This window comes from Sinohyriopsis cumingii, chromosome 7, assembly GCF_028554795.1.
Source record: "Sinohyriopsis cumingii isolate HCF-2022 chromosome 7, ASM2855479v2, whole genome shotgun sequence".
Lineage (NCBI taxonomy): Eukaryota > Metazoa > Mollusca > Bivalvia > Unionida > Unionidae > Sinohyriopsis > Sinohyriopsis cumingii.
In genome coordinates, this window is record NC_142967.1 from 93,289,869 (window position 1) to 93,361,957 (window position 72,089).

The window sequence follows — 72,089 nt, forward strand, 5'->3', positions numbered from 1 at the left end:
ATAATGTGACTGGGTGGGACATTATGCTACATGTCTGCGGCATAATGCCCCAGTGCTAGACATCACTTTAAAACTGTCACATTGCAGACATCGTATTGATATGACTGATTTTTTTTTAAAACTACGTTAAAAATCCTGATCACGCACACAAAGCAAGCCAAAGATGTTTGGTCAAAGGAAGTAAGCAACAAACTTAAAGCATTGTTTCATTTTTCAGTGATTGGAACATATTTATTTTACTGTGAAAGTTTCCTGTTTGCAACAAAAAAGATCATGCTTAAGATCGCTACCAATGGAGGCGGAAAACCCAAATTACATTTACAATATTTTGAAACAAAAGATAACTGGCTGTCAAGTTAAATGAAGATGGGACATATCACAAGAACAGTTGTTCAACCTTTTAATTTGTTCATGTTTTCATTTCCCTAAGAATAGCCTCATCCTCTTGGTAGCTTCAGCAGGATGGTAGTTGTATCTGGCTGTCCAAATTCTAGGCCAGTTTAAGTACGTATAGCATATAAACAACTATTCAGCCACATGCTCCTAGGCTAATTTGAATATCAGTCAGAGTGAAATGTTTCATGAAACCAGTTTGTGGACAATGGGACATAGATCAAATGAGGACTACCATTTTGTTATATAACAGGATTTGACTGATGAATTTTCTAACCTTTGATCTAATACTCAAATTAATGGATTTTTCAATACACATGTATAGTATTTAAGACATTGTGGAGTGTACTACACAAATGTAAGTTGTCAATATAAAAGTGTATTTCAGACTAGTTGTCTTCATTTAATCAAAATTTCCATTGTTTTGTTTTTTCTCTGTGTAAATCCTAGTCACTGACGACGGGTCACCTTTTAAAAATTTCACGTACACGCAAAATTTGAATTTATTTTCAGCCCCCCACCCTTATCTAAACATTTGCTGATGTTGACAATATTGTCTTGGTCCCAAGGATGTCGAGGTAAACAGACTGTATTATGAAAATGGTGACATTTTTTGAAAATTGGTGTCATAATAATGATGTTGGCAATAACTTTTTTAAAGCCAGCATCAACCCTGCTCTTGCCATACGGAAAACCCTGCTTGGGCCACCATTGCTTTTTGAGAATGAATCGAATAAGTTCAGAGGCAGATAGCACAGGAACTGCCCCTCCACCTCGCCACTCCTCCTACACAAGTATTTGGACCCTCTCGGCCCCAACCAGTCTGATGGGATGCTCAGTGGCCCCAAGACAGTATTTCCCGAGTCAGATATATACCAATACTAGTCCCAATCCAATACCATGAGCCCACAGCCTAATCAACATAGGAGGAAATTGTACAGAGGTAGGAAGAAACAGACTTTCTCCACCTTCAAGCCTCCAAACCATAAATATTGACATACACTCCCTACCCCACCCCACCCCACCCTGCAGCCATCCTACCTGTGGGTGGCACTCTTGCGTTTTTAGGCTCACTGGATCTCGCTCTTCCCTCAAACTGGGTGGGTGATCCAGATCATTTCTGGGGGGCTAAATATATGACCTTGATTTATTATATAGCTTTGTGATCTCTACAAATGAAAGCACAGCAGGAAGAAAAGGGGATGGGGTGTCTTCTTTATCATTATAATAAATCAAGGTCATATTTGTAATTTGGTAATAAAATATTAGCTTTACAGGTGTTTTGTTTTGTTTTAACCCTTTAGACAAATAATTATAAAGCTTTTTATATTGTTTCAATGCACATGTATCTATATATTAGGTAAATGTAATTTCCACTCACTGCCAAAAATCTGTAAGTAAGTAAGGATAGAGAGAAATTAGAAAAAGCATATAGTATTTAAATATTACATTACTTGAAAATGAAAGAATATATGATACTATTATGTGAAAATCTGATGTAATACTGATTCAAATTGATTCTTCATTCAAGTGAAACTGTTGTTGAAATCTTTAAAATTTTTATTCATTTGTGATGTATATTTAGTTTGCATTGTTTGTTGGTTAGTTTTTTATTTTTATTTCATTATATGCTGTGGGTGATGAAACATTGTATCTAGTGGATGACCTTGTCCAAAATCAGTGACAGTTTTGGTTAACAAATTTTTCCCACAGAGTGAGGATCGTTATCTTAAGCTGAGTCAAGGACAATGTATCTTTTTTATAGCTAGACTATGTGACAATTGTCATGTTTTATTGTGATTTTGGTGAGAAAGTTCTAATTATAACTAAAATCATTCTAGAACGATAATTTTGTCATCCAAGATCTTTCTAGAACAATTAACTTTTGATCCTTACCCAGGGTTTTGTTTCGCGTCCTAGTTTTTCATGTAAATGTAAGTCTGTTATTTGTGCTTTAACATCTGAACAGAATTAAGTTGTTGCTGTGTACAGTACTGATTTTCAATTATTCAAACTATTTCTTCTCTGAAAATACAAAAGAGCTCTGATCACATTATTGGAAATATAGATTTGAATTTACAGTGAAATTTCATATAAGGATTTAATTCTTGGATAAATTATTGAGATCCAGCAAAAGAATATTGACACATCAACTCCTTACGATTCACCACACTGTTGGGTTTAATTCAGCTTTTCACTCGAGTTTATTCAGAACTTTTATTATTGGGACTTGTGTCTGTAATTCTGGGATTATTTAGGGATTTGATTCACAATTTGTTAAGTTCTTTTTTCCCACTTTTTTGTTACTTATTTCAAGAGCACAGATTTGTAACACATTTAAATTAAAAAGTTGTTTGATATTTGAATTAATATCCAATAAATTGCTAACATTTTTCTGCTCAAGACAGATAAGAATTTTGTTTTGAAAAACAATACTTAATATACATATATTATGAGAAATTAATTAAAGTGCAAAGTTCATAAGCTAATAAAATCAAGGTTTTATTTTTACAAGATAATATCTCACACATAACTTGTAAGAAAAAGATGTTTAAAGATTGTAATTTTGCTCCGAGTTTAGAGACTTCTTAAATGCTTAGACAAAGAATATTGTTACTATGGTTGCTATCACACTCTATACTATTTTTCTTTTTTCTATGTGAAACAACTTTAATACTTCATGGAGTATAAATGATCAATGAATACTCTAGATTTCACCTGGGTAAAACAGAATTTCGCTAAAGCTAACAATGGCTTTGTGTAACATATGGTTACCTTTTTGTTTATTTTTTCATAGTACTCTCCTGTACTAGTAGCTAGTATGATTTAGAAGGGAGTATATACATGTACAGTCCATCTTTATCTTTATGAATGCTTACATCCACTTACAACAATGTTATTAATTTCAACTGGCTACTCAACTTGGAGTGAAAAAACTCCTGGTGATTATTATCAACAGATCCAAACGTTTGAAGATGAATCACACCATGATGATGGTTTCCATTTTTATCTTCAAGAAGGCTTCTACCAAACAAACAAAAACAGATATTGTCCCTTCATACAAGTATTGGTACAGTAAAGGAAGCCTCTAAACCTGGTATGAATATACCCAACAGTTCTTCTAAAGGTAAAGTGTTCATATAGAAGTATGACTCGTGTTGGACAGGCTCATTGAATGCTGCAGGTTTAAGACTTAGGCTTTGTCTCCTGGTCACTAACATTTCGTATAAATATGTTATCTTCAGGGACATATTTCATTTCTTCATTTTCAAACATGTAGGAAGACGCAATGGCCAACACTGATCCATCATGGCTGAAGGCAAGCGATGCTATACTAGTAGGGTATCTATAAAGAGAAAGACACTATCACTGTCTATAGTCTAAACTTTATTCTGCTACCATGGTAACATCACTACAATTTACCTTAATTGGATACTTGCTAATAAATAAAATTAACTTTATTCTGCTACCATGGTCTAACATCACTACAATTTACCTTAATGGGATACTTGCTAATAAATAAAATTAACTTTATTCCGCTACCATGTTCTAACATCACTACAATTTACCTTAATGGGATACTTGCTAATAAATAAAATTAACTTTGTAAAAACATTTTGTCATGCTGAAGAATAACACCTGCATATTATTCACTGAAATGCTCCAAAATTATGTGAAAATCAAATAGTTATTAAAACTTCTTTTTAAAGAAGGCAGTGGAATCAAAAACTACTTAAAATTCTTTAATAACAAAATACATTAAAATAAATAAGGTTTCTTTTGTAGCTATTTCTCGTCTGCAAAATTTAACTGGAAAATTTAATTATATTTTTGTTATAGAAACCTGACTTTCCTTGGTAATATACTTTTAGGTATATCATTGTCAAAGAAAAGCAACGAGTGGTAGTACAATATAGACTAATCAACATTTTAAACATTACATTAAAATATAGCAAAGAAATAGTGAAGTCTTCTTCTGCAATAAATGAAGTTTCCAGAATACAGATTCTCCTAATTTTTTTATTCAAATTCAAATGTAATTAAACAGTAAGCTGAAGCATACCAAACATGTTAACTGGAAAAATTATGGGAATATCGAGGCCTGTATACAATGTGGATGACATACCTGTGAAACTGGCATAGCCTCTTTTTATTAAAGCCATCCCAGATGTTGACAAACCCATCAGAACCACCAGAGGCAAATGTGTTGTGTAATGGATGAAAAGCAATGGAGTTGACTGGATAGATCATTTCCACCCCATTTTCTTTGATGCGGTGACATTTGAAGGCATACTTTTTCTTTTGTGATTCTGGACTTGGATCCAAATATTCCACTGCAACACGACCTATATAAGAATGAGAATTTGTTACTTTCTACATTATTTGTCATTTTATACATGTTAAAAAGAAATACTGCATAACACATATCAGTTTATTTTAATTTTAGTATTGAAACAAAGGTGAAATACCTCACACGCTGTGATTTAAAAAACCTGAAATCTCGATGAAATTTCTTGTTCCTATTTTTGGTATTGAGTCACAAAAGTCTTTTAGTTCAGTAAATACACAACATTTTAGCAGCCATATTAAACCGTTTCTTGGCATCACTCAACAGATCTGAAAACCCTTGATACCAGGACGCTCTATCAAATGTTACTGTAACTTTATTCAAAAGCTTTCAGAAGCAGAAAGTTTTAGAACCGACCTATCACCACTAGTCAATTAGTAGCCAATCAACAGGCTTAAATTAAATACACCACCAGGCATTGTTTATGTCTGCCATTTTCCTCCAACAAGCTGATTGTTGTGATAATGAACTGGAAATAGTAGTATTTAACATTTTTGCAGTCATCAATTTTTCAACTGATAAAAATGGTGACAATGGGGGCTTTTGTAATTCTAACAGTCAATATTCAGATCATCTAAATGGAGATGTTAGAATTATTATCTTCCTGAAACCAAGACAAAACTTGGATAAACAGCTGTGGTCATCCACCCCTAACTTTCAGGCTTTGTGTAAGTGTGTGTGTGTGTGTATGTGATTTGGATTTTTAATGTAGCTTTAAAAAAAAATCAGTCATATCGCTACTATGTCTGCAGTGTGGCTGTTTATAGTGATATCTAGCACTGGGGCATCATGTTGCAGGCTGGTAGCGTGATGTCCCACCCAGTCACATTATCCTGACACCAGGTTGACCAATCCTAACACTAACCTCGTAATACTGAGCGCTAAGTGAGGAAGCTGTTAGCTTTGTGTGAACTTTTTCTTCAATTGGAAGCATGGAATCCCATATTGCATTATTTTAAAGTTTGAAAATTTGCACTTTAATGTTGGTTCGTCCCCAAAATAATGCTTCATCATCTCAATCTTTCAAACATTCATTGAGCTGAATGAGGTGGGGGATGAAATTATTACCTAATAAAGAAATTAAAAAACCAATAGTTTCAGATATTTATCTTCCAATATACTAAACATGTATATATGTTTAAACCAACATATATACCTAATCAAAATTTCATCTCACAGAGTGAACTTTAAAACTATTATATACAATACTAAACTGTATCTATTTACAACTTTGTTATTTTTAATCCATTTACTTAAAAGTCAACATAAACAGAAGTCAATGAAAAAAATGAATAAAATTTAAGAGTATGAAATACACTAACATTTTTTGGAGTGAATTTCCTTTTACATAATCAACATAATCATGTTCTCAAGTCAAGTAGGTTCTTACTATATGAACTTGAAATACAAATAGAAATATCATCTATGGAGCATAATTAATGCAACCTAGTAATTTAACATTTTAAGAATATTAAAAATCATTTTTAAAAAAATATTTCACTGAAACTAAGAAAATTTCATTGCCAAATACCGAATGTTTGTCGGAGGTAAACAGGTTATCATATCACATGATTCAGTAGGCAGAGTAATCTATTATCTTACATATGATCAATTCAAAACATGCTGTATCTGACAAAAAGAGAAGTACCCCATAACCCAAAAGTCTGTTAAATAGGTCAAATTCACAAAAGCATTTGTTCTGAAGTTGGTCTTGTTTCAGTGCCATTTTGAAAAATTTGCTGTCACTGTTTAACTCATCTGATAAGGCTAAGAGGTTTTGTAGAATTAGTTTAACCTGACAAATGTACAAAAATCTTGAAAACGGCAATGACTGAAGCTGCCATAAAATGTACTTGACCTTCAATGGAACTCAGGACATAGCCCAGTTTGTTTGGAAAACATCTGATACATCTTGTCTGATATTTCAGACTGGACTCCCGTCTTTGTTGTACATATCCCATGTTCCTTAGGTCCCAGACTAGAATTCGTCTGCCAGCTGTGCCAACAACCAGTCTATCCCCACACACTGACAGTGTGTACACCTGAAAAGTGACAGTTACAACTATTGTTCAAATTTTCATATTTGTCAAAAGGTTTTATAACACAGGCATGTAAAGGAACCTATCTCCGTTTAAATACCTTGCTGAGGAATTGAGTCAAGAAGATTCTGGTGGTGGTTCTGGTGGTGGAGAGGGAAGGGTGACTTTAAAAAAAACAATAAAGAAGTAGCAGATGAAGATTTATCTAATATTTGTAATAAATATCAACTTTTGAACACATGAAGGAAACATTCATTTATCTAATAACATATAGTTATATAATACACCATACTGTTGATTTGTTTAAAACATTCTAATGCTGCATAAATAGTTTTCATTTGAAGTAGCTTTAACCATAATATACCTGACTAAAATCTACGATTCATACAAGTTCAAATAACATGTAACTCAAAATGGCCAGTTTGTATGCAGTTTAGGGATTCATTTGCCAATATAATGGAATGATAAATGAAAGCTTTGTTCAGAAAATCAGAAGACAATCAAAATAAATTTTTTACTTTTACGGAACCTGGATGGATTTGGTTTTGAAAGCAAAAGCCATTTTTCTCAGCCCTCCCACTTGTGACTGTTATTTGACAAAAGCAAATGATAAACCCTGCTCAGGTGAATGAAATGAATTCTGTTACAAGTCTGATTAGTTAGTATGGTCAAAGGGCAACAATTTCTGCCTCAATGGGGAAGTCATCTGAAAATGCTTCTAGTATCATTGGACCAAACCTGACCTGATTTTGGTACTGGTGACATAAAAAAATTCAAGATGATATTTTGTGCAAAGAGGCTATTCCCTTGTGTATACAAGATATCCTGGAACCATTTGTGATTACCAATGATATCATCACCTGATGCTGACAGTACTGTCAAGGGAAGTGATGCTACCAAGAGTAAAACAAAAAAGGGACAATTTAAATGTCTTATAGACAGGTGTAGTTTATATCAAGGATTAAAAAGACAGAATCAATTTTTGCCAGGATAAAGGTAAGTTATGAAATAATTCTAAGCACAAAATTAATGTAAATCAAAAGTGATCTTGTGTCCATGCAAATTAGGCAACAGTGACTAGAACCAAATAAATTCTTTGGATCCTCTAGTGTTTGTCCAGCTTTATAAAAAAAGTGAGTACTTAAGACCCCGGCTCAAACTTTGTGGACCCAAGTCACTTTAAGAGACCCTGGCCATTATTTCATCATCCATCATGAACTTTACATCACTAATTACGAATATTTACACGAAATTCCTTGAAATAACATAGGGCTTACATGTACATCCAGTCATGCATGTTTTCTATAAATTCCTGTGTAGATATACAACAATTAAATTGTGTTTCATTTTGATCATGTGGGATCACCAGCAGTATTAGTCCAGTTACATGTTTACAAGCTGATTCACTAAACAGTTTCGCTCAGTGAACTTGAAAATTAGGTCACAGTCACCAAAACTTAACAAAGTCTTGCAATCTTCTCCAGGCATCTAAATATCCTATTATAACTGATTGGTTTAATAGTTGTTTTTTTATATAGATATAATGCTTACAAGGTCAGTGTACATTTAGCCCCCGCCCCAGCCAAGATAATGTCAAGTCAGAAAAAGGTATATATCCCATGAAACTCCCATAAACATGGTCTAGTTTGGCCAACCTATATTGGGTATAACTTGATTATAAGTTGCTGCTTTCAAGTAACACACAAAACATTGCCCTGCAACACTGAAAATAAAGCCATGATCATAAGAAACCAACCAGGTCTTAAACCCCATTGAAGCAAATAACCAGTTTCTCATAGTTTGCCTCAACAACTGGTCTTTAGATGTAGCATGTATCTTACCTGCAAAGTAAGAGCGAATGATGGATACACCAAGAGCAACAAAAAAATTTTGTTTCCATGGAAGGGTCAATAAGACCACTGTACTACATATGCAACTGGAAATTGTTATATTTAAGATAAGTATCGCTAATTCCTCATGAGTGTAGTAAAGCTGACATCTACAATAAAAAATTTCTGCCAACGAATGACGGACAACAAATTTACAGTATATCTCTGTGAATCAAAGTTTCTATCATGGAGAAATATTTTCATTTATTCAGTTCTGAAATTTTACAGAATTAGTTGCTTTTGATTTTTTTGTATTTCTTTAAAATACCTTATCCGGCTGGGAGAAAGAACCTGCACTGCATGGGGTCCTTGGGTCCCATAGTTTGACGGTGGAATCCCAGCTGCCAGTAACAACCACATTTACCTCAGGACAAAATTCTACACACCGTATTGGCGCTTCATGTGTTCCAACATTTGTACCTAAAATAAAAAACACACCAAAATGCAAGCAAAAACCAATACTGTTGACTGCTTCTACTATGTACCAGTATCCAAACAGCATGGGCTGTCAAGACTATATTTCTGCTTGATGTGGAACTTTATTCATATTGCTATGATATCTGCAGTGTGGTAATTTATAGTGATGTCTAAAACTGGGGCATCAAGTTGCAGACATAGCATCATGTCCCACCCAGTCACATTATCCTGACACTAGGACGACCAGTACTATCGCTAACCTCTGTATGCTGAGTGCCCAGCAAGGCAGCTGCTAGTATCATTTTTATAAGTCTTTGGTATGATTCAGCATCACTTAGACCTGCAACCTCCCGCACCAGAGGCAGATGCTCTAACCACTTAGGCCATCAAATTGGTCCAAAAAAAGCTATATTTTTTTCTTCTATTTATAATTTTAATACAAAAGTTTGTTTTATCGGAATTTTTCATAAATAAAGTCTCAAATCAAATGAGTGACATATTCAAGAATTATAAGGTTTATGCTAATATTGTACCAAAAATAAAAGGCAGAAATAAAGACTGTGGCATAGCAAGAAATTCTGCCCCCCCCTCCCATAAAACATAATTCTGGGAACCCCTCCCAGTACTTAGTTATCTGAAGGGAATTTTAGACCCACTCTCAAACCTGCAGTTGTCATGGGTCGGTGGTTCTTTCCGGGTTCTTCCTCCACCACTAATACTGGCCGCCATGTATAGCCTATCGTGTGCTGAAAAATGGCGTTAAACCCTACAACAACAACAAACCTGCAGTTGCTGGAATTGCTTGGGCAGTTGCAGGAAATCTTTACAGAAAGTGTTTTATTGTTGTTGCTGGGTTTAACGCCATTTTTCAGCACACGATAAGCTATACATGGCAGCCAGTATTGATGGTGGAGGAAGAACCTGGGAAAACCCCAGAAAGAACCACCGACCCACAGGAAGCTACTGGAGAGCTTTCTCACATACCCACATTGGCTGAATCCGAGACTCGAACCCAAGCAGACAAAGGTGAGATGGCAGTGATCCGTAATGGATAGCGCTTTAGACCACTCGGGTCCCCCCGAAAGTGTTTTATACATCATTTTTGTTATATGTGTTATATATACGGCTATTTAGTTTTAGCATTTCTCTAAAAGAAAAAAATTAATGTAATCAACTAATTTGAAGTATTTTAGTTGAATCTAAATTTTGCTGAAATTAGTACCAGAATGGATCATACCCCTTTGTAAATGACCAGCTAGTCATCTTTCATATCCTCATAATATATACCAATGTCAACAGCCAAATCTGGATGAAATGTTGACCAACATACACTAATGCATGTATTCCATTTAGCAAATCTTAATAATATAGTCTCAATGAGCATTTACCTTTCTTTGTATTTTTCACCAATAAATGACAATCACAGTCTCTACATGATAAGTAAAGATTATGTGCATATAAGCACAGCATCATGCATGGGGGCCCCGAATGGCTGAGTGGTCTAAAGCGCTCTCCGTTACGGATCACTGCCATCTCACCTCTGTAGCAGCAGAGGGGGCGAATCCGACATTTTGTCCAATCGTCATTTTGCTTAATTATTACTTCTGCACTCAGCGGATCCGGTGTAGTCAGCGCTGGTAAAAAAAAAAACGACGACGTCGTTGGGGGATCGTCGCGTCGTCATTTGGTTTAATTAACACCTTCTGCGCGTCGATCCCCAGCGTCGTCAGCGTCCGGTAAGCACATCGACGACCGCGTCGATGTCATCGCCCCCTCTGCTGCTTACAATGATCTTACAAACAGAGTGATCACTAACTCCTCCTCCTGTAGATCAATTAGGTTATTTGACTGATCGGTGAGTTTAAAATTAATTCTCGTTAAAAACCGATCATGGCATCGCATATAGACCGGATTAATAGGATTCTCAACGATTAAAAATCCCGGAGGGGCTGTTGGTGAAAATGAATAAAGGATATATCCCTGTTGAGCTTGATTTGATTGATTGGTATCTACCTGGTAACTCCCTTCGATAACATCACACACTAGATTGATTGCTATCACCGATGCGATATTTACGTTGTATGGAGCAATATGCCTACCACCATCTCCGTTATCGTGTCTGAGGATATAAGTTGATGGATCGAGAAAATCATTAAGAGACTTTCTTAGTTCTGGCGCGTTGTATCCTGGAAACTTGAAATCGGGTAAATCGGCTTCTGTGATATTATACCCGGTTAGGAATTTTTGTTTATTATCATCGCTGCTATCGGATATTACTTTAACGATTCGTTCATTGATATATTCCATGTCTGATATAAGTTGATTTAACACCTCAACGTGTTTTTGTGCTTTTGTCTCTCGTAGCTGTTCTAGTTGTAATTGGTAATAATGATTAATCTCGGCAAACGCACCAGTGATATCATCTAAACGAACTGTGACCTTGGCTGACAATTCAGGAGTTTTCTTATACGGAAAAAACCATTGCATGGTATTCCTGTCTTGAAATATAAACTCGCTGGGTAATAACGTGTTTCTTATAATAGACAAATCATTCAGATAACTGGGATTAATCTCATGATACGATTGCACATTTGTGTGCAAATCCGCGGGTGGATTCTTAGGCCATCCTAGTATGGTTCTTATTGAACTGTTATAAATATCAACCATATACCCCGGTGTGCTTATTTCAATCGTCGATGATAACGTCGGTTCATGAACCGTAATAGCGATTTTTGATTCCTTTCCTGTGATCGATTTTATTCTGCGTTGAAATTCTTTATTGATTTGCTCTATTTGGTATGACCCAGTTGGTATTGTAACCTCCTCCCAGTCTGGGGTCCCATCGGGTTTATTTTTCCGTGCAAAAACCAGCGAGTTATTAGGTTGTTGTCCGTTAAATGCGTCCGCTCGAATATTAGGCCAACTGTGATATACTCGCAATTTTGCCAGCGCTATTTCCTTCACTGGAACCGGCGACGGGAAGTTCACACTGAATTCGGGTTTCGTTGACGTTATTGATATCATATTTGTTTGTACCGGAGTGGTGTTCTCCGCGATCCGCTGAAGTAATTGAAACCCTTCGGGGTTCAGCGACATTATTATTATTCGTTGTCTTTAGTGTCTAATTTCAGCAACCAGGTGGTTCCGGCTTCCAGTTGAAAATCCTCGATTTTTGACATCGCGGAGCTATACAACTGGACCATTGTGGAGAATTCAACATCGGATACGAACAAATTATCAATTGACAACGAGATCAACCCGGATAATTTCGAGTACGCGTCGGATACTATTTGATGTTTTACTGTATACTCGTTGAGTTTTTTTTGAAAACACGATGATATCTTCCTAGTGATTGCGTTGGCAACTCCAGCAACTGTTGTCATCGCGGAGACAGCGATTGGAACAGCGATCGGGGTTATCGTGGTCATTGTGGATAAAATAACACCGGCGCCAGCTACTATACCCGATACCGAGTACACGACCGCGTCGATGGCGGTTATTTTTCTGCGGTATTTTTTTATTTTTATACGGTATTGTTCGGAAAGCGTTTTCAAATTCGCGGATAATTCTTTTGCGGTATCGAATCGATATTGATGTGACGTCGGTGATACCTCTGATTCAATTTCCTTGGTGGTCATTTTTATTTTAAAAGAACTAGTGTTTTTAATTACTTAGATTCGCTACAAATTCCACATACCATGTAATGTTCGCCCCGGCTAGATTTCTATCAACGGCATAAATTGTAAACTTTTCAGTTGCGTTCTTGTCTATAATTGTTGATATTGTATTGTTAAACCCGGATGAACTCGATGATAATATATTAAACTGCATCATTGAAATCAGTGTCAATCGATAAATACCCTTAACAGTTGCGGTGATATTTACTGTATTCTGTGTAGGAGTCCAATCGAATGATCCATGCCGAATTGTGTATACTGTGTTGATGATGTTCTCATGAGGGATTTTTATTTTTTCGAGTTGCTCTGCCATTCTCGGTAGTCTGTCTTTAATCGCTTCAACATCAGTTATAACTATTCCTACTCCCCGCCAACTCGCGTCTATATTATTCTTGTTCGCTGCAACATTAGTTTTGATTGTTTCTATTTCCCGTGTATTCTCGGTCATGCTTTTTTTGTTCGCTGCAACATCAAGTTTGATTGTTTCTATTTCATATGTATGCACGTCTATACCTTTTTTATTCGCCGCAACATCAGTTTTAATTAATCCTATTCCCCGCCAATACGCGTCTACATTTTTTTTGTTCGCTTCGACATCAGTTTTGATTGTTCCTATTTCCTGTGTATGCGCGTCCGCACTCTTTTTGTTCGCTTCAATATCAGTTTTGATTATTCCTATTTCCTGTGTATGCGCGTCCATATTATTTATGATCGTCGTAACATCAGTTTTGATTGTTTCTATTTTCCGTCCATGCGAGTCTACATTATTTATGATCGTTGCAACATTAGCGCCGATTATTTCTATTTCCCGTTCATGCGCGTCTACACTCCTTTTGTTTGTTGCAACATCAGTTTTGATTGTTTTTATTTCCTGTCCATACGCAATGATATCATTTATAGTTATTGTAATCTCATCCGGCTTGGTATTTTTTTTACCAAAGAATTTATCAAAGTTGTCATCGATCCTGTTAACATTTTTTCGCAACGGGGGTAAATTGGCCGACATCGCCGTAAGTTCCGAAATAGCATTTTTTATTATTACAAGATTTGGTTCGTCTGCCGTCGGGGGTCCCCGAAAAAAACTATCGACAATGTGTCGCATATCGTCGAAATGCGTTAGCGTCAACACGATCCGTTCTTCATATAATTTAATTTCACTACGCAAACCCTTTAACGAATTTGACATGGTTATATAATTGTCGCCAAGTGTACTTATTTTTCCATTTATCGTCAAGATGGATTCACCTGGTTTGAGTCGTCCGTCGCTGGTATACAGCGCGATAGTGTCCTCGGCGGTATCACGCTGTCGTATTAAAACGTCATCCAGCGACACATTACTGGATTTCAATTTACCCTGGCGGTCTTGAAATACAACTATTTCGCCCGGGTCAACACTGGTTAAATTCAACGTATCAGCGATTTCATCCTCAATTAGTTTTTTTATGTCATCGGCGGCGGCCGTTTCCGTGGATTCTTTCAGCGCCGAAACCGGTCGTCCCCAAATATCAATCATCGTTATTGTAAAAAAACCCAGCGTTTCTAATTAACCCGCCGGGCCTCTACGACCCCACTAGTGTATTCGTTTACAACCACATGAGGTGGTTTCCGCGATGATGAAATCGCCGCGAGTACGTTCAATACTTCACGGCCACATATCGGTGGGTCGCTTAATCGCTGTGTTGGCAGCGTGGAATAAAAAACCCGGGCTGAACACGCCGGGGCTGAACACGCCCGGATATACCGCATGAACTCTTTCGGCGGGGCTAACCCGTATGAATCAAAATAGACGATCGCGCGCGGATCAATCGCGTACGCAACCCAATGAGTTCCCGCTCCGGAGGACCCATCGAGGTTAATTATGCCGGTTTCAATATTCCTTGGTGCCGCCGGTAATTGATCCCTCATGAAAACACCTCTGAAGTTTTTTATCGCTAACGCGTTTGCGGCGTCTATTAAATCAAAATTAGACATTGGAGTCATTAACTCAGGAGTCAATGACTCCTGAGTCAATAAACGGTTCCCGGTAGTCTTAGACCCTTTCCCGAATACCATGAATACGGGGTTCCCGGTAGTCTTAGACCCTTTCCGGCCACGGGTCGTTTTTTTTTGTAGCCTTTCCCGGTTGCCTTCTTCAATGCCATCCCCGCCGCGGTACCAACGGCTCCTAACGCCGCCGCCTTAGCCACTGCTGGTGCGGCCGCGGCAATCAACGCTGGAATCGCAGCTAACAGCGGAAATATCCCACCGGTCTTTTCCATGTTTTTAATTGCTGCGGCCGAAAAATCTATTTGAACACCCTTTTTATTCTTCATCGCATCATTGAAATGTTTTATTTGACGCGCCGTCAACGATATCTTATGATTACCACCCGCCATCTGTGACGGCTTCAGCGTTATTGTGATCCCGCATTGTTTAGCCGACTTTGATCGTAATTTCTTGACTTGACCATCAGTCAACTCTACATTGACGACACTATACGACATTTTATTGTAAACGCGTTTTGTGCTTTCAATTACATGTTTTCCACTGGCGCATCAACGATTCTCATTCGTCCACCAACACCTTCTAGCAGCATTGATTTATCGCTGAGAATGACAGCGACCGCTCTATAATTAACATTACCCGGGGCTATACGAGCTCGGAAGTGTATATCAACGACGGATTGTCTCGTTAAATCAAGATGTTCCAGCGAAAAATAATAAATCGGATACAGGTTTTTAAAATCAAGTTGTGATATTTGCAAACCGGTGTCGACGTTTTGATCACGACCCATATATGACAGCAATCGATGATACACACGTGCGATATGGTTGTCACCGTAATTAAGCTGTATATCCTCGGATGGTTCCTGTTGTCCGTTTATTCTCAGCGAAACATCCCTGACTCCTAATTGATCAAATATCATATGGCTGCGTTCTTGATTACCCAATCGATTCCTATTCTGTAGCGCTATGAATATATGACGCGGGGCTGAAACACCCTGTTTTGACGCCAAGTGCCATGTAAACGTATCGGCGACGTTATCCTCTTTAGCATCAGTTGTTACCGCTAGCCAACTCAACAACGATTTCCCTCCCTGTTCCATAAATGCTAACAATCGTGCTTCCGTGGTAACTGATGGAGTCAGCACCGGCATCCACAATGCCATTTTAGTTAAAATGACTTTACCGGCAGCGACGCCAGCAGCACGCCATATTGCATTGTTATCATCACCCCTTCGCGTCAGCGCGATTGTATGCTTAGCCCCATAGATAACCTTCCTGACATTTCTGCAGAATCCAAATATGTGATGGAGTGGAATCGCGCATGAAAACTTTCGGCGTGGTCCTTGCAACATTCCTACTCGTGCTGCGAATCCTAGATTGAAATCATTGTTGGTGCTTTTTATAACAGTGAAATTGTCACCTGGTTTTGCTCTGCGGTCTGGGTTAGCTGCTTCATCCTGGTCAGCTGCGGTATTTCGTGGTGTCAGCACGTTGATGTACTGAATGTGATCAGCATTATCGGCGGCGTCCTTCGCAAACATCATAGATGGGCCCGCCGATCTTGTATAATCATCCGAGTATCTCGCCAACCCAATTATCGTCGTTGCAACATCAACCTCGCGTTCTATTGATTCAATTTCTCGCCCGTCAATAAGATATCTGGCACTCTCAAATAACGCCATGATACCGTTGTTGACGAAACCAACTCGAACACGATGGTCATCTGCGTACGGTGCATTATCGGCAGCATTTGTCACGAGTTCTCCCTCAATTTCGATAAACGCTTCACACGGCAGAAAGTATTTACTGGTATCTTGGACTTGAAGTTCAATTCGCGATCGTAGGTCGGGTTGCGCTGCATAATAAGAATAATATTGATAATCACGGACAGAATCATCCCTGCGCACTGGGGCGTCCATATCAAACGCGGGATCAGCGGTACGCGCAAACATTCTATTATTTATCATGTTGATGTTTTCAATTGCGATTTTTTCGTCGTAGACCACTTCCCGCTATCGCGTTCATGAGCGCGTTGGTTGCCGCATCGGCGGATGGCGAAGTCGCCAACGACGGAGTCGTCGCCAACGACTCTAATTTTTCTTCCACGGCGTTATTTATTACTTTACTGACATTTGCAGGCATCACTGTCGTTGATGGCATTACCGGTGGTTTCTGTTTTTTTCTCCTGGATTTTACCAACGACATTAGTTTGTCTCGTGCGGCAGAAAACGCCCTTCCGGCAACATCTCCAATGGCACTAATACCCTTATCACGAATAACATCAATAGCCTTCATTCCTAATTGTTTGGCTAACGGCGCTACTTTTGGAGCCATTCTTGTAAATAACCCCGCAATGGTGCTACCGAGACCATCTCCATAGTACGCGCGGTAAATAGGCAATCGCGAGTTTACCACGTAGACGAGTACTGGTTTATCATGGTTGTAGTGTATGATCATCCTTATTAAAAACACCAGTTTTCCAATTAATCATCCACGAGTTCGTCTATGAGCGTTCGATATACATTAATGTCCATAATACCGCCTGCAAATAACCGCTTGCAAATATCAGCGGCCTCATTGATTATTTCCGTAGAGTTATTTCCGGCTCGTTTTCCTCCAATTAGTACTTCCAGCCGTGATATATCACTGAGAACACTATTAGGGCAGGTAACGCCGTAGGATTCTTTACCAACAGGGTATCCTTTTCCTTTTTTTGGTGTTCTACTCTTAACTTTCTCGAGGAATTTATCGTAATCGGGATCACCACGATGTGGTAATGCTTCTCTATGTTTACTCGCTAAATACACTATTCTTGCCCAGTTCTCCGTCGAGGTTATTTTTTTCTTGTAACCTTCATTGATATACTCATCTCGAATGCTCTTAGTTGATGTTGTAGCAACAAAATTAACTAATTCTTCATCGTCGTCGATGTCTCTAATTTGATCTATTGCGGACTTTTTAAGAACATTACGGGGTATATTTCCCTCTTTCTTTTTTTCTTTCGATGTTTCTTCGGGTGTTTCTTCGGGTATTTCTTCTTCTGGTTCTTTCGCAGTAGCACCTAATTCTTCCTCGTCGGCCATTGTAACATAAGGTTCTTGTGGTTCGGTTATAGCGAGTGGTGGTGGCCTCCGTGTTGTAGCAGCCGCTATTTTTGCAGGGAGTGTTTCTAAAGACCTTTTTGTTTGTTTTGTCTCTGCCGCTATCTTTTCAAGCGCACCAAGAACGGGTACAGTTGCCGCTGTAACATCCTTAGTCGCTTTAGTTACCGGGGCAAAGAGTTGTTCGCTTCCAACAGTAAAATCGGTTTGCATTTGTTGTCGCGTTTGAAGTTTCTCTCTCACCCTGTCTCGTAACGGTATGAACTTTTTAAGCGCTGCTAGCCGCTCTCTGGCTAGCCGAGTAGTAAGTGATTCACCTACCATTATTGTAAATTGATCCGCAATTTTCTAATTTTCCGCCGAGTGTACCATCGGGGGCTCCACGGAGTTTTCGTTTATAATCCTTCTAATGTTTTTGATCTTACTAGAAATCTCCCGGCGTCGTTCATAAACACGTCCGAGTTTTTTTCGTATTATTTCAACGGCAGTGAATAGTCCAATGAATGCATTTGCGTCATTGTGGTACAGGTTCTCATTAATCGTATGTTGTAATCGTTTTATAAAAAAGTACTCGCGGGCCAGGGTAAAACGCCCCCGTTTCGACTGTTCGTTAATAATCTCATAATCGGATAATATTTTTTCACTGTCGAGACCATCAGATAATTCAATTCCTTGATTTTTTAATTTTGAAATCTCAGTTAATATATTATTGATGTCTTGGGAATCCATATTCTTATAAACATCTTATTTCTAATATCAAAAATTTTAATAAAATTTAAGTTAAAATTTAATAAAATTATTTGGGGTCATTTTTGACCCCGTTTTTTGTATGGACAGTACAATGCCGTAAATCTCCACTCGAGTGTTGTGGCAGATTACAGGCATACATGGACGGTACAATGCCGTAAATCTCCACTCGAGTGTTGTGGCAGATTACAGGCATATACATATACTTAATTAAGGACATTCACATCTTGGAACCCCAAAGCATACATCTCCGGGAGGGAGGCCTAGGGTGACAAACGTCATCGTAGACCGCCCAGAAGATATGCTTGGGGACATCACTACATGTACTTAATTAAGGATGAAATGATTGATGGATGATGGGACGGCACAAGACAGCACAAACATAAAACGGCGGGGCGGAACTCTACGGCCAATTCAACCAATCAAAAGCAACCCAATTAAATTAACCCGGTTGCATGATTGTGAACAAAAGACAACCACACGCCCGGGTCAAGAGCGTGGGTTAGTTTTGATTAGTTGAATTGGCTTTCGAAAGCCCCAGTCTTATAACGAGTCATCTTGTATATAAAGTGACTAATACAGTGGCGTCAGTCACAAGGTGTGTGTTAATTTGAATTCCCTTGAATCGTTAAACCCTTAAATACTTATTAATGGTGTTTCACGGCATTTAAATGAAACCAAATATTTGAATAAAACATTAAAAAAAAGAATACAGCTGTTAGATAATAGCGTGTATTTCATTAGTTTTCATCGTAAAATGATTAATTAATTGCAACATTAATTGGACTTCAAGGGACATAACTCTTGTCATGCGACGCTATCACAAAACGAGTTATCTCCCTTTGATGTTATATATGAAAATCGAATTCTATGACTCGTCTTTTTTGAGATCGCTGTTTGATATATTCGTTCTGCAACAAATTGTATTGAGGCGATACAAATGTCAAAATATTTTCCTGCCTCATTCATGGAGTGAAATATTTTTTCCTCGTAAGTTGTTGTATCAAATGACTTTACGGGTTTTGCTTTCTTTGAGTATTTACCAGTTTGGCCTTTTTTACTATTTTCACTCTGAGAGATGGCTTGCAGATTACACAGTCTGTTATTTTGATAATTAGAATCAATGTGATCAATAACGAGACTATCTTTGATCAATCCGTGGAAACATTCATAGATGATTCTGTGACAGAGATATTTTTTCCCTCCAGCAGTAAACATTAAATACCCGTGATTGTTTTTCCATCCAACCGGCTTCTTCAGTCTGCGGTTTCTAACAATACCGTCGCGAGATGCCTCGTAATTGACGAGCAGGGGGTGCGGCTGAAATTCTTGGTCCATTTGTATAATAATACTACTTGTCTAATTTATTATTTGGTTTAATTATGAATCTTTCAACGTAGTCTTGGGGGGTTTTGATGACGGAGTCAGCGGTGGGGTCAATGACGGCGTTTTTAATTCGTTTGTCATAATAGCGTTTTAGTTCCCTGTATCGCTTTCCGCCACAATTAATACACAACTGGGATTTTCCTCTTACACCGACGTGGCAAACCAAGCACGGTAGGGGGCCAAGAGAACCATTACGAACGCTTTGTAAATGATATCCGCAGAATTCACCTCTACATGATTTATTGCACGGGGTTGTCGACCCAATCATCAACCATTTGCAGTGATTCATTATACTATATTCTTTCATTTAAATACTTGTTTTAATTATATGGATGAGTTCGAGAGATTAGCAGCAATTAAGCCCCGGAAAAATATTAAGTTCAATCTCGATAGAGTCCTCAAGGACACACCAAAAGCGTTAATAAACGATAGAACCCTGTTAAATAAAATACGCGATTGTATCAATGAATTCAAACGTGATGGTGCATCTCATAGTTGGTCAACATTTCGAATTGATGGCGTTGTTGATGCTACCATGAACGACAACCGCGCAGCAACGATAATATCACAACTTGACGGTAAAAGATATTTCTTCAGAGTAAAATTCATTGTCCGGGTGAAATCAGGCGATTGGATCATACGTGATAAATTTGAACCAGTTCTCAGCGACAAGAAAACAGTCATTGTCAGCCGCGACTCCAAGCCGGGGTTGTTAACCGGAATTGACAGACCATACTATGAACGAGCGTATCCTGAAACATCAGTTGTTTATGGAATATACCCGTTAAATAAGAAACCTGATATCGGAAAACTGAAACCGATGAAACAGTCAACGGGGATAAATTGTGTAGCAGAACGAATAATAGAACATTTTACAAATGCATGTCGAGGAAACAAATTGACTGATTTACGACGTAGCAAAATCAACCAGTGGGAACTAACCGTAAAAGAGCGTGGAGCGACCATCAGCGACATAGCGAGATTAGAAACGTCGTTGAGATTTCCAATAACCGTTACAACGATAACCGGTGAAGTATTATACGAATCAAAGTACAAATCAAATGGGGCCCCAATCAAAATTATTGATCATAACGAACACGCATGGACGCCCGCGATCACAATATTTCCACGGGATAGAACAGTAAAGTATATCCCGGGGGAATTTTTAGGAGAGGACGGTTTTCTCGCGGAGAGGAAACTATTTGATGCTATTGCTTGCTTGTGTAAAAATGACCCTGTATCAGTGTGGTTACTTCGCAGCGCTGAAAACGACATGGATACCTTTGATCAGTTTGTAAGACCAAACGGCGAATTATATCGCACTGAAGCATTTCACAACAGGATGAAAAAAACCGCCATGGAATTTGAAGAGCATGATGAACAACTGCTAACAAATTGTTTTACGATTCCATCGGTTGTAGCTCATGTTGCAGCAAGGAAAAATGCGTGGAGACCAACGCGCAAGGAATTTCTACCGGATGTACAATCCAGTTGTTTGGAATACTATCACGGTGGACTATGGAACACTGAATACAACCGCGACGCTATGATTTCGGTTGATATGGTTGCCTGTTATCCAGCGAGTTTTCTCGGGTATGGATCCGCCGCTGAGTATTTCAAACGATTTGGACACCCCAGACATGAAATGACTCGTGTTGCTATTAATGGACCACTGCCTGATTTTGATTTAACCGGATTCGCTCGCATAGTATCATTTGAGTTCGCGGCAGGACTTCATCGCTGTTGTTATATTTGGATCGGTAGACACATGGCTGAAAAGAAGTGGTTGCCAATAGCGCTGCTACGGTATATGATTGATTGTAGCATGCTAGTTTCGTTGATTGTCAGTGACGCGATTATATCATACCGGGCGCAGACTGAAGTCTGGTTACCAGAACCGGAGCGTCTAGATAGCATAATTGACGAGTCCAGAAAAAACATTGATGCCGACGAGGAATATATCATCGAATGGTCCAGGAGGATATTTAACCAACGAAACAGAGAGGCAAAAGATCTCGGTAGAAGAATAATTGGTAAGTTTACACAAGGTGGAAAAAACTGCGATTACAAACGATATTGCTCACGGCTGATTATAGATGACGCAGAATATGATTTCGTAATCAAGGACGCAGTGGCAAAAAATAGATACGTGAACTGCAAAACAGCTTTCTTGTCCAATGGAACAAGGTTGGGTACAGTTGTTACCTACAGCGACGGAGACAGCCCGGCGTATCCACATTTGAGGGCGTCTATGCTGGGTTATGCCGCTATCAATTTATTCTCGATGATAAATAGATTTCCCGATACCGCGGTTAGAGTAGCCGTTGATTCATTTTATGTTGACGTAGCGTATAAGGAAAACGTAGCCGAGTTTACTAGTCCGGACGAGAGTTGGGGTACATGGAGAATTAAAAATGAAATACGACGCGATTATTCCCCGTCAGCAGATGTCACCGTTGAGAACAACTACTTACGCGGTGATAAATTGTCAGAATGGTCTAATGCACCATCGTGTTCTGATCCAATTTGTAGACACAAGACGGTTTATTTAAGCGGCTGTGGCGGGTCAGGAAAGACGACTCGGGCAATTGAATTATTTCGAACGCGGGCAAGTATAATCGTGCTTACACCGACCCATAGACTAGCGCGAGAGATAAAACAACGAAATGTTGACGCCGTTACTTATCACAGCTTTTTTCGATACAGCGGCGGTGAGTGGACTCCTGATCGAATGGGTGAAAAATTTATTCCCGACATTATCATCTGGGATGAGATATGTACTGTTTCGTTAGATACTTTACAAATGTTTCTTGAGTGGTTGCTGCGCGCGAATACAGCGGTAATCATGTGTGGGGACCATGGCCAACCACCACCATTTGTCGGCGAGGGTCCACATGAGTGGTTGAGCGGGTTCGTAGACTATTATGAAGAAACCGATACTGATTACCGAGCACTTGATGAACAACTGCGCGAGGTTAAAAAACTAATCAGATTACAGCCGGATAGAGTTCAGTGTGAAATAATCCGCGAGGTGATTCCGGAAACGCCGTTGAATGAATTCTGGGAAACATGGAGACCAAACGATTTGATTGTAGCGAGTAGAAAGATAGTCAGAGACACACTTCAGCGGAAGTTGTTTACGTTGCATAAGGAAAAGTTTCCAACGCGTCCAGTGCCGTTATGTTATAGACCCGCGGACACACGGCGGCAGAACATTGAAGTTGAAATTCCAGCCCCGACAGCGTCGGGGACAAAAAAACAAATTCTCGTGCTGAATGATATTGTGCTCGTTGATATCAGCGTCGTCGAGGACGCGCTACGTGCTGATAAATCCCCGTGGACGCTAGGATACGCAACAACAATACATTCCTCGCAGGGACTAACCATCACGGACACAATTGTTTGGATAGTTGATAATCGCATCGAATGGTCGAATCTAGTCTATCTTGCAGTGTCCAGAGTACGAAGGATAAATCAGCTTCGAAGAATTGTTATTGACGAAGCCACCGACGAAGCCGGCGACAAAGTCACCATCGATGCAAGCGTCATTGATAGAAAACTCTCGGGTTACCGCCAACAGGATAAAAAAAAACAGCGGCGTTTTGATATTGATGCCGAATTAATAATCTCGCTACGACAACAACAGAATAATCACTGCGCGAGTTGCAATTGTATAATGAGTTGGCGTTATTCGGATAAAGACACTCGCCAATTTACCGTGGATAGGATCGATAACAGTCTCGGTCATGTCAAAAACAATGTGAGGTTGACCTGTCTTGAGTGCAATAGACGCAACGGCGCTAGTTAAGACCACGTGGGGGCAATTGAGTATCGTTAGGTATCACTTGTAGTTGCTCGCGTGTAAATCCGCGCTGAGGAGCAGTTGAATCCAGTCTATAGATCGGTGGTCTACCAGTTGATCGTGTTATCGTTGATATGTTATGTGTGGTAACACTCCAAATAGGATCAGTAGCTCTTTTTTTACCGCCTTCAAGCTCTCCTGGTTCATACAGATATCTGACAGTGACATCGCCGAGAATCGGCTTGGAAACGCTATCTATTTTTGATCTTCCGGGTATATACTCGTATTTAATCGCGTCGCTGGGCTTCATGTTGATTGCTCGGGTAATCTCGTTATTTAACGCTGCAATTACACCTGGCAACCTTTTAACCCATTCACGAGATCGTTTTTCTTGGATGAATTCCTTCGCGTATTGATATCCAAATAACCGTTCAGCGAGAGTCCGATTGAATCGTTCAACAATTGCCTGATCACGATGTAGCGCAGTATGACCTCGTCGTATCGCGACGCTATGATGTTTCAGCGTTGATAAAACAGCGCCGCGAAATTCACTACCGGGATCAACTTGTAATAGATTTGGCCAGCGCAGAGGGCCTCTTCGATAAATTCTTTCAAACGCAGCGGCTACTTCAGTTGCCGACTTTGTTTTTAACGGCTCCGCTTGTTTGTATCGACTCGCAACATCAACTACGGTTAGCGCGTATTTGTAACCGTTGTCATGCGGCAAAAATAGTATATCAGCCTGATGAACTTCATTAGGCACGCCGACATCAAAGCGAGAGAAGTTGATTTGTTTAGGCGGTGGTAGATAAATTTGCCATATAGCCTGTTTGGATAACCAATTAGCCGCAGTGGTCTTTGTTACCTTTGCAGCGCTTGCAAGCTTACCAATTGCGGCCTTCCCCTTCCAGTATCCTCTCGGAGAATAATAGATGGAATCCATCGTTTTTCTTGGATGATTGTTATTAATTACCAGCGCCAATCATTAATTTACCTTTCATAGCCGATTTTACCAACCATGAGGCCAATTTTTCTTTCACGGATTTATCAGGAATAGCATTTAGCGCGTGAATTAATTTTACATCCGCGATATGACGCTGTTGCAGATCGCTACTTTTGTAAGCAACATCATGAGCATGACACGCCTTATCGATAGCGTTTATTGGATACTCACCGGGTCGCGGCTGATTTTGATCATCGAGTCTAATATCTAATCGTGTTCCGGGGCCACAGTAGCTATATCCTGGGAGGTGTTTTTCTCCTGGATACTTTGCCCACGGTGTTCCGGGGAGTTTTGCCAATTTGGCTGCAATATCACCTCCTCGCTTTTTTTTAAAACATCCCCGGGTTTAATAGAAATAAATCTAAATTTCTTTGTACCGCATTGTACACACTTACCAGTAAGCGCCGATCTGTTATTTCTTGTTGTAGCGGTTGTCATATCATTTGTGCCAGTACGCACTCTACACTTCACACAATATAGATCCATAATTTATGTATAGAAATATGAATATAATTGATTTTTCGGCGACTAAAACAAGAGAACCAGTTAAGCATGTTGCAGCGTTACCAAACTCGATCCGGATGATTATCATCGGACCATCTGGATCCGGCAAGACGCAATTGTTACTCAATTTAATAATGAGATGGATGAAGTGGGATAAGTTGTATTTGGTTGCTCCTAGCGTAGATGATCAAAGATGCTACGAGGTGTTGAAAGATTTCAACGAGAATGCATCAGCGATCGCTAAAAAAAATGTCATCGAGTTTATTACAGATATCAATGATGCACCGGGTATTGATGATATTGATGGCGACGTTAACAATCTAGTCGTGTACGATGATGTTATGTTAGACAATCAAAAAAACCCAGCTAGGATATTTTCCAGAGGCAGGCATAAAAACACTGACGTGATATATGTCACTCAACGATACACTCAGATTCCAAAAGTAATTAGAGACAACTGTAATATTCTTGCTGTGTTCAACGGCGTTGATACACACACGCTACGAAATATTTGGCAGACATGGTGCGGCGGTGACATGGACTTTAATGTTTTTCGAAACTTTTTTAGTCATGCTCAGTCGACCCCACATGGATTCGTAACGATAAATTTACATGATCCTCGGACACGATATCGTATCGGACTTGACCAAATATTCGGTTAGTTGTAAATAATTTTCATTATAAATAACCACTTAGCAGCAGAGGGGGCGATGACATCGACGCGGTCGTCGATGTGCTTACCGGACGCTGACGACGCTGGGGATCGACGCGCAGAAGGTGTTAATTAAACCAAATGACGACGCGACGATCCCCCAACGACGTCGTCGTTTTTTTTTTTACCAGCGCTGACTACACCGGATCCGCTGAGTGCAGAAGTAATAATTAAGCAAAATGACGATTGGACAAAATGTCGGATTCGCCCCCTCTGCTGCTTCTGTGTGCGTGGGTTCGAGTCTCGGATTCAGCCAATGTGGGTATGTGAGAAAGCTTGCCAGTAGCTTCTCGTGGGTCGGTGGTTCTTTCCAGGGTTTTCCTGGGTTCTTCCTGCACCATTAATACTGGCCGCCATGTATAGCCTATCGTGTGCTGAAAAATGGCGTTAAACCCTACAACAACAACAGCATCATGCATATACAAATCAAAGCCCCTGTAAATCAAAACAATCAGAACTTAAAGATCTACTGGTAGCCTATATAATGTCTGCTCATGAGGAGTATCAATGACAAGAATTTCAAGATGGCTGCCATGGTAGCAATTCTGCATGCCAGATAGACACCATTTTCATTTTCATATAATGCAGACCCAACCAATGAAAAAGCTCATTACGATATGACTATCCAATCATAAGAAGTAGCCATAACATGATTATATTGGATGTTTAAGCAGCACGATTTTCAATTAGGACCAGTCTGACATCACAAGTTTTCTGGTAAAAATCCCATGTGAATATAACTTTCCATTCAGAAGGAGTAGCAACAACACAATTTTCAAAATGGCTGACACCACAGACATACTGGATATCAGATTGGCACAATTTGTATTTAAGACCAACCAGACATTTAAAAAAAGTCTTTCTGCAAATGCCTTAAGTTCATAAGGCAATCCATCCATTGTGGCAGCCATATTGGAGGTCCAAGTGACACCATATTCAATTAGGTCTAACTGACCATGGGATGAAAGTGTGTTTGTAAAGTTTAATAGTAATCCTTTATGCATTTAAGAAGAGTAGCGATAACAAACTTGTGCTGACAGATGGATGATAGACAACAGGCCATCCCATAAGCTCTTTTAGTCTATGACCAGTAGAGTTAATCTGGTGGATCTATATCATTGTGCATGAAAGGATGTGTCAGGTGCTATTCTTGTAAGTTACGTAACGGACCAATGACACCTTTGTACTATTGGGCAGAATTGTCATATACTTGGATATAATGTAGCAACTATGGCTTGGCAGGTTTAGAAATGAGAAACCAAATACTGTGTAAAAATACAGTGTACAGTGTAAAATTCCAAAGGTAACCATGTTTAGTTTACCGATACTTTCTTTGTCAGTCAATAAGTCTCACTAAATGAAATTCATTGGTAACTAGGTCTAATTTGCATATTGTTTCTTTCTTAGAGAATCGATAAAGATGTCACAGACTGTATTTGTTACACCTCAACTGTCTGAAGACTACAGCACTCACAGAACTGAAGTGTTCATCAAGTGACAATGATTTCCAACACAAAGCAGTACATTATATATGGATTATTAAAACGTATAGATTCCTGGACAAGGAGATTTGTAATGCATTCACTGTGTATGAGCCTAATACTTTTCCTTTAAGTGTTAGTGACATGCCACAGTTTGGTTCTGATCAATTGGATACTTTTATCGCACATTAAGGTAAGCCAAGACAGAACAGTGATGCTGACCAAGTAATGAATTGGGAATTCTCAAATACATTGTACATCAGCAGCTGAATCACCGACAAAACTAGTTTCAAGGAAAGGACAGTACATGAATGTAATTCAACTGATACATATTTCAGTTACTTTCAGTATCAATGTTGGAGTGTGAACATTGGATTTTTGCACCCAGATCTATCAAAACTATGCTGCAGTACAGGCTGAGTGTTCACACTCCTGATGAACTTGCAAGAATAAATCTTGTTAGTGTTGACATAAAAGACTTGCTGATGTCAGCAGTCAGGAAAAATTGACAGAGATATCTGTATCAATAAAACAAGCAGAATGTTTCATCAAAGTGATGAACTGTGAGTAGATTTAAATGTGGCAACATTATGATTGCTGACAGAAATACTGTGTAAATACATTTTGTACATGAATCCCCCCCCCAAAAAAAACTTAGAAATCTATAGCAAATCATGAGAATAAACTTAGGTTTTCTGCAACTAACTGATAAGACCTGTGGAGGGATCAAATAATTGAAAAAACCAACATAACAATGCAAGCAACAGATTTGTGTCCATCAAAATGTCAGGCTGAACTTGGGGAAAAAGTTAAAGATTCCCGATACATATAAAAAGCGTATATTCACTTTTAAAAAGAATTGTTTTTCTTGTCCATAGGTCTCTGGGTAGTAGCGCAAACCTTAAGTTTATCCCTATGATTTGCTATGGATTTCTCCACAAGATGTTTTTAAACAAATTTTAGGGTGGATGAGTTTTTTTAAATTTGCTTTTAAACAAAACATATTTAAAGTGTTACACCACTCCATGCTTGACACTGGAAGTACCTGTGGAATTTCTATCAAACTAATGACATTCAACTACCATCCTTTTTGTTAGTAATTCAGCTGCCGACAGTCCTCTATAATTGTTGTACAAAATGTAGTTGACAATCACCCTCTCCTTTACCGCAGCATTGATGATTGCATCACTGTCCCCACTTAGTTGACTGTATTGAGTGATCAAATGTTCATGTGATCATTACCAAACTGTAACTAATATTTTTCAAAAAAGTATTAGGCTTAAACACAGTGAATGCATTTCAAAATCTCATGGTCCAGAAATATATAATGTACATTTGCATGAATAATCAAACCATATTGCAGCGGCTTAGAAATCACATGATAAACAGATCTTTCTACCTCTTTTATGTGACCTGTCACATGTGACTGTAAGAAACTCAATGCAGTGGGGTCCCAGATGTGATGTATCTACCAGGTCCTCAGCTCCCAGCGATGGTACACACCTCAGTATAAAATTCCATAATAATGTGGGCTCATTTTAGGGAATCTATGTACAGCGTTATAAAGAGAGCATGCTGTAGTTGTTAAAGTCTCATTTTTTAAAATCCCAAGGGTGCTTACGAAATCTGGGAGAAATGGATTAGGTTGGAAGTGTTCAAAGCAAGCTCTCTTAGACTTTGTTTTCAATCTAACACATGATTAACGGGTCTATTCAGTTGTCTGATGTCTGTTGAGTAGCCAGGTGTCAGTGATTTCTCCACTCAAAGGAAGATAAACAGCCTTTAATAAATAATCAATGCATAATGTTTGCTATCAAATTTGATTAAATACTGCTCAGTGGTTTTCAAAGCTATTTAAAGTTTTTGTTTTTAGTAACGTAGTGATATCTGACGGTGCACCGGCATTTGTATAAAGGTGAAAGCTATTGATGCCAGGATGCTTTAAAATTTTGTTAAATTCTTCTAAGTAGGTTTTTATGAGTCAATGAAGGTCTCTTTTATTTTTCCATATTGTTGGGCACACTTGATGGTGCATTGGCATAATTTGTACAAATCCGAAAGCCATTAATGCTCTATGCATGATTTTTAAAAAAAAAGCTCATGTGGTTTTTGAGAAGTTTAACACATTAACCCCTGATGATGAGTTTATGTGGCAGGAGGTAGTAACCTACTGTCGAGCTCTGTAGCGTCAAGGTCATGCATGATAAACTAAAGTGGGTGGTATTATAGAAGGGTAGACAGATGTAGCTCTACAATGATACCAAATAATCTGGAAGTTCTAGTTGCACTACAAAATACAGCAGGAAAAACCTAATTTTTTGGACCAAATTTTGTTCTACCCAAAATTCACATGTGGTCGGAATCAATTTTGTGTACTGATTTTAGACATTTTGATCTCAGATCTAAGGCAGACTGGTATAACTGCAAACAGACAGATGAACCTTTGCAAAAAGTAGGAGAAGATGGGCATCTGGAAAATAAAGAGTGGTCTTGATGCGAAAATAATGGGTCTGTTAAGAAAGAAAGAAAAAAAGAACACCAACTTTTACCTTTCTGCTCATGCACAAGCCAATAGCCAAGGAAAACCCATGCTCCTAACACAACTAGGCATTATATTATTGGAAAATCACCTGGAAGTTGATTTATTAGGATTTATTCAGAAATCGCTTTCAAAATGTGTTTCCTACTCAAACTTTGGGTGAAAACGACAAAAACCTTCAAGAGTTAATGTGTTAAAATAGCAAATGTAGACAGATTATGGGATGCATCCTCATTTTACAATTTAACATGCTCACACATTTTTAAGGCAGAATTAATTAAATTTAGACAGGATTACATGAAGATCAGTATAACAATATACCTGAGTTGGTGTTAAAGTCGTAGACCTTTAGTATGTTGTCCAGCCCTCCACTATAGCAATGAACAGCATCCTGTTAGGGAGAAAATTAATCTCTAATTTAATGAAATGAGTTTTTCCAACAATTATGATCATAAGAATGCTAAGGTCTTCTAAAATATCGGAAAGAAGATTGTTAAGGAATTGTTATAAGTGCTTTTCACATCACACAATAAGCTTTCCCATTTACCTTCTTTAAAGCAATGATATGCCATCTTTTGGGATTGTCTTCTTTAACAGCAAACAGGGATTCTGTAAAATATCAATGTTAACTTGTTCAAGAGCCAAAAGATTTTAAGATATTAAACTCCTTAAATAGATCTACAACACCACTGTTGATTTTATGTCCATTCAGAGAGACATACAGCATATTTTTCTTATATGGCAAATAACATACTGTACATTCCCCTTCTCTCAAAACTTCTGGAGCAATGAAAGATCAGAAGATTTCCTACACATCTCTGCATTTCCAGCATCAATACTGCAGAATGTTGACACCAAATTTTGGTCCAAAATATTTTTTATTTCTTGGTTCATTAAAGAAAGCTTTGCCTCAGAAAGATCACATTTTCTGGCAAGTTGAAGCAATTCATCTTTTTTCAAAAGGTCAAACTGTTCCTGGGTAGAATTTGAAAGAAAGATCTCCACTTTTGATGAAATTGTAAAAAAGCTAGCTGATTTCACTAAAGATTTCTAAAATGTGAAATAATACTTAGGATTTTTTTTTAAATCATGGAGAATTTAAATTTAAAAACAGTTTTCTGAAATATTTTAGCCAAATTTCATATATCCCAATGATGAGTACCCCAATTTTCTTGTTACGAGTCTAGGCTCTTACAAAAAGTAACAGGAAAAAAATGAAAACAAGCGTTCAGAATTTAACAAATAATTTATTTCTCTAGAATAATAAGTGAAAAATGAGAAAAAAGAACTTAAGGTTTTATGAATCAAATCCAAAAATAATCCAAGAATTAAAAACAAAGAAATCCTAGTAAAAAAATTCCTGAATGAAACTGATTTCAAATCCCGATGAAATCCAAAATGGAAGACGATGATGTCTGTTGTAACCTATGAAGTGCTGAAGTGTCAACAGCATCATAATCTTTTATTATCAGGTACTTTGCCTTTTTCTGAGAAGTCTTTTTCTAATGGTTGTTCTTATTCATGGAGTTCCTCTCCAATGTGTAAATTTGTCATCAGACTTAGTCTCAGGACCAGTGACAGTTGTGACAGTTTTTGCTTTACCCACTGAAGTTATTCATTTATTACTAGGCAACGACCTAGCTGGAGACAAGGTTGTGGTTAATCCACTTGCAACTGAAAAGCCTTGTTTGGATCTGAAAGTCAATCCTATTGAAAAAGAATTCCCTGATTTATACCCAGCTTGTGCAGTTTCTAGAGCTATGGCAAAGAAAGCTCTTGAGAATGATGTTGATCAGGAAAGTATTCCTTTAGCTGTCACATGTATTGGTCAGGCTTTTGATGATTTCACTCTCACACCTTGTTTGGATCAATCAAAAGGTATTGATCACAGTGATCCTCTTTTAACCACTTTTCTTTTTATTTTAATCAGGGTGACAAATGACAATCACTTGTTGCTGAACAGGAAAAAGATCCAGAGATCTTCTGTTTGTTTCAAAGGGCCATTAGTGAAACTGAAGCCATTGAAGTACTTGTCTGTTATTTTATCAAAAATGGGATTCTTATGAGAAAACGGATATCTCCTGAGGTACCTGCTGGTGACGAGTGGTGAGTGAATTGTAGTTCTAACATCGTAGACAAAATTGTACAGACAGGAAATACTAAGTCTGGCCCAAGAAACTCCTTTGGCTGGTCATTTAGGGATTCAAAAAATTTATCACAAGATCTTGAATAACTTCCACTGGCCAAAATTTAAAAGTGATGTTTGAAAATACTGCAGATCTTGTCATACTTGTCAAATGGTAGGAAAACCCAATCAGAAGATACCTAAGGCTCATCTGCAACCTATTTCTGCATTTGACAAACCATTTAGCAGATTAATGGTAGAATGTGTTGGTCCCTTACCTAAGACCAAGTCAAGTAAACAATACTAGTTGACCATTATGTGTGCGTCAACAAGATTCACAGAAGCAACTCTTTGAGGAATATCAAATCTAAAACAAAAGTAAAAGCTTTGATAAAGTTTTTTTAAAACTCAATTTAGCATTCCCAAATCTCTCCAGACTGATTAAGGATCAAATTTCATTGCTGTAATTTTCCAGCAAGTTATGTATGAAATAGGCATCCAACAATTCAAATTTTCTGCTTATCACCCTGAGAGCCAAGGAGCCTTAGAAAGATTTCACCAAACTCTGAAAAATATGATTCAGTCATATTGTTTTGATGCAGGCAAAGATTGGGATGAAGGCATTCATTTACTTTTGTTTGCTGTTAGGTAATCAGTTCAAGAATCTTTAGGAATCACAGTGTTTCCCTTTATGCACATTTGTGCATCAGGGACGCACGCTGGAGAAAATTGATACACACAATTTGTTACCATGCGGTTTTTTGACGCAAAGGATTTTCATAATATGATCACGATTTATTTAATACCCAATGCATAGCATGATGGATGGCATTGTATATACTTCGCGTATAGGCACTGACTGGTTCCCTGCTTTGTTTGCTCCCTGCCTTGCGCTCCTCTGTTTGTATAGCAAAGTGCAACGCAGGGAACATATAAAACAATGAACCAGACTAGCATAGGCAATGTTATGACGGAGTAGCTTCCCCTAATCTCCCGAGCTTCTCACGATTTCCATCGAGCTCAGCAAGCTGTTCTAGATAGCTAACATCAAGCCTCGTTGCACTAGAAAGTGATCTCCAGATTAAAACGTCATGCACTAAAAACATTAGCGAAGAAAGTGAAAGAAGCAGAACACATAAGAGTAACTGTGGATCTAACTTTAATGAAAAATGGAGAAAATTATTCCCTTGACTGGAATATTCATTATGATTACCAGTGTGACTTCTGATCGTGTGATTGCAGAGACTGCAAAAGTGAATAATCCTTTCATGACAGGATTTTAGAATTTTTAAAAATAGGCCCTCGTTCGCCACAAGATATCTGGAGAACACATTATAACCTAAGACATTATTTCACAACATAGAAATCAGTAAACTTGCAGAGACAAATGCGTTATTTGGATTACAAAGTCAGCGGGTCATTGCAGATTTTGTTGGTTTTTAACTTTTACTGCAATAAAAGAAAGATCTTAAAGTTCAAGTGTAACTTATTAGAAAGAACATGAATCAGTATCCTCCTTGATATTTGGATAAATGTGTTCTAGGATGAAGTACAATGAAACCAATGATAGTACACATTTGATGAAAGGCAGTAAATTAACTCCCATTTGGTTAAAAAGATTTATCTGGCTTTTTGTATTGGCTTATATGTAATGTGTTGGGCTATTATATTGTTGAGGAGACTGTTAAAAGTATGACTTTAAAAGAAAAATGAACTAATAAAATTATTCTTTGAATGGACAATGCATTTGTTTGTTAATTGTGCATGTTGGTGTATTTAAATGTTAAGAGAAAGAGAGAGTTTGTTGTGCAAGTTGCAATATCCTATTTCAAGCTGAAAAAGTACGAGTCGTATGAAAATTTGTCAGTACATTTTTGACCCCCACATTTTTTATTTGACCCCCAGTTTTGACCCCTAGGGTTTTTTTATACCCTCAATTTTACACCCCTGGGGGATACACTGGAATCAGCCCCTTTGAACTAGTTTTTGGACATAACTGTGCATGGACCATTGAAATTGTTAAAAGAAAAATTGCTTTCTAATGAAAATACTGAAATGAATCTTCTCGACTGTGTTTCCAATTTTAAGTATAAGTATAAGTTGTCAAAGTCTTGAGAGGATAAAAGAACTAATCTACGAGTACTCTACTCAGTCAAAAATGAAAATAAGGTATGATAAAAATGCAAGGAAAAGGAGTTTTCAGCCTGGCGATAGAGTTCTGGCTCTCTTGCCCATACCACAAAATATTCTTCAGACCAAGTATTATGGTCCTTACACAGTTGACAAGAAGATTTTTAAAAAGTAAATGACTGAAATTATATCATATACTCCTGGGAAATGAAAACAAAAACAATTTTGCCACATAAATATGTTAAAGGAGTGTGTTGAAAGAGATGGCCAGGCTAATCATACAATTACTTTAGTTGTACCTGTCCCACTCAATAAGGGTTTAAGGAAAGGAATGCAATCACACTCTATTGATTTTGGAGTAACAAATCTTTGGAATTCAGAAATTATGTATGAATAATCTGGACCAGAAACTTTCACATTTGCAACAACAAGAAAGGAATGAACTTAAACAGTTATTACTTGAATATGAGCACTTATTTCCAGATGTTAATATAAGAACAAACAAGATTTACCATGACAACAACATCCATACAGGATGAACCCTCTGAAACAGGAATGCTTGAAAAAGGAAATTCAGTATTTGCTGGAGAATGCTTTCATAGAACCCAGTAAAAGTGACTGGAGTTCACCATGTATACTTGCATAATGACTTGTGTATGGGATAACAGTTAAATAAAAACTCTGTGTGTGTGTGATTTGAATTTTTAACGTACCCTTACCAATTTTTCAGTCATATCGCTACAATGTCTATAGTGTGGCAGTTTATAGTGATGTCTAGCACTGGGGCATCATGCCGCAGACATGTAGCATGATGTAACACCCACTCACATTATCCTGACACAAGGCCGACCAGTCCTAACACTAACATCTTAATGCTGAACGCCAAGCGAGGCAGATATTAGTACCATTTCTGTAAGTCTCTGGTATGACTTGGCCGAGGTTGAACCCACGACCTCCCACATCCGAGACCAGTGGAGCACATCAGTTCATAGTGAGCGGTCGAATAAAAACTGTATACTGCACAGAGGACATTTTTATATGCACAACTTTAAACTAGTTAGCGAGAGTTATCGCACATCACTGGTCTTCAAGATACAAAGTTTGCACGATTCTGGTATTCACAAATATTGGTAGTATCTCTGACATTGTATAAACCATATTAAAGAAACGAGGCTGATTAAGTTATGAATTTTACAGAATTTAGCTGGATTGTCTGAAGGACATCTTAGGATAAGGTGGGTAGAATGGTGGACACCAAGCAGGTAGCAAGGGGAGTTAACTTAAAAGAGTTGCTCCCCTTCATCTATATTTTATATCGACAGAAAGACATTTTTCATTTTACAAGTGGGCTGGATTCGGAGTAGCAGAAACTTATCCCTAATGTAATGTGATCAGGTGATGTATTTGACAGAAGAATTCTAAGTAGTGTGTGTTCTTGTTGTTGTTGTTATAGGGTTTAAAGTCATTTTCAGCACAACATAGGCTATACATGGTGGCCAGAATAACTAGTGGAGAAAGAGCCCTGGAAAACCCTGGGAAGAACCACTGACCCACGAGAATCTACTGGCAAGCTTTCTCATGTACCCATGTTAGCCAAGCCTGAGACTCAAACCGACAAAGACAGAGGTGACAAAGCAATGTGTGAGAGAAATGATAATGAACAATTTCACCAAATAATATCTTTGAAAATTTTACGATTTATTACCCAAAATGGGCAGAAAAAAACCCCACATTTGGCATCAATACCAACCACATATCTCACTTACAAAATTTATAAAACCCTCCAAGCAATGTTGGGTGGGAGAAGCACAGACAAGTTTTGCCATATGCAGACAAATAGACCAACTGATGGGGCAGTAACAATATCTTCATCCTCCATGGAAGTGTTTAGGATAATGATAAATATTTCATTTTAGGATAATGATAAGTATTATTCTTCAAAGAAGGCATTGAGGACACATGACAGTTGATGCATAAAATGCACATTTTACAGTAGTTCAGAAACACAACTTTCAAGGTCCCTCATGTGCTGTAGATAGTACGGTGCAAAAGTTGTTTAAAATGTTGTAAAATCCATACCCGGTATTCAACTTTTAAAAACTTCTTTTTTAATCTTTCTTAATAAATTTTTTTTGCACAATATGTTACATCCGCCAAAGTGTAAGATGGTTTAATGTGCTTCAAAGCATCAAAATTGATTGCAAAATAGGGCTGAAAGTTAAATTTTGAAATCTTTTACCTGAAAACAACAATCCAGAACAGGCGCAGGGTGATTGTATCTCATACGCAGATGGTTTGCTACCACATCATACAGACAGACAGATGTATCCCAGGAAGACACTAGTAGGAACTGACTGGAATTGGGACCAAACTTCACTGCGGAAATTCCATCTGCTGGTGGATTGTTCAACTGAAATTCGTTTGGTGTCTCTCCCATCTGAAAATAGATTTGCAATCGAAACAAGTTAAATTGGCCTAATCTGTAATGAGGTTGCTGGTGCTTTTGAGCAAACTAACCTTGTTGTCATGAAACTCAGCAAAAATGTGAAACTTGTACTCAAAAGTCCAAAATGAAAAACCAGAAATTGTACTGAAATTTGATGCACATAAAAAAATACAAAGTAAAAGATAATCCTAAAATGTTGATAATCCTGACTTTGCTTTGAAAAAGTGACTTTGCTTTGAAAAATGCCAAAGGTGGCGACAGCTATATTTTTTATTCTGAGCATGAGTTCAATTGATTTGCTGGCAGTTTCATGACAATAGGGTATATTGTTTTCCTAGTGAGTGAGCATAATTATTTAGCACTAAATTGGATAGATGTCTTATATAATGTAATAAATTATTCATGTCTATTTTAAATTACATTTTTAAAAGAATAATTATATATCAAGGCTATTTAAGCTTTAACTGTTATTAAAGGGTCAGCAGTTTTTAACATCTAGATATTTTTCCATGATAGATAACAAGAGATTCTCGTGGCATTTTATTTTAGAAATAAGGCCTGTCATACCATATTTGGATGTTTAAATATATCTTCATGTATCCCCTAGGAGTACAAGATTGAGAGTAAAAAAATCAGAACTGGGGGATAGTCCTGAGTGAAAACCAAACTTTGGTATCAAAACTAGGGCTCATATTAACTATTCAGAGGTCTCTGAAGCACAGATGAGGGTAAAGGGAACACTGATAAGTTATCAAATGCATGCCATATATGATGTATTTACTACCATCTGTTTATCATTCCCAATAAAGATGCAATGTCCTTTTATGGCATATCAAACAACAAGGCTGAAAATGAAAGTAATCAGATGAAACAGTATGGCAAACAATCAAAAAGAAAATATTGGATGAAGGTAGATGCTATTTTAACACATATTTCTTCAATTAAATTCACCAAATCTGGTATTAAATAAGAGGAGTATTTGTTTCAGTATATGTCTTGAACATCTTAAATTTTTTTGGCAATATGCTATAAAAGTGCCATGTATAAATCACAAATGGTTGCCCAGTTGATAAATATAGGCTTGTTTTAGTACTCTGTCCACAAAGTTAGGGTACTAATATTAGTACTAGACAGCACCTGGTACAACTGATTTCATCAACTGATCAATTAAAATATTTAATTCTTTGAGATTTTTGTATCTGAGAAATTGTATTCTACGATTCATTTACTTGTGTAAATACTCAATTAAATGCCTATTGTTACTCAGTACTGTAATAACTTTTTAGTCATTTCACCTAAAAATTAAAACTACAGTAGCGGAAACAAATTCATTCACATTTTAAGGCTCTAAACTTAAAATTACCTTTCCTTCTTTAAAAATAAACATACATTAAAAAGGAAATAATTTTGAAAATGAAGCCTCAATGTCTTCAAGTTCAACAAGATGCATTGTTATATATTGGATTATTGTCTCTCAAATTCATGTAGGATCTAGTCCTACAATATAAGATACATCACCAGATATTTTTGTTCTGGGGGTGATGGGTCTTACTGCCTAACAGCACTGTGTATCGTGTTTTGATGTCAACTAACAGTATAACAAAAGTCAAACTTTCAGAAATATCACACACAACTGGCAACTGATAACGACGCTTTCCTACAAAGTAAAGTTATAATGGGTTTTTTTTCAGACTCTACTTACCCAGATGTCTTTTCTCAAATAAATTCAAATTCTCACAAAAGAAATGGAACTGTTTTCAAGTTTTGTTGGCTTACATTTCAGTTAGCTGGAAAGCAATGAGAGCCAAATGCTGAAATCAGGTTAAGTTGAAATATTATTCTTTACAAAAACAAATAAAAATATATTATGCCTATTGGTACTATAAAGCAACGTTTCATTTCGTTCAAAAAACATCCGCCAAATGAACCTACTTAAACATACTTTGGTATACTTCGACTACTGTCGCATTGCAAATAAATTCAAATGTATGTCAACGGAACATGTAAATGCATCCATTTGCGAGTGACATATTTTCATTCCGCCAGGATAAAGACAGGACAGTAAGAATATTAATTACACATAAATTAGTGGAAGAGTGTTGATATATGCTGCCAAATGTGTTAGGTATTCCTGAAACTTTGATTACTCATTCCGATGTCAATGACATCGGAACACGCTATACAATCCCGCTATATGGATAGTAAGACATAGCGCTTAAACAAAAACAGCATGTACTATGTATTACATTGAAGGACTAATGTAGGATCCATACAATGTAAATAACTCAATGCTAGCTACTTAAAACTCAAAAATCTTTTTCTTTTTTCAGTTTACATTGCTTTATATAAAAAGAAAGGTTACTTGACCACCACAATAATTTATGCCAAGTAAAGATCACTGTTTAAAAAAAAGAAGCAATAACCTAGAGGAAAATAATCAGTTTCAAAATTTCCTCAGATTATCCCCACTGCCCGTTCTGACGTAGGACCCTATCTATTATATTATAAAAGCGACAAGATAAGTAGCTTTATATTGGAAAGGGGGAGCACCTGACGATCACAATAACGGATGCCAAGTAATGATTGCGGAAATTTGAAATTATCGAAATTAGGGATAAGTGACATACCTTGTGTGTACTATTGAACTATGTCAATACTTCTATAGTTAACTAGCTACTATATCGACAATGAAACAAAATTACTAATTCTTTTATGATCTTCCTACAAAAATTGTGAAAGCCTTCTCAACTCGTGAATTTCATCACAACAATATACAAATTGGCGGCTGCCGGTTGAGTAGGGTTCCGTAGCTCACATTGGCAATAGGAATCAAAATAGCTCTGCTCAGAACCACGTAACATTTGCGCTGTTAACCCATGGCCATACCTAAACGAGCATCGAAGCAATATTGAGTCCGGTACGAAAGACATTATTCAGGATTATACTTGTACTTATTATATTATTATTTATTATTATTACTGTTGTTATTATTGTTGGTTATGACCACACTGCTCATTAAAGTTAAAAATATTATCATTGGTCAATTATTGACAAGGGCAAAGCTATTGGGAGCTTGTACTGATGTAGGCCCTTTAATCATATTTAAAGATATATTTAACATTTAAGAAAATACCTTTTACTTCTTTACTGATTTGGCTTAATGAAATTGAAAATTTTCTGATGAAATTAGGTAGGATCAACTGCAATAATTCAAAATCTAGGCAAAACTGACATAAAGTTTTCTACTAATTACCTGAATGGGAAGTGACTATATAACTTAATTCATGCTGACGACGATTTGTTTTAATTTCACATTACTTTTAAATTTACAGTGTACTTATTCTTCTTGCTTTTCACAATATAGCAGAATATCATCATCATCATCAACATCATCATCAACAACAACAACAATACCAACATTAACAATTACTGATATTATTATTGCTGTGTCTTCATGTATATTTTATTTTATTTGTTAATCTCCATATAAATCCTTCATAAGACTGGTGGCTAGGTTGGCATTTATATGAGATAATTTATGTCTCATTTGATCCAATATTTTAATGCTTTCGTTTTCTAATTCTGATCTCTATATGCGTACTGCAGTTTTTAAAAAAATAGTTATAAGTAAAGTGATTCTACTTATATCTCTGAGTAAACTATTTTTTGTCAAAATCTACAAATTACATGAAGGTTTTTATTGGATTAATTTTTTAATAAGAGTACTGAGTGTCGTAACAGTTGAAGAAATAAAAGCTGTAGATGGGAAGAAAACTAAAGCAAATAATATCATCAACATAAACAGCAGTAGTAGTAATGGTTGTAGTTCTCATGTACTGACTCGGAATTATCTTCGTGTGATTCATTTTCGAGAAATGTTCTTTCTAATGCTTTTCATAGTTTAGTTTTTCATTCCAAATTGTGTTATTTCTACCTGAAACTGGCCCTCTCCCCAACCCTCCTCTTGTTGAACCTACCACCTTCATTGTTATTAGTATTTAGTGCTTCGGCTTAAATTTTCAATAAAAAAATAAAAAAATCCGCAAGTGAAAGAAAAGTAAATGTTAATTTTCAATGGCTCACTAAGAGTTGGTGCGAAGGGGAGGTCCGCCTCAGGTGACATCCAGAAGGAGAATTGAAATACCAGTACAATTTTTCAAACCAAATGCAAAATTCGTCAAAGTAACAGTTATTTCCAATTTGCTTATGACAGCACTGTATTATTTAAAAAATCTACTTGCAAACATAATATTTTTGTTGTGTGTTCACATTTTAAAATTATTAGGAGGGTGGGCAAGGAATGATCTGCCTGAGGTGCCAAATACTTTAGGTATGTCCCTGTTACTTTTACATTATAGAGCGAGTAAATTAAAGAGCTTTTATTATTTTGTATCTGCTATTAAATTATCATTTCCTATGTTGTGCCTGATGTTCATATTGTATCCCTGCAATATCAAACACTACCTTAATAATCTCTTATATTTGTTTTTCATTTTGTCAATGAAAGTAAGGGGTTGTGATCAGTGAATACAATAATCGGAGGAGCTAAAGTAATATATGTTGCAAAGCTAGTATTTAAACCAAACATTCCTTTTCGATTGTGGAATAATTTCTCCAGTGCTGAGTTAATTGATTTAATTGTTTTTAGCATACAGACATAGCATGCAGGATGATCTACGCCGTTTTTGTCTTCTTGAATCAATGCTCCACCAACCCAAAATCACTTGCATCAACAGACATTTTTTATGATTGACTGAAATTTGGAGCTGAAAGAAGTGTGTTAAGTATGCATCTTTAAGATATCAAAAGCCTCATTAATAATTTTCAGACCAATGAAACTACGCTTTCTAACTCAACAAATTGATCAGGGGTTCAGCTGTTATGGAAACATTGGATTAAAATTTTCGATAATATCCAGGAATCGCATCAGCTCCTTTTTATTGATATTCAGAGGAAATTCAGAGACATCCTTCACCTTAACTGCAATAGATTTGACTTGTCCGTGTCTAACGAATGTCCCAGAAATATAGCATAAGCACGCCAGAACTCACTTTTACTTAAATTATTTGTGAAATGTGCATCATCGAGTCTATTAAAGAACTTCCGAATCGTCTCGAAGTGATGATCATTCCAGGTGTCGTAGTGTATGATGACGCAGTCGATGTAAGCGTCACAAATTTTTATCTAGACCAGACGTAATCATGTTCATTACAAGTTTAAAAATACACGTCGAACCTTTCATCCGAAAACGGCTTCGCTTTATATTGATAAAGTCCGTCTGCAGTTAAGAGTGCCGAAATTTCCTTTGCCCTCTTCGTCAGTGGTATTTGCCAAAATCCTTTTGAGAGGTCTAATTTAGTCACATATTTTGCATTTTTAAATTGTATATATGCAGTATTCAATTCTTTGCAATGGAAATTAACGTTTTGGTTAAATTATTCACTTTTATATAGTCAGTCCACATGCAGAAAGTATTATATGGTTTCGGCACAAAAAATAAATGTTGAACTCCTATCACATTTACTTGATTCTATGAAATCATTTTCCAGCAAATATTGAATTTCTTTTTTGAATCATTCCTGTTTGAGAGAGCCCATCTCACATTTCAGAGGCGTACAATCTACAATTTCAACTTCGCGATAGATTTTATTTGTTTGTGTAGGAACATCTGGAAACAAGTTGTCATGTACAAATGATAGCTGTTGTGATTCACTCTTTTTTGTAGCAATAGATGTGAAGGTGTCTGGCTCTAATTATTCAATAATATTTAATTCAGAATATTGGTTACGGCAAAGTCACTACATTCCAATTACATTACATTGCTTAAATCCCCAGTGTGGGGACAGGTACAACTAAACTGACTGCATGATTAACATCTTTATTAACATAGCCCTTTAACATTAACATCCCAAGAGTATTAGTGAAGTAATTTAAGTCACTTATTTTCTTTCTAACTTTATAATGACCATAATAGTCAGCCTTAAGTTGACATGGATGTATGGGCAAGAGAGCCAGAACTTCGTCATCAGGCTGAAAAAATCTTTTGCTTTGTAAATTTGCCGTACCTTAATTTCAATTTTGACTTGGTCTTTAGGTAAAGGACATCTCTTGATCCTTAGGCATTGCAATTTAGCGGTTTTAATATTAAATCATTGTTAACAATAGTTGGTTCCTTTGTGATGTACCTACGCTCGTTTCTTTGAAGTGATGCATCTGTGCTCAGAACCACAACGTTCTTACCACTATCTGGCGCAGCACAAGTTGATGCCAAAATAAAAATCAGTATAACAATTGTGATAATAACCATCTGACACTAACCACCAGTAAATTTAAGTATTATTCCTTATTTTAGACAAAAGCTTATCACGAGGGTATATAGTGTACCAATCGATCAAAGTCTGTTCATTTTACTGCAAGTACCCTTATTACATCCGAGCCTAGAACCAACATTTCCTGGTGTTAGAAAATTGCAAAATAGTCAAGGTCCGATTCTCATACATCTAACAGAGCAAACGGCAAAAGGAATAAGATATTTATTGCCTTTTAAAAAATCACATCATTTTCCCAATCACGTGCCGATACCATGTAGAATACTGACATTTACTTCAGGGATGATAACATCCTCGCTGGGAACCAAAACAACTTCCTATATGAAATATATGCTATAGGTAACATCTTTTTGTTAGGATATTTTAAATTCTGTGTGCTGTATAAATCAACAAATTTCATACTGTTCCTAATTTTCATGTTTAACTGCAATCAATGATCCCTGGACCTGTGCTATAAAGTACCGTATGAAATTAACATGCGTGCTCAGAACCAACTTACATATTTAGGTCTATAAATGTCTTAGTAAAATATGTTAGGTTTACATCACATTTGCAGACGTCAAATTATCTTCATGTATATAATTTAACATCTCTTGATCCTTATGAATTTTAATTTAGCAGCTTTATTCTTAAATCATCGCTAACAAGAGCTGATTACTATGTAAGTTGCCTATACTCGTTGTGTGAAGCGATGCATCTGCGCTCAGAACCACGACACTCTTACCACTGCCTGTCACAGCTCAAGTTGATGCCAAAATGAATATTTGTATATTATGATTCTGACACTAATTATCAGTAAATTAAATTAAGCATTATTCCTTATTTTAGACGAAAAGGCCATCAAGAGAGAATATGTGTAACAATCGACCAAAGTCTGTTCATTACTGCAAGTTTCTTTATATAGCATCTGTGCATGAAACTAACACTCCTCGTTGAAAGAAAATTGCAAAATAGTATAGGTCCGACTCTCATACTGCTATCAGGGCAAATGACGAAATGAATAAGATCTTTATTGCCGCATCGAAATTCACGCCCTTTTTCCAATCATGTGCCGATAAAATGTGGAATATGAACATTTACTGCACCGCTGGGAACCAAAACAAATTCATATATGAATTACGCTATCGCTAACATTTTTATTAAGATATTCGAAATTCTGCGTGCTGTATAAATGGACAAAATTTCATATTGTTCGTTCTTTACATGTTTAACTGCAATCACAGATTCCTGGACAGGTGCTATAAAGTACCTTAATAACAAAATAGACAATGAGAGTTAGAGTACAATGCCGAAACACAGTAACAAGATACACCACTCCCTCGATAGATCGCGCCCTGATAACTCGCGAACCTGCTTATAACGCGTGGTCAGGCGTGGATCCCATTTTTAAACCAGAAAATACCCCCAAAATGTATCCCAATTTGTTGAACTTGAAGAAAATTGCGATTAAAAGTGGTAACGGAAACTTTGATGTATCGCTCGTCTTATCGTCGAAAACGGTAGATAGTACCTGGAAATTTTAGTCAGCACTATGAAATATCAAATTTAAAAATAAGTCTTACAATTTTTTACATTTTCTTTCCAAACGACATTTCTAGTACACCGCAATTAACGATATGTAAGAAAATTTAGATCAATGAAAATGTCACTCACGCCGAGTGGAGGCAGTACTTTAATAAATAAATACAAATTAAATACTTTCTTTATCAATTGAAATTTTTGTTCTACTTCTATCTTTTGGTTCCTTTTAAGTGTAATCGTCACAAATGCAATATGTCCTATTGTAATTAAACGTAAAATGTGTGCGAAGTGTCGAATTTTGAATTGCAGCGAACTTTAAAGTTGAATGCATTGAGCATTAAACTTTATCGCATTTAAGCCAGAAAAGTCTGTGTGAAGGGTCACTTCTACCTTTCTTCGTTCATCTCTCCCCACGTCAGTGTAAACTTCAAAGGGGCAGCATTCCAACTCAGTGAAATTGACCGGGGTATCTTTACACGGTCCTTAGAAAGTAAACATTTGAGCTACCATCCCTAACCGCTTGGTAGGAACCTATGTCTACTTATCATTTTTTTCAAAAGGAAATTGTTACGCACTGTCGTTCACAGACTCCGAGCTGTATAAACCTGATGAAATTAATTGTTTCTTTGGGAAACATTAGGGACCGCTGCCTACGATTGGGCAGAATAAATTAAGGCGTACACTTTAGAGCAATAAGACTTTAAAGTGCGACCTTAATTGAAATTCTTGAGTCTGAAAATTTCCTGGAAGGAGGAAGTGTGGTCGGCTCGCTGGAAAGCATAAAGAGATTATTGCTTTCCTCGTGAAACAAGAAAGGACCAGGTGGTCGTTTTGTAAAAAAAAAAAAAAGACAGGATTTAGTGCTAGAATGCGCAAGTTCTGAAAGAGAACAGCAATAAAGAAGTTCTGAAAGAGAACAACGATAAGGTACGCAATTTTAGTTTCACATAATATTCTATAATTTAATTGTTTGTTTTTTGCAAATATGTTTGCTATGACTAGGTTTCCATATTATGTATCATTTATTCAATTCATGGAAATGTGTTGATGCTAGAGTTGTTATGCAATTTATTTTATTCAATTTCATGGAAATGTGTTGATGTTAGAGTTGTTATGCAATTTATTTTATTAAATTTCATGGAAAGTGTTGAAGCTAGAATTGTTATGCAATTTACCTTTTAATTATAGTAACTAGTTCATTAGTGGAATTGATTGCATGTGATCCAAATATTCATATGTGTAGGATTTCATTGCGTTATATGAAATAACTTCCTTTGTTTGTTAGGACGATACAGATTATCGTGAGTTAACGATACTTATCTAATTATATCTGATTTTGTAACGTTTGAATAATCTTGTAGGTTAAGGATTGCTGTGAGTTACAATTTGTGAATTATATGCAATAGTAATCGAACATGTAGTAGCATGTAAAAGAATACATTAATATTCGACAGACGCTCACGTGGTAATTTAAGACCTGCCGCTGGAAACGAGGTCAATGTCTTACCGTACTAAGTCAGAATTTACGCAGTGTGTAGATAGCAACATGCTCTGAATAACGTGGGTGAATTTTATATACATCTTAAAGAGTGAGGTATACAGAATTATGGGGTAATTTTATCCTTTGATGAACAGCTTTCTGAGAAAGAGACTAGACAGTCTGAAGACAGAAGTCCGGGGAAAGAAGGATGAGGTCAGAATAAAAGGACCAGGAAGTCCATAAGGGGGGAAAGCATAGAGCTTAGGAAGGATGAACTAGGAGACGTTGATATATGGTCCAGACAGGAAGGTGATGCAAATCGGTCGTGGACATTGTGCTCTTTTCACCTCTCGTGATGATGATGATGATGAAATAAATCCAAATTGGACACACCTGTTAAATTCTATTGATATAATCTAACTTGAATTGGAATTGCCGTTATCAGTTTATTCTGATAAAATTTGTTATTTTCTTGTCAAAAGGGGGCTTGTATTGCTTTATTTCTTCCTAGTTTCTTGCTCATTTCTCTGTTGAAATTCCATTCTTCTATCACTCCCGCCGGACTGTAATATCGAGGGAGGTCATCCTTTAGATAACGCCAGCCAACTCCAATTAACCACCCCTCTTTAAAAAGTTCAAAACACAGCTGCTCGGATCATACTTAGAGTACCACAATCAGAGCACACCTCCCCGCTGCTCTTTACCCTATACTGGCTATCCATTCGATCCAGAATCAAACACAAAATTTGTTCTCTGTGCTACGTTTCACTGACGAACTCCAGTCCAATATACCTATCCGACACCAGCAAGATATTTACGCTCCTCTTCTGACAATCGTATACTCATTATTCTCACTACAAAAACAAAGTCACATGGATAGCGTTCTTTTGCATACCAGGGCCCAGCAACATGGAATGAATTGCCCACTGAACTTAGACACAAAGACACAGTGATCCCATTCAAGAGTGCTCTCAAATTTCACTTATTTCGACTGCAAGAACAAACTTAAAGCCCTAATAATGTTTCCTACCTTAAATATTTCAGCATGTTTTTTATGTTTTCTAATTTTATTGTGTTTGTTTTTTGTAATCATATCGCTATATATGTTTTTATCTTATAGGTGTTGTCTAATGTTGTAAAGCGCTTAGAGCTTCTAAAGATTTAGGCGCTATACAAAGTCCTCATTATTATTATTATTATTACTAAGAGGGCGACTTTACAAAGTGGGGTCTATCGTCCGGGATTATTTTGAACAATGTGAGTGACAGAGGCTGAGTAGGATATTGGATAGAAATTAGAGTACCATAGCAGTGATAAATTTGGTTATTGTTTAAGCATGACATTACGAGAGTGAATCGAATCAATATCTATGCATTTTATAGTTAGTGCATGTCATTATTTGATATTTTTAAATGTATCTAATGACATTATAAGAAATTAAGATTCCGTACCTGAACTGTTGTGATAGCGTGGTCGTTGTCTGAATTAAAGTAATTCAGAAAGAAATATTGCCTTTAGTTACTCTTGCGAGAAGAGATAATTAAGGAAGTTCCGAGGGAACAATTGCACATTGTTGGTGCGAGCAAGCTTAATTTAGAGAGAAATTTAGAATTTTGTACTAAGAAACGCTGTTAGGTTGCATTAGAGTAAGTTAAGTAAGTCCGTAGGTTAAGACTTCAGTGGATTATAATACGGGTAAGTATTCTTAAGGAAGCTGTTTCTTGTAAGAGTTAGTAGATACTTAAGATAAGTAAATTGGTTGGTGACACAGTCGTGTATACTAGACTGGCAACTGATGGGCAGTTGGTCAAAGAGTTTAAATCTCTTGGTAGAGATGAATTAGGTGATGAAGGGACCCAATTAGCGGAATTTGTAGAGCGGAGTCTCAGAGAATACAGAGAACAACAGACGGCAGAAAAGGACAGACAAGCGGAGGAGAAGGAAAGAATCAGACAAGCCGAGGAGAGAGAAAGAATCAGACAAGCCGAGGTGAGAGAAAGAATCGACTTAGTCAGATTGTAGGCCGAAGAAAGAGCCAGGGAGAGAAAACATACGTTAGCCATGGAGAGACTAAGGATCGAAGCGAAATCTAGGAGGGGTGAAGAAATGAATGAACATTCAGGACCCACAAGCAAAAGATCAGAGGATAGACGCATCGTCCAGATAACAATGCCGATGTTTAAGGACAGAGACGAAATCATCGATAACTTTTTAACTCGGTTGGAAAAGTTAGCTTTAATTCATCATATATACCCAAAGACCAGTGGGCTATTAATATCTCTGCATTTTTGCAAGAAGCTGCCAAGGATGTCTATCATAATATGGCACCTACTGAAGTAGATGATTACGACGCTCTCAAGAAAGCGCTGTTAAGGCACTACGAGATGTCGGCTGAAAGTTTTCGCAAACTTTTCAGAGAGTCGTCTAAGCGAACAACGGAGACACGCGCTATTTCATACTCGAGTACTCGTGCTTTTCGATAAGTCGATTAAATGACAGGCATCGCGCTCACTTATGAAGGTATTCGGGAATAGATCTTTAATGGACATGTCCTCAGTACGTATCGGAAAGACCTGATCGTATTCTTAGCGGAGCGTGATTTCGCTACTTTAGAAGATATCAGTGTGATGGTGGAGCGATATGAGAGTGCACACTCCCGTCCAACCACCTGGGATGGCAGGATCAACCCAGCGCCACTGACGTTAGGAGAGCTAACGGTTTGACACCTCATAAGCGGAATGGTCAAAATGGTGGGAAGCCAGGGGCTGATAATCCCAGCCGTGATCAGTTCCGTGGCCCAGGAAAGACCCAAGGGGTAGGTAAGGGTACCCCTACTAAGAAAACTGAAGTGGTATGCTACGACTGAAACAAACCTGGCCATATTCTCAAAAACTGAAGGAAATATCGTCCCACGATAAATGCAGTGACATCAGGCACAGGTAGAAGGTGTATACCAGTAGAATGGTCTAATACAGCAACAGCTACGGTAAATGGAGAGAAGGCTACCGTGTTGTATGACACCAGATGCAGTTATCCAGCCTTGGTGGCTAGCAAATTTTTCAAATCTGCAGATTATTCAGGTGAGACAATGGAAGTCCAATTCGCTAATAGGACGAAAGATTCTCTCCAAGTTGTCTACATCGACCTTGATTCGCCGTAGGTGAAAGGATGAATTCAAGCAGCGTGCTTGTTCAGATGGTCGCAAGACGTAATTCTGGGATGTAGATATGTGTTGCCACAGCCTAATGCTATGACGTGTTAGGAGTTTGGTCCAGAGTTGGTGTACCTCAAGAGATACTAACCGACCAAGGGACGAAGTTTGTTAGCCAGGTGATGGAAGAAGTGAACCGGTTTCTTTCCATTAGGCAGCTGACTACTATCCTGTATTACCCGCAGTGCAATGTTCTAGTAGAGCGTTTCAATGGGACGTTGAAGCAAGCTCTGAAGAAGTTGTGCGAAGGTTGACCCAAGGACTGGGATCGATACCTTTCCGCGATACTTTTCGTGTACCGCGAAGTACCCCAAGCTAGTCTAGGATTTTCACCTTTCGAACTAGTTAATGGTAGGACAGTGAAAGGACCCATGGCTGTATTGAAACAGTTGTGGACGGATGAAAAGGCATCCGAGGAAGTACGAACAAGGTATCAGTATGTTGTTGATCTCCGTAACAAGCCGGAGGACGTTTACAACTTGGTCCAGAAGAATCTCTTTGACGCGGGGACGTCAAGCCAAGTACTACAACAAGAAGACGAAGGATCGGAAGTTTGAAGTAGGGGACAAGGTGTTGTTGTTACCATTGGAGTACAACAAACTCCAAGTATCCTGGATAGGAACGTTCGCTGTAACCGAAAAGAAGGGTGGACAGAACTACCGTGTCCGGGTAGGAGGTAAAGAGAAGTTGTACCACGTTAACCTTCTTAAACGCTATCGTGAAAGGGAAACACCCACTGAGTTCGTGGTTGCTACAGTTGTGACTGAAGAACCCGACGACAACGGAGGAGTGGCAGAAGTACTTCCTAGTTATACGTTAACGAGGGTTGAAACCTACGTCGACGTCGTCCTTGACGTAACGTTAACGTCAGAACAATGTGAAGAGGTGGAGGAGATACTCCACGACTACTCAAGTGTCTTGACAGAAAGACCAAGCATGACGGATTTGGAAGAGTTCAGTTTGAAGCTGCTGGATAAAACGTCTGTGAAACTGAAACCCTATCCACTACCTCATGCGAAATTAGAGACTGTACGGGAGGAAATTAGAATTATGCTTGACTTAGGTGTCATTGAACCAGCCGAATCTGCATATAGTTCACCGGTTGTTTTGGTCCAGAAGAAGGATGGTGATCACCACTTTTGTATCGACTATCGGAAATTAAACAGGATCACAGAATTTCAGGTCGAAATGTTACCGGACCCCGAGTCATATTTGCCGGAGTAACCAACGCCAAATATTTCTCTAAAATATACTTGTCGAAGGGGTATTGGCAAATTCCAGTTCGTAGGGAAGACCGTCCAAAACTTGCCTTTGCAACACAAGATGGGACATACAAATGGGTAGTCATGCCGTTTGGGGTCCAGAATGCATCCAGCATTTTCACCAAAATGATGAGGAAACTGGTGGAACCTTTAAGAGGGACCGTAATTTCAAATTTCATGGAACATTTGTTATGTGCGACACCTACTTGGGAAGAACACGTGGTCTTACTGAGAAAAGTTCTGGAACTACTTAGACCCACAGGGCTCACTGCCCGACCGTCTAAATGTCACTTAGGATTTCGGCGACTGACTTATCTAGGACACACACTCAGCAAAGATACATTAACACCAGAGAGTATTAAAGTCATCCAACTTCGGAACGCCGCACGTCCGACTACTAAGACAGAAGTGCGATCTTTTTTAGGACGTGCAGGTTATTATCGTAAGTCTGTCACAAACTTCAGCGCTATTGCTAGTCCGTTGACTGACTTGACAAGGAAGAAGGCTCCGACGGTTATTTGTTCAGACGCTTGTGAGAGAGCATTTCAGACATTGAAGGATAGGTTGACGTCAGAAGCTGTAGTGAGACTGCCTAACTTGACAAAGGACTTTGTCTTACATACCGACGCTTCTGACAGGGGTCTTGGTGCAGTTTTACTGCAGGAACATGACGAATTAAATGTCGCGTGGTTTTTAATAAAAGGAATCTTGTTTGATGGCCATAGAACACAATTAATATTACTATATGTTCTCTACATTTGTTTCTCAGTACTGACCTTTCCACTGTGTGACAATCAATACAAATCATATGTTAATCTAAAACACCTTCAAAGATGACTTCACGGCGAAGTTCTTGTCAAAGGTTAACCTGCTCTTTTTTGAGATGCTGGACTGTCAACAGAGCAGCATGTAAACAGAACACAGATTTCACTTCCAGATCACCAAGGCCTTATTACTTACTGTGCACTGTCGCCGAAATACACACGGACAACCACACCCTGAGCTCATATTCTCAAGAATAAACAATTACCTTTAAATCCCTACCAAACATGCATAAATAAAACTCTTCTATCACCACCAAAATGAGAGAGGAAAAAAAGTTCTCAAAATAGACTAGAACTACATTCGTGGGTACTGAACTGGAAGTACTAATTGTGGCCTGATTCCTGGTGGTGTATCAACAGTTTGTCTAGTTCCCTGCTCTGGTGACTCCCAATTTGGCAGGATATTATTACACACTTCTACAGGAACCAGACTCAACAAGAAAACAAAAAGCAGTGACGTACTATACTGATTTTTTTCCCTACATGTGATGGTTGTCGAAATTAGTTGGAACGATCTTTCATATGTAGGACATTATGAAAATAAATGTTATTTAAACAGAATAACGAACAACTTCATCAGAAAAAGCGCGTTCTTAAAAAGTATTATCGCCGTGACGGTAAAATGAGTCAGTCAATGAACAGCCCAGTTCCCTAACACCGCTTTCCCCCTCCCACGGTTTTCTCGAGGTCCCTTGGTAACTTGCACCTCGCTTATAGTGTGGTCTATGTTTGTGGACCCTGTTGTGCTTGAGTTATCGAGGGAGAGGTGTATTTATCACAGAGGGTCAATGAACAAAATGTGCTGACTAAACAAAGAAAATATTTTGTGAACTTAAGAAATTATGTAAAATTCAAACAGAAAATAACTGCTCCCCTGGAAATCTTTGGATTATTTGCAGTCTTACAAAAGTCAACAGCAGATGCTAACTGACTAGGCTTCAAAATAACATTTAGTAAGAACATTGAAAAATTCCAAAGTACAATGTTTAAAGTTTTGTATGTGACGATTACATGTTAGTAATTTGCTATTTTCAAGAGTGAAAGAAACTGATTACAAGAGAAATTGATTTTTTAAAAAATAGGATTCTGGAGATAACAATGCATTTAAGATAAGATAATCCCTAACATTAAGTCAATATTTCACAATTAAAAAAATTAAGAAATGTAATAAATATATGTAATTATTGCAACTAATCAATTTGATTATTCTTTGCTGATCAATGAAAGATCTAAACCTTATAAAATATATCAATATATAACATTTTGAAAAAAACGTACTGTTTCCTTAGATTTATTGAAAATATTCAAATCTTATAATTATTTCATAAATTTTGTTTCACTTATGCTTTTTGTGCCCTTGGAAAGAGAAAAACCCTGAACCATACAAAAAAAGCTTAGTTCCACAAACTTTTGTCAAGGGTGTAGAAGAGTTATGAAGGACAAATCAGAACATTTTTATCAGTTTACATTCGGTGATGCAAATAGCAGAACAGTAGGTATATTTGTAATAATTTCACACAATTTCTAAGACAACATGTTTCACTGTTGATTTTTCCAACCAATTGTAATTGTACAAGAACAGATGATAAAATTAACACGTTTATCTCAATTTTATATCAAGCTTTTCATACAATGAATGTTTTCAAAAAATTAATAAATCCTTTAAAAAATAGGTAATTATAAAAATAAGACGAAACAGAAAGACCCAATTTCAAAATATATTTTAAGAACTGACACACCATGGTGCTAGAATTTATATTATTCTGGTTGTAAAACATTGCTCAATTGGAAATGCGAAAAGGTAAATATACATGTAATTTGATGTAATGAGACCAGTTTTCCCATTATTAAATATTATACAAATATAAAATATTAAAATCCTAACTAAAAATGACATCATTTATGAGTATTCATGACATCATTTATGAGTATTCAGGTTAGGTTATTTATCTTGTGATCAAAAAAAAATACAGCAAACAATCACAATTTCTCTGAAAGTAATTACGATGCAGTTTTGAGATTCATGAACAGGATTTGTAGAACTAATGTTTTTGTGCAGAAACCATTTTTATTCTTTCAATTGCAATTACATTGACCATTGATCATGGACTGACTCCAAGATCAATAAGGTACTTTCTTACAAGTGCAACTTATGCACAACGGAAATGAGACTTTATAACAGGGTGACAGATGGAGGAGGGAGAGCACCATCAGAGAATACACTCTGCCACATGGCAGGCATAAAAAATTATCAACAGAATCTAAATATTTTTCTATGACTGAATCTGACCCAGTTGAACATGTAGGCATGAACTGACTTCTTGATGATTCATCCCAAGTATAAAAAAAATCATGGGGTTTAAAAAATACAAGCGAACACAATGCAGATTTTCTACGAGTGTGTGTTTACTCCCCAGATCATAGTGAAAAGTGAGTGTGTCATAACATGAATGGTTCATAATAATTAATTCCAGTATAACGAGCATCTATCAAGAGGTTTAGAAAATGTTAACAAATCAAAAATATTTAATGAAACCTTACTGCAAATTTTCAATGACTAGGACCTTTTCTTACAGATGCACACCAAATTTTTACAGATTCACACTAAATAAAATTTGTTATAACAGTTACTGGTAATTAGTGTAAATCCAGCAATTTTTAAAACACAGCATGCATTAGGTATTATTTGTATTCAAAATAAATAACATTATTTATTATAAATTATTTTAAATTAAAAATCAATAAGGTAAAAATGTTGTGAAGCAAAGAAAAGTTGCATTATTAACCGATAACATAATATATGCTGAGTCAACAGTGTCATATATAATAAATATGACTGGAACAAATGAAATAACAAAGAATAAAAGTCTTGAGGGTTGAGTTTTAAAGTGTGTCAAGACCTGATCAGGATAAAAATGCTGAACTATGCAGCACAAGTAAAAACAATACATTTTACAAAATATGATTGGAATGTGTTGTATTTTAGGTAATTTGGATAAATCATACATGAATAATGAAGTATGTGATTGGTTGATACAATTTAACAATCAAAATTCATTTACTGTACCATGATTAGCTATAGCTAGAGATACAGACCATAAAAAGCTGGTTATATACTGTTTAATATACTGTTTATTTGCAACTAAATATTTGTTCAAATAAGAAGTATGATTTGTGTATGGTGAACATTTAGGACAACATGGATGCCATTAGAAGACTTTGGTGAAAAATCCAATGCTGATATGAAGATTCAAGAAAATACTGGATTCCAGACTGGCACCATTTTCATTTGGATCCACCTAGACATCCTAAGAAGTCTTTTAGTGGAAAACACATGCTGAAACTACCATTCATTTAGGTGAATTAGCAATATTCAGACTTTCAAGATGGCCACTGAAGTGGTTATAACTGGATGTCTGAGTGGAGCCACTTTCATTTAGAAACAAACAGACATCATAAGAAGTCATCTGGTGAAAACCCCATGTTTACATGAATTGACGCTCAGGAGGAGAAGCAATAGTAAGACTACTCCTGTGGTCACTTTCATTTGGGACCAACTAGACTTCACAAGAAATCATTTGTGAATAATCGATGTTGATATGACCATTCATTCAGGAAGAGTAACAATAACAAGATTTTAATGATGGCTGCTGTATGGCCATTCTGGATGTCTGAGCAGCACCATTTCCATTTACGACTACCTAGACCATGGGATTAATGTGTGTGCATGTGTAAAGTTTCATGGCAGTCCTCCAAGTAGTTTTGGAGGATGAGTGATAACAAAATTGTGCTAATGGACAGGTCAGTGATATATAATGGACAGGTCAGTGATATACAATGGACAACAGGCCATTCCATAATCTCTCCTGATCTATGACAGGTCGAGATAAAAACTGCACTCCCAAAACTCATGTCATTTATAAAGTATTTAAATGTCGTTGCTCTTGTATGCTCTAATAATGTCTCTAATCGGGGCTCGGCACACTGGACAGGTAGAATTACGATCTATTAGATTTCTCCCACAGGTGTAGCAAACACACATATGACCACACTGGTAGAGAACAGAATCAGAGAAATTATCAAGGCAAATCAGACAGTGTGTGTCATTCACTGGTGTAGAACGAACTGGCTGATGACTTGTAGCTGCAGAGTTATGTCCCCCTGTAAGCAAATAAATATAGGACATGAGAATATGAATGTTGGTCAAGATGATGAGCATGATAGTGATGATGATGACAATGATGATAATGATGATGATGATGAAATATCAAAGATACAATACACTGCTCTTTAAGATTTCACAATAAGCTTAAATGTTTTCCACTGTAAGAGTAATTGTAATTGTACTCAAAGTACTAGAGAGTGCCACTCGAATTTGTTCATCATCACTATGCGAACAAAGAGAGACGGATATTTTAATTCAGCAGAATATCACATGTACATAAAGGGAGATAAACATATTCAGATGTATATAGTACAATTCATGTGACGTTTCATTGCTCCATGGTTCAGTTATAATATCCCCTCTGCTGCATCAAAGAAAATAAATATAAACTATCACTGTGACTCGGTGCTTACTGGTGTGAATATTGGTGGTGGGGAAGGCATAAAGAGGTATTTTTTTTATTTATTTCATTGACAGGTCAGTAAATAATAAAATCTTTTGGGGAATTTTACAATGATTAGGTCTCAGAGTAACAATGATCAATGGCTGGTCAGTCAGGTTCATTCATATGAAACTTAGAAGAAACACCAACTAGTCTGATTTATATTTGAGTGGGGTTGAGAATTAGTAAAAAAAATAACTCTTTACATATGTGACTGTGGCAGAGTGGATACAGTGACTGACATTTTGATCATAACTTTGTACTACAAAGTAAGGTAATTTGTTTTTTTAACTCTCACTGACATCAGGATTGCTTATTGTTTTGAGAAAAGAAAGTCATGATTGATGCAATGAAAAAATGTGTATAAACAGTGAAGTATAAATTTTCAGGAAAAAAAATCTATGTATGTATGTATCTGGATTTAGAGGCACTTCAGCACAACACTGGCTATAGAGTGCTGATTAAAGGTTAAGTTCTGTAATTGTAAATATCATGAACTTAAAAACATCTTTAGGAAGATAAAATCCTTTCAAATAAATGTAAACAGGAAGTATTAAAACATAAAATGCTGAGACCCTGAAGCTCAGTAAAATGTGTACAAAGATAAGATAAAAGGTAACAAATAAAAGTCCTTACAAAATGTAAAAAGCCATCTGTAGACAATTATTAAAATTAACACAGGTGAGACAGAGCTTTGGAATAATGCAGGCATAAGAATATATGTACAGTAAATATGGCGCCACACTGGCGAAACATTCTAAAGACATAAACATAATCACTTTCATTGCAGGATTTCATGTAAACACAGAGGTTTCCAACTGACGAAAACTTTGCAGTCAGGGAATAAATAAATACACAGAAGATATCAATGTTATCTTCAATTGACCATAATTTTATGCTTACTAGTGATTTCAGTTTGTTCCCTGGTTATTCAATGTATACAATGATATAATTTTAATGAAAATGAGGATATCATCATCATTTTCATCATCACTAAGAAAAAGTGTACAATCAGTTTGCATGCAATGAAAGATAGAGAAAAAAAGAAAGACAGACCAAACTTGACTAAGAACTCAAGAACTATTTATGATCCAAAAGGCTTCAAAAGAATGATCATCTCTTTCTTTTCCTTATGCATGGTAAGTAATTGGAAAACAAAAAAGAAAAGAATCTGGTAAAACAAAATTTGTTGGTGATGCTAAAGGTTGTCAGCAAAATAGATATAATTTATATATTAACAGGTGGGAAGTATCAGATGGAGAAAATTATTTGTTGTCTAGACACATGCATATATTTCTTGTATTCAGTGATTTTCATATTACATTTGTATTTATTCAGAAGATTGAGAAGTCAGGCATCTATATATAATAAAGTTAGCACAGAACAAACAAATTTCTGCTATAAATACCTTAATGCTGGATTATCAATGAAACTGCAGCAATTATTTCATGAAACATAATTATATAGAAGCTTATTAAAGTATGAGAGAGCTATATTACCTGAAGCAAGTGCCTGGGTCATTGCTGCGGCAACCTCCTGCCGTATTGCCCTCTGAATGTCAAGTTGAAGGTCAAAGCTAACTTTCATCATGTTCTTCATCTCCTCTAGCTGCGCTTTCAGACTATGAATCTCTCGACTCATGTACAAGTTTGTCTGAAAATTTAAAGTGGAAATGTATTCTCTCATGTAAAAGTTTGTCTGAAAATTTAAAATGCAAAAGTATCTCTTGACCCCTGTACAAGTTTGTCTGCAAATTCAAGTGGAATTGTATTTCCTGACCCGTAAAAAACTTTGTCTCCAAATTCAAGGTGGAATTGTATTTCTTGACCCGTATACGAATTTGTCTCAAAAATTAAAGGTGGAAAAGTATCTACAGACCCATGTAGAAGTTTCTCTAAAGATTTAAAGTGGAAATGTATCTCTCTAATTGGGTTCAAGTTTGTCTAAAGAGTTAGAGTGGAATTGTATCTCTTGACCCGTGTACAAATTTGCCTAAAGATTTAAAGTGGAAATATATCTCTCTAATCGTGTTCAAGTTTATCTAAAGATTTAAAGTGGAAATGTATCTCTCATATACAAGTTTGTCTGAAAATTTAAAATATAAAAGTATCTCTTGATTCGTTTACAAGTTTGTCTCAAAATTTAAGGTGGAATTGTATTTCTTGACCCATATACAAATTTGTCTCAAAATTCAAGGTGGAAAAGTATCTACAGACCCATGTAGAAGTTTCTCTAAAGATTTAAAGTGGAAATGTATCTCTCTAATTGGGTTCAAGTTTGTCTAAAGAGTTAGAGTGGAATTGTATCTCTTGACCCGTGTACAAGTTTGTCTAATGATTTAAAGTGGAAATGTATCTCTTGACCTGTGTACAAGTTTGTCTAAAGATATAAAGTGGAAATGTATCTCCTGACCTGTGTACAAGTCTGTCTAAAGATTTAAAATGGAAATGTATCTCTTGACCTGTGTACAAGTTTATCTAAAACTTTAAAGTGGAAATGTATCTCTATAATCATGTTCAAGTTTGTTTGAAAATTTAAAGAGGAAAAGTTTCTTATGACCTGTGTACAAGTTTGTCTGAGAATTCAAGGTGGAATTGTATGTCTTGACTTGTGTACAAGTTTGTCTCAAAATTCAAAGTGGAAATTTATTAAAGTTTTGCAAATAACAAATATAAGTCTTATTCTGACAGTTGTTCTTAATCTGTGTAACATTTGAGTTGAAATAATTTAAAGTTACTTTTCAAGTATTTGCAAGTATGAGCTATATTTATTGTCTTCAAAAATCCTGCAATTCTACTACAAATATTTTGTCTGAAAGCATATTAAAAGACTGTTTTTAAACTTTGATGTTTTGAAAGAATTTTTCTTAGGATCTGTTGAAAATTCAGTTTTTATCCCAGCTGTAAAATTTATGAGCCAGTCTAGAATTCCTTATTCATATGCACCCACTGATTTACAACTTCCAAATTCTAAATGGCTGTTGATAGACTTCTTCCACTGCCTCAAATGCATTGGTTTACATTGTAAATGATACAACAAAATTGTGGATTACATCATGGGTAAATGTCCCTGTATCAACAGCTTCATTCATCATTCTGTGAATTCTCACCTGAGTGTATGGTACAGCTGCAGCACTTATGCTTGTCACAGAAATATTGTCCCAGTTATCACCAAACTGATTTGAAACTGGCAACCCCAGGTTAGAAAAGTCATTATGAATGTGTGGTTGTGACTGAGGAATTGAACGGACAAACTCTTGTACTCTGCTTCCATCAGCTTGTGTAGAATGAACTCTGTGCTGGAAGAAAAAAAACTGTTCCACATAAATATTAATATGACATACCAAGTATTGTGACATACCAAGTATTGTAAAGGGTTGACTTTGATATTCCAATACATCCTCTTACAATTCATTGCCCAGTAACTAATTTTCAAGCATTCCAGAAGTGTTTCAAGTACCAATATAAGTGGCCAGGGGATCCTATTCACGTGCATGCATCTTTCATGGTAAAATGTGGAAAATCTCATCAGATATATTCTACCTGCTTATTCAAAATAATAATCATAACAGTAAAAAACAGAAAAATAATAACAATAATAAATAAATACTTTTTTTATTTACTGAGCATAACAAAGTATACCCAGTACATGTATATGCTTTGAGGCTATCAACAATCATGCTAATATAACAGTACATGTATATTCCTCGAGGCCATCAAATTATATTGAGTTTTTAGATGTCAGATAATGAATCAATTATTTAGCATAATCTTGTAAACATCATTGATATGCTTTCTTATTTACAGAATACACAAGGAAAGAAAATATTGAGATGAACCCATACAAGCACTGAGAGTTAGCAAAATGTATATCTAAACTACACTTGACAGAAAGAAAAAAACTTCAAGGAAGATCATGAATAGCTATAACCTATTTGTAAATTGGTTCAAAATTCACTTGTTATAAAATGAATTTCACATCAATGATTTATGTACATGTAATGCTAGATTTAAAAAAAAAACATCCTTGCTAATAAATATAATTAAAGGTGAATTCATAGATGAGATTATTTTAGTCAAAGTTTTGTAAGGGACAGGAGTTGCGCATCTCATCTAACCTTGGGCAGTACTTTTCAAGAGTTAGGCTTTGAAATCACTAATGTACCTTAGATTATCTGTCAAACATGTTGGCTTTTTTATACTTCTATATTCAAACTTAGAAAACTCTTTTGATAATTGACTCTTTCAGTAATTTAACAATGATTTTAAAACAATTGAGTCGGGAGACAGAATATGAGCCTCAAGTGCAATCCTAAGCGCTCGTTTTTGCAATATGCGGATAGGTTTTCATTTATAGTGCTTTTCCCACATTCTATTCAACAGTAATCAATCAGGGGTAAAATAAAAACATTATAGAATAGTTTCCATGTTGGACATGAAAAAAGATCTTCTGGAAGCTACAAAACCGTTCTATCCATATGATTGGTCCATTGTACCATATATGAGGGTCAAATTCTCACAAGAAGATTTTCACCTTCAGAATCTGATATATTGTTTACTGCAATTTTTTAAAAAAAGTCATGTTTTTTATGATGCAAGTCTCTGCCTTCTTCCAATCAACATACATGTAGCTTTAGTGTTGTCAAAGTTTTGATATTTCTACACTAGTCCAAGGTCACCTGTTCATTAAAATGTGAATTCTGTCCAGAACACACCAATGTACAGCTTAGAGACTTATTGGCATTTGATAACAGTCCTATATAGCCACAAAATTTAAAACAGGCACAGGACATAGGGTTGTGTTATTCCACATGGATTTACAAGTTATAAAACAGAATTTGATCTGGAAATAGTCTGGAAATATTGCCAAAATTAAACTACAACTGACGATTACTCAAGAGACATAGGAAGACTGGTTTTGCCTGTGTTAAGTGTGGTGTCATCAGCATTAATATCTGTATAAGAATGTTAAATGTGAAGTGGAAGATGGTGTGTGTGTGTAGACCAAAATACTGAGCATAAAAGAAATTTTATGCCCCCAAAATATAAGGACATTTCCATCATTCATTTTTTTTAAACCACAGATTAGAGATATGTAAAGGAGATGTTGACAGGAGTCTTTAGGTCTATAACCAGACTCGATGGGTGTAAAAGATTACACTAAGCCAAACAGCAGCTTGGAAATATGCTTCTGTCATTTTGGTCAGTGCACATTGGACAATGGTCATCAATGATTCTAATTCAACCTTTTACAGCATTTCAGGCTGCTCCATTTTATCAGATGCAGGACTCATCTGGGTCACCATGTTCTTTGTTTGTACTGCATGAATGCTTTAAAAAATATCTTATTACCAATATCATGAAACCTCAAAATAATATTTCTTTTCAAGCAAAATAATGGATATAATTAGATTTTCCACCTATCAAAGCAAGAATGTTTTTGTAACACTATGAAATGGTTTTTACCTAGGAGTGTGGAGTGTGACATCTTACCTGGACATGCAGCTCTAAATTCTGTCGGAACTCACTATCAAGGGTTGATGTAACCAAACGTCTGTGAACTAACTCACTGATCTCTTGCACTAAATTCTCATGCTGAATTTCAGTGATGTCATTCCAGTTGATAATCTGCTCTTGATCCCTGTCATTAGCAGGCCTTGGAGCTGTAACAACTGGTCTCTCCTCCACTAATGCTGCAAATACACAATGTACTTTCCAACTTTCAAGCCAGTCAGGAGTGAGGAAGGGTTCTTAAGACATTTTGGTAGGTTTATGGTTGAAAGGGGTTGGAATAGCCAAAGGGAGGCTGAAGCTTGACATTAGTGTTTACTCTTTTTTCTGGATCATACCCTGATTATAATAAACACTATACTGTGCACAATCCACAATAAAATGTAAGCTCCTTCCAATTTCAACCTCCTGGGTGTGTGCAAATCAAAATTTGTTGGTTGTGATTCATCAAAGTGCAAAGAAAACTGATGTCTTTGAAGGCTGAAGGACACTGTAACCAGGACCATAAATGAATAATATAAACTGATAAAGGAATAATATAACTTGTGAGTTATTATCATGTGCCTTTGTATGATCATAAGATAACACCAATATGCCTCTAACAAAAGGTAATCATAATTTTAATATTTCCCTTTCTCTTAATCTCTTACAAAAGAATTTACTAAAACATTCAAGAAACATTTTTATAAAAAATATTTAATCAGTTATCTTTTATGAAATTTTTTATTGAAACAATACTGTATTGTGGGAAGTATTACAAACAAACTATACAAACAGAGCTAACAACTCTGAGTCTAATAATTTCCTCTTAGGATTAAAATTTTACTTATTTCCCTTTACATAGCTTGATTAACTTTTACAATGCCAAAAGGCCAGTAGAGATAAATATAGAAAAGTACCTACAGGGTTGAGCAAATTGGTAGTCCATGCACCTGGGACTACCAAATTTTGTTTTCCGATTATTTAATTGTAAGGTTCGTAAGCTTGCAGGACTACTAACTGCATCAGATTTTATTTCTTTTATGGGTTTTTTTTGGTACTCATCCCTTCCAGCAGTTTGTACCCTGGTTCCAATTTTGAAAATTACAAGCCTAATGAATATTTAAAAATTGCACAAACTTTGTGATTTCATTCATTAATTTACAATTTCTAACCCAGTTTTTTGTATCAGCATGGGATTATGAACAACGTCATCTTTAAGTTTCAGGCCAAATGAAAGTTTCCAATGTAAGCAATGAGCATCAGCAACAGGGGTCTCAAACACGCGGCCTGCCAAGCTGTATCTTGTGGCCCGCAAAATGATTGGCATCACAATGTGTCATGAGAGATAACAAAGATGGTATGGCCCATGAGCCATTGAAAATGCCCTCATGAGTCCCTCATGGTGGTTTGAGTTTGAGACCCATGATCTACAGGGTCAGTTTCCAGTTACTACTGGAAATATCTTTCCAGTGTAAACATGGGTCATGGGAGTTTATATCCAGTATTTTTAATTTTAAGTTCTTATATTCCCCCCTCCACCCCATCTTCAAAATTAATTAAAAAATAGAAATGTAAAAAGATATGTCATGAATATTAACAAATATGTGTACTTGACACACTGAAATAAATTTGCTTCGGCCTTTACATAGTCTGTAATGATAAAAGATATGTGAATAAACATGATAATACAATTTTCCTTGTCTTTGATAGTATGTCTCTTAACTCTCATGACAGTTGCTCTGCTAATAACTGTTACACCAATATGCCTTATATTTTTATTTTCATCCGCAGAAACTACTTATATATTGATTGTTGTAAACTAATGATGATAAACGAAATAAAATCATATGAGTTATTCACTGAATACATGATAGTGGTACACACACACCCCAAACTCGTATCGAGTTTCACACAGAAACTATGATTTTTCTAAAAGACATTTATTCCCAAATAATTCTGTAAATCATGGTACATTCACTTTCTCTGTATTGAGATCAATTCTTTTTAAAAATTCCCATTTGCCAAGTGTCCCATGTACAAAGTGCAGAGTGCATGTGTAGTGAGGTACATAGGCTTAGCAATAAAAAAAAAGAAGAAAATGAAAATAATAAATAGTAACAGATATATTCTTAAACTATAAAATATTTTACTTTCTTTGCCTGTGAGACATGAGAAAACTATTTTTTTTAAAAATAGTCTGAATAGCCAATTTTATTAACATATAAATATGCTCTGATTCACATTACACAGAACTTCCTGAAAAATTCATTTTATTCTTATCCAGGTGAGCTTCAAATGGCAACTAGTGGATACAATTAGCAATAAAAACCAATGAAAACTTGCTGATACATTGCCAAAGGTATTAAAAATCTCCCAATATTTTCCCAAATTAAAGTATTATTTTGAAGCAGACTACAGTTTACCAGTGTTTAGTGATGCCTCCATTAACACTGGACATGTACTGAATTTGTGTTTTGAAAATAACTCGTGTCTGGATGCTTGGAAGCTTATGATCATATTTTTGATCTGAAAGTTTGCAACTTGCGAGGATTTTAAATATCTATGGCGAGTAATATTACTTTCCCTTGGCGAATGCACTTTTCTAAATGTTCTTGTAAGCATCAAGATCTGACAAATTTCAAAAGTAGATTGTAATACTGGAAAAGAACTAACTGAGATGGCACTTTAATATGAATCTGTATGCCCAAGACTCTCATATTTGCTTCTTGTGATTTATTAGCAATTATTCCCCTTCCAAAAATAATTGCATTGTTTTTTTTGTTTTGTTTTTTTAAACATAAAACCAGTTCTGGTGCAAACTGTATTCAAGATAACGGTAATCCAATCCAAGCCATCTTGTAGCATTGAGCACAAAATTTGTTAGACCCTGATCATAAAACAAGAGTCCCTCAAAGGGACTGTTGTTCAGACTACTGGCCCAAAAGACCAGGAACAGTTTCCTCTGCCCTTTTTATTATTGTTGACTTCTTGATACTGAAACCATCTAAGGTATTCTTCAGAAAAAGCCAAATAATATCAAATCTGGGAAGTTTTTCATAGCATCAGAGAAATGGGTAAAATTTGTAGTTTTTTAGAAAAGACGTTTGAAAATCACAGTACATTTCAAAAGCCAAACACGCCCTCCCCAAATCTTTCACCTTAATTTATCTGAAATTTTCAATAAAATTTGATTTGTAAAATGGTCATTTCCTTTGTATTATAAAAGCGTTATTCTAATTAAGTTGGTATGGGAAAATGATCTTGTACTAATGCAACTATTTAAATAATATTACAAGGAAGAATGGGGAAAAATAAAATGTATAATGCTTACGAATGCTCTCCACACTGGCAAATACTGTGTCATTCCTCTGTAGTGATGATGAGCTAGATTGGCTCTGCTGATCAATTTCTATGTGCTCACTTTGAGAAACTAGAAGTGTGTCTGCCACTGGTGGTGGGACTGGTGGAGTGGAAACTCTTGCAGTGCGCTGGCTGATAGATCGTGTTGTGGGCAAACTACCACGAATAATATTTTCCAGATGTCGACGGAACTGTGCTGTCTGAAGAACACTTGATACTCTTTGTTGCTGTGATAAGCCCTGAATCTCAATAACAATTGCTTCTGGACGGTGCTCCTCAACATTGGGGGAATTTAATGGAACATTTTCTTTTCCTGTAGCTTCCGCATTTGCTCTTGCCTCTAACCGCTTGTGCAGAAATTCTCCAATATTTTCTCTGTGATTCTGACCTGTAACTGGTTTATCACCATGCTGGAGTCTGCGTAGTTCAAATAGTGTGTCACTGAAAACAACAATTCATAATTTTATTAAAAGTTATTTTTACTCTGAAGCAAAACTTTAACAATGATAAGAAAAGAAGAAAATCAATATTTACAAATAATGTCAAGTTAGAAAAAAAAAGGCTGAAAACAACTTAATGGCCTCAAGAAATAATTACCAAAAAAAATTATATTTGATGTACTAGATAGGGAGTTTCCAATCCCACTACCTAAATCTTAGTCTAAAAGTCTCAGATGCATTCAAACTGATATTTTTTATTTTGGAGAACTGATGATGAATACAAGTGATGACCTACTAAAATAATAATAATAATAATAATAATAACAATGATAATAAATTATTATTATTATTATTATTATTATTATTTGCATCGATACTGGTAAATTACTCCTTCAGGAGAGAATTTTTTACAACGCGTTGACCTATGTGAAAACTTCCATATACAGTATTATTGTTTGATGTGATCATCTGACATACGTTCGAGCTCTTTGCAAAAATCTATCCATTCCTGTGTCTGCTGATTCCATCTTCGTGTTATCCGCTGTCGATGAACTCGAACTTTCTGTACAAGTTTCTGACCCAAATGAAATCTCTCCTCCTTCTGCCATCGTAGCTATAAGATCCAAGCTTACCCCTTTAATTTAATAGTCATCCAAAGACCAACGTAACATGATGTAGTTTTCTATTTTTAGGTATGATACTGGTTGAGTCAACGTAAGGGACTTAGTTACAACCCGTACTATAAATAGAATATTTTAGATCGAAAGGGAGCATTAAAAATCAGTTTATTTGGAAATAGTGTAATTTGTTGAATTATATGCATATCTGTTCGGCAAAGCATTATCAAGAACTAAATTTTACCAATATCAATTTTCTGCTAAGCACAAATGAAACCGTCACTACTTATCCAGAGTAAACGTTACCATCCCCAACCTTTCGACATCCGGTGGCACAGGGGCTCGTTACAAAGAAAATCAAGGGATGGGGGGTTCTAACCTGTAATAATATAACATTATATTATTACAGGTTAGAACCTCCATCCCTTGATTTTCTTTGTAACGAGCCCCTGTGTCCGGTATTCGATTTAAATTTACAATTTTTTACCCAGTTAAAAATATTTCTAAATGAAAATGTATTATTTCATCAAAATAGTACTCCAAATATCTGACAAAGGAAGAGTGACAGATTATCAGTTTATCACACGTATGTACATGGTGGCGCACAGGGGTTCGTTACAAAGAAAATTTGGAATATCCGTCCATGAATCAAGGGATTGGGGTTCTATTGTTACAGGTTAGAACCCCAATCCCTTGATTCATGGACGGATACTCCAAATTTTCTTTGTAACGAACCTTTGTGTGGTGGCGTATGGATAGGTAATTGGGGGAGGGGGGATTAGGTAGTCCTACAATGTAAGACGTAGCACATGTGGTTTTTTTAGTGCTATCACCCCTTAGAACAAAAATATCGGGTGATGTGTCTTACGTTGTAGGACTAGGGGATTGGGGTATTTTATGTGCACTCAAATATTGTGATGGCGACGAGTGATGTTTGTGTTTAGACAGACCCTCCATACTTGTTTTTAGTCGCTTTGTCCTTGTTGTTAAGCAATTCTCTGTGTTCCAAGATTCGTAGTCTAAATTTCCTCCGACCTTTCCTCGCTTAATTTTTGATTATTTGACAACCTCCACCAGTACAATGTTGGCAACAAAACGTCCAACTGGCCAAATGTAAATTCATTAAAAAATACAATGCAACAGTGATGCCAAAAGGGTTCATGTTTTGAGAGATATTGAATAGGGATCCACTAATCACCCCATTACTCTTGAGGAAAAGCAAAAAAGAAAAAAGAAAAGAAACCAAGACGCCACAAATTATGCTTAACAGTTGAAATTCCTTTCTCAAAATGTTAGAAATTATTGAATTTAATCTTAATTGCCACAAAATTGAAAATTAAAAATCATAAGCTGATTACAGTACCACACAGTAATGAAAGAGTTGTCCTTCATGCATTGGATTCTAGATACTTCTCTCATTAACTTGTGCACAACAGGGTCCAAACACATCACTATAAATGAGGTTACAAGAAAATGAACCTAAAAAACAAAAAGTTGGGTTGGAGGGTTGCCATCTCAACTGGACAGTGAGACACTGGGGATGGGAGGGGGTAAGTGAACAGGCCTGTTTAATGGAATGTTTGTTTGTAATTGCATTGGGAATAACTATTAATAAAGAGCCTTTGCTAATGAAGTTGTTTTGCTCTTTTGTAAAAATAACTTTATTTTAAAGATACCCATCCTCTGAAAGATTGCTAACAATAATGCTATATGAGGGTTAACAACCATCCTGTGTCTTGTGTATCACATCACTTTCTGTTGTTGTTGATTTACAACAAACATCCTGTGTCTTGTGTATCACATCACTTTTTGTTGTTGTTGATTTACAACAAAACAAGGTTTCTTTTTATATAAAAAATGAGGACATAAACAATAATCAATGTTGAAACATTGTTTTTTTATTGTTCATTTTGTAAAATAATGTTGCTTTGATTTTATTGCAAGTAATAGTGAAACCTCATCCCTGAAGAAATCTCACAGTGCCAGTTCAGGAATCTTAAGTTCATAACAAACTGGAATTTTCTTCAGCATTATAACCCATATCTGTGAAGCAAAACTTTTATTCCTAAATACTCATTTTGCTTGGCTGCTTTGTTGTTTTCAATCACACTTGTGAATGAGTAGGCTAATTTAAAGTAGATTAATTATATATCTTACATACTTTTATAATCTTTATAAGTGTTCATTTGATCAATTGAAATGAGTTGACCCAACACACAGCCTGACTACTAGCTTTTACACAGGTAGGATTTGCATGCTTTTCACTTTTATTTCATCCCCATTATTTGATTTGATACAAAACGTGTAATTATCATGATAATACAAAGCAGGCCTTTTATTTCAGAGTAACAATAAAACATATATTTCTGCAAGATGGAGATCAAACATGGTGGCACTTAATTAGTTCCTTACAGAAATGCTTGAAGACATAGTTGTGATTGTAGAATACATGTAACATTTTTCATGCTTGAATATAATGAGAGCATATTGCATTTATGATGATTAATGAAACATAATTAAAACACATTAAGAAAACATGAATTTTACTTGACAAATCTGATTTAATTGGTTATTTTATTAAAACACTGACACCAGTACACATTTGTTACATTTGTACTTTTCTAAATTTCATTGAATATTATTAATTTTACAGTGTTCTGAGAACAGTGTTTGGAAAGACCAATATATGGCTTCTTATCAAAAGTTGAGGATTTCATGATTCAAATTTCCATGTACTAAACAGAGTTTTGAACATTAAAATGAGTGATGTAGCAGGATTTCATTTACTGATTGTGATCACAATTCTCTAAATGTTCAGCAAATATTGACCAATTTTGGTGAGTGTTTCTTGCTGTTAAAAACTGGGGTTCATGTCTAATCGAATCTTATAAGCGGATTCACAAGTTATGAGGCAAGTGGTGTACTGAATAACAGTATTATGTTGCATATGGATAAATGATTAACAAATGCACTGTATCAATGCCAGGATAATATGCATTTTGTCAGACAACGGCATCCTTTTTTGTTCCCTTTTATGAGTTTATTGGATTAAACTAACTTGCGAAATGAGCGATAATGAAATTTAAATGTAGTGATGACTTTTACAGATAATATATTTCATTGTCAAAAGTGAAGTTTAACATTTAATTGTTAATGTTACCAGTACTTACAGTCTCAGTCTTTGTAAGAAATATGTAGTACACTGTGATTGAGATCTGTTTAACATTCCACTCTGTCATACAATTTACAAACAAATATAAACTGTACCTGTAATTTTTATTCTTACAGAGTTTGTAAAGAACTGAAGAAGTATTAGTGTAGTGCATCAGAGCTTAAATTTATTATACGTCTTTGTCATTAAAAGTTTTAATAGATTTTTGTAATATACAAAAAAACTAATTGAGAAATTTCATGCGGCACCTTATGATTCTGACTTATTTAAAGATTAGAAACGAGCTTTTAAAAATTTCAGACATACTAATGTAGTGCCCTGTGATTTTGCCTTTTTAATGTACAGTACTTTTTCAAATAAAAGTGGTTCACTTCTAATTTTCATGAATAGTTGCATCATTATCTAACATCTATGAGAGACAGAGAATTTTGAAAACTCAATTTTTTTTATTAAGGTCTTGTACATTTGTCAGACATGAATGAGAATCATATTATTTCTTTAATATTTCTTTGAATTTCTTTTCTTCTTTTGCCTGGCTTGAATTAAGTAAGGAAGATTTCTTTCCCTTGGCAATTACCAAAAAGGGGAAAAAACTCTACCTTACTGAATAATTAGTGGAGGAATTTACTAATTTGGCATCAGACACTAAAAGTATTGACTTTTCTTGTTTTTATTTAATTGTATACCATACGTATACCTTGGGTAGCTGATGACATTTTGGGACAGTCTTGGGATATTTTGGGACAGTCTTGGGGCATTTTGGGACAGTCTTGGGGTGTTTTGGTGTAGTCTTTAAGTCTTCAGATGGACAACATAAGAATATCATTCATTTGACCAGACAAGTCAGTGAAAGCTCAACTCAAAAGAAGATATTGCTCCCTATCCCCAAATTTATGTACATTCTTCATGTCCGAAGATCATTAATGACAACAAAGCGATCCTCACAGTGCAAAAACAAACCCATTCCCTATGAAATAACTTTTAAAAGCGTTGTGTATTAAACAGCTTGATGCAATTCAAAGTAATTGCATCATTGTTCATTTTGAGATATTCTGCTTGCCTTGAACTTAGGTTATCTACAGGACCACACTATTTGCAAGAAATTTTGAGCTTATTGGAAGCACATAGATGGACACAGTGATTTGGTTTTTAAAGCTGTCTTCTGTGTCTGCAGATGTTAAAGATGACATGAGTAGGTTCTAATTGTTCTGAGGTAATAAGAGTATTTGTATGTCTTTATTTATCCATTGATGATTTATTTCCCAAGTTAAAGCAGGCAGCCAATTTTTTCTAACCTGAGTGCTCTATTTTGGTCTATTTTTTTCTGTCATCTCTGATCTCGTTTATAAATAATCATCCATACCAACATGTTCTGCAATAGGTTAACTGTATATAGATGATATAATAGTATTTGTTCTGCATTATATTCACTTGTCTACTGCCATGAACGGCATTTGGGGGTGGCAAGTGGGGCGACCGCCCCAGGTCGCGCTCTTGAGGGGGCCCGGCGCTTCAGGCCTAAGGTCGTCCTTATGAGTTTGTCAAGCTATATTCTCCTGTAAATTGGAAACGCTGATACAGGCCGCACGTAATGCAGGCAAAGTTGAGAAGTCAAGTTGCGAACTCATCGAGACACCGATACTCTGGCCCCGCGCGGTCATGGTCGGCCCTAGGCCCCGCGTACTCCTAACGTCGCCTCTGTCTACTGCTGTAAGACGCATTTTGATTAGTCAAAAGTTTCTGTTCGTCCAGTGAATCTTTACTTAAGGAAAACATTTGGAAATTAAAACAAAAAAGCATGCTTGCCACACATGACATCTCAGTTGTTGATAGAGACTTTGACACAAAAATTTTGATATGTGAAAAGATACAAGAGACAGGAGCATGTTATGGCTCCCTGAGAAGGGAAAGCAAGAGTATTGATCCATTTCGTCTCATGGCGGCATGTTCGTTGGATCATTATAAGATTATGTGTGACCAGTCACTGGATGCTGGCAACAGGGCACCAAGGGCTGATCACTGGTCTTTGTGTACCAGTCACCAGTCAATGAAGTCCCATCAGGTGTACAGGAACAGGTATTGGGTTCATATCCCCCATTCTCCATTCTACGGATATATCCTGTTGGGGAACACACTTGTCCAACTAGTGAAGGGGATCAGATTGGCACTCCCCCCTTTCCCATGTTCCCTTTTTGTCCCAGTGGAATGTGAGAGCATTCATTCCAGGAAAATTAATCTTCCTTTCCATTACTGGTGCTATGGATGCCCCTGTCATTTCCTCAGAGTAGTTCAGATGCGGCAGGCCTGGACCTACATGTTCTGCTCATGTGAAATGAAACAGTATGAAGTATTTTGAGCTGCTGAGACTGGTTTCTTGCTAACTAATGCCTAAATGGAATCTTGTACGTATTTTCTCAAAACTCCCTTATGAACAACTGGATGAAGCTTACTTTGAGAACGTTGCCATAAAACAGTTTTCCTTCGGTCCTTAGCATCTGCAAGTCGTATTAAGCTTTAACTTTCTCTTTAGAAGAATGTTGTTTATGGTATAGTGACATTTATGAGTTTGTTTCTTTCCTTTATTAACTCCTTGCTTTATTAGCCCTGGTTCCTATAGAGATTCCCAGTCTCAGTCATATCTGTGGTGTGGATGATCAAAATGTGATGTGATGTGATGTGATTTTGATTTTTAACGTAGCTTTAACAATTTTTCAGTCATATCGCTACGATGTCTGCAATGTGGCAGTTTATAGTGATGTCTAGCACTGGGGCATCATGCCGCAGACATGTAGCATGATGCCCCACCAGTCACATTATCCTGACACCGGGCCGACCAGTCCTAACACTAACCTCTTAATGCTGAGCGCAAAGCGAGGCAGCTGTTAGTACCATTTTTGTAAGTCTTTGGTATGACTCGGCCGGGGATCGAACCCACGACCTCCCGCATCCGAGGCGGACGCTCTAACCACTAGGCCACCGGAGCGGTAGGATGATCAAAATAATCTTATGTTACGTGTTTAGGCTCGAATAAACAGTAACTCAAGAAAGAG

General features: G+C 36.7%; 2 protein-coding genes across 5 annotated transcripts; both read right to left on the minus strand.

The window, feature by feature from the left end:
• Window positions 1–2,874: 2,874 nt before the first annotated feature.
• On the minus strand, window positions 2,875–39,588 carry LOC149795728 (mitotic checkpoint protein BUB3-like). 4 transcript variants are annotated; one of them, XM_089965632.1, is made up of 7 exons: window positions 39,474–39,588; window positions 36,518–36,715; window positions 30,345–30,414; window positions 8,938–9,089; window positions 6,600–6,783; window positions 4,520–4,739; window positions 2,875–3,739 (listed from the first exon to the last, which is right to left on the minus strand). In XM_089965632.1, the coding sequence occupies exons 2-7, from the start codon at window positions 36,713–36,715 to the stop codon at window positions 3,580–3,582; spliced, it is 984 nt and encodes a 327-aa protein (XP_089821758.1). In that variant the 5' UTR covers window positions 39,474–39,588; the 3' UTR covers window positions 2,875–3,579. The 4 variants fall into 4 exon arrangements, with proteins under 4 accessions (XP_089821758.1, XP_089821757.1, XP_089821756.1 ...); XM_089965631.1 differs by having other exon boundaries at window positions 39,427–39,576; XM_089965630.1 differs by having other exon boundaries at window positions 39,352–39,575.
• Window positions 39,589–53,735: 14,147 nt separating this feature from the next.
• LOC149795729 (uncharacterized) lies at window positions 53,736–65,967 on the minus strand. Its single transcript, XM_089965634.1, has 6 exons — window positions 65,728–65,967; window positions 64,782–65,251; window positions 61,451–61,650; window positions 59,068–59,256; window positions 57,458–57,611; window positions 53,736–55,512 (listed from the first exon to the last, which is right to left on the minus strand). The coding sequence occupies exons 1-6, from the start codon at window positions 65,856–65,858 to the stop codon at window positions 55,280–55,282; spliced, it is 1,377 nt and encodes a 458-aa protein (XP_089821760.1). The 5' UTR covers window positions 65,859–65,967; the 3' UTR covers window positions 53,736–55,279.
• Window positions 65,968–72,089: the final 6,122 nt, after the last annotated feature.

Bases quoted from the DNA above. Each gene is read 5' to 3' on its own strand.
- LOC149795728 (XM_089965632.1), bottom strand. From the start codon at position 36,715: ATGGGAGAGACACCAAACGAATTTCAGTTGAACAATCCACCAGCAGAT. The intron at 9,090-30,344 runs GTATATTGTTAT...TTTTTATTTTAG, and splicing joins CGACTTTAACACCAACTCAG to GTACAAATGTTGGAACACAT. The intron at 3,740-4,519 runs GTATGTCATCCA...TTCTCTTTATAG, and splicing joins AGGCTATGCCAGTTTCACAG to ATACCCTACTAGTATAGCAT.
- LOC149795729 (XM_089965634.1), bottom strand. From the start codon at position 65,858: ATGGCAGAAGGAGGAGAGATTTCATTTGGGTCAGAAACTTGTACAGAA. The intron at 61,651-64,781 runs GTAAGCATTATA...GTGTATTTGCAG, and splicing joins TGCCAGTGTGGAGAGCATTC to CATTAGTGGAGGAGAGACCA. The intron at 55,513-57,457 runs GTAATATAGCTC...ATTTGCTTACAG, and splicing joins GACCCAGGCACTTGCTTCAG to GGGGACATAACTCTGCAGCT.